The sequence below is a fragment of the Crassostrea angulata genome, chromosome 2, assembly GCF_025612915.1.
Source record: "Crassostrea angulata isolate pt1a10 chromosome 2, ASM2561291v2, whole genome shotgun sequence".
Classification (NCBI taxonomy): Eukaryota; Metazoa; Mollusca; class Bivalvia; order Ostreida; family Ostreidae; genus Magallana; species Magallana angulata.
The window spans coordinates 18,950,026-19,022,114 of NC_069112.1; the positions used below are offsets into that span (position 1 = coordinate 18,950,026).

The 72,089-nt window shown below is 32.4% G+C and overlaps 3 protein-coding genes and 1 long non-coding RNA gene across 8 annotated transcripts in view; 1 reads left to right on the plus strand and 3 right to left on the minus strand.

Annotated features, from left to right (window-relative positions):
• The window catches only part of LOC128173173 (uncharacterized), a 3,607-nt gene extending 89 nt beyond the window's left edge, over positions 1-3,518 (minus strand). Inside the window, exons 1-4 of the long non-coding RNA XR_008242443.1 lie at positions 2,963-3,518; positions 1,642-1,750; positions 674-820; positions 1-412 (exon numbers count right to left, since the gene is read on the minus strand). The exon at positions 1-412 is cut by the window's left edge and continues 89 nt beyond it. This is a non-coding gene — a long non-coding RNA (uncharacterized LOC128173173). The remainder of the gene's footprint in view (positions 413-673; positions 821-1,641; positions 1,751-2,962) is intronic.
• Positions 3,519-12,065: 8,547 nt separating this feature from the next.
• On the plus strand, positions 12,066-30,992 carry LOC128173505 (uncharacterized). 4 transcript variants are annotated; one of them, XM_052839205.1, is made up of 13 exons: positions 12,066-12,643; positions 18,364-18,453; positions 18,817-18,911; positions 19,372-19,464; positions 19,705-19,797; positions 20,025-20,099; positions 20,774-20,884; positions 21,100-21,171; positions 22,290-22,347; positions 23,557-23,691; positions 23,949-24,053; positions 25,538-25,629; positions 26,416-30,992. In XM_052839205.1, the coding sequence occupies exons 4-10, from the start codon at positions 19,410-19,412 to the stop codon at positions 23,588-23,590; spliced, it is 498 nt and encodes a 165-aa protein (XP_052695165.1). In that variant the 5' UTR covers positions 12,066-12,643; positions 18,364-18,453; positions 18,817-18,911; positions 19,372-19,409; the 3' UTR covers positions 23,591-23,691; positions 23,949-24,053; positions 25,538-25,629; positions 26,416-30,992. The 4 variants fall into 4 exon arrangements, with proteins under 4 accessions (XP_052695165.1, XP_052695164.1, XP_052695166.1 ...); XM_052839204.1 differs by lacking the exon at positions 12,066-12,643 and having other exon boundaries at positions 18,313-18,453; XM_052839206.1 differs by lacking the exons at positions 12,066-12,643; positions 26,416-30,992 and having other exon boundaries at positions 18,313-18,453; positions 25,538-25,633.
• A 1,887-nt stretch (positions 30,993-32,879) lies between these two features.
• LOC128173209 (uncharacterized) lies at positions 32,880-46,742 on the minus strand. 2 transcript variants are annotated; one of them, XM_052838929.1, is made up of 2 exons: positions 46,546-46,742; positions 32,880-34,013 (listed from the first exon to the last, which is right to left on the minus strand). In XM_052838929.1, the coding sequence occupies exon 2, from the start codon at positions 34,007-34,009 to the stop codon at positions 32,963-32,965; it is 1,047 nt and encodes a 348-aa protein (XP_052694889.1). In that variant the 5' UTR covers positions 34,010-34,013; positions 46,546-46,742; the 3' UTR covers positions 32,880-32,962. The 2 variants fall into 2 exon arrangements, with proteins under 2 accessions (XP_052694889.1, XP_052694888.1); XM_052838928.1 differs by having other exon boundaries at positions 46,498-46,742.
• A 15,986-nt stretch (positions 46,743-62,728) lies between these two features.
• LOC128173767 (uncharacterized) lies at positions 62,729-66,003 on the minus strand. Its single transcript, XM_052839435.1, has 2 exons — positions 65,926-66,003; positions 62,729-63,789 (listed from the first exon to the last, which is right to left on the minus strand). Coding segments are annotated over exons 1-2 (996 nt in total). The 5' UTR covers positions 65,928-66,003; the 3' UTR covers positions 62,729-62,795.
• Positions 66,004-72,089: the final 6,086 nt, after the last annotated feature.

Sequence of the window (72,089 nt, forward strand, 5' to 3'; positions counted from 1 at the left end):
TATAAATTATCTATTCTGATACTTTTCAAATTCTTGAGAAAAACCTATTTTTTTAGATTAGTTTAAAACAAATCAATGTACGAAAAAATGCAAAAACAAAACCAAAGCCAGATAACAAGATATCCAAAGCCTGATTGTAAATCACTAAACTCTCTCTTAATAATTATTTTTTGTGTTTAATTAATCCAACCATTTTCCTACCTTGCTGCGCCACCGCAAGCTTTTCCCATCACAACCATAGTCATATACATGAAGTATCTCTTCCCCAACCACAATGTCTCTCTTAGCAAACAATCATAGGTATTCCCTTCCATTAAACACTCTGAGCTTATGGTGGAGTTTGCATCGTCCTTGCCATCATTTACAAACTGGCAGATACATGTATGGTTGTTCACTCCTGACAGCATCAGTACTACAGTGTACATAAAAAGAAAACAAACCTTAAATAAGAAGCATATAATTACTTGTATTTTTGCTTGACTTAATTAGAATTGTTTATAGTTATTTCTAGAAACATTACTGCCATACATAAATGTTAAAATATTACATTTAGCTGCAGGCCTGTATCTCCTGGTCTGAAAAAAAAATTTGGATAAACGTTGCTTCAATTTTTTTTTTCACATCAGGAGCTACATACGTCCAGCTTCATGTAAGTATGTATAAATCGTATTACCAAAGTTCTTTTCCATTATATTTATAGATAAATATTTTGTTTTCTGTGCTTGTCTTCAATCTCTCCTCCCCATCCTGTCCTTTTAATGTTTCTCCTGCAGGAGAAAATCTCCACTGACATGACTGGTTGTGCTAATAACTCCAAAACCTACATTAAAACCACAAGCACCTGTGTGAAAGCATTGTTTATCAGACTGTTTATATGCAAAGAAATTTTTTGGATTCATAAACATCTACATTAAGCCCCATTCACAATTGGCGTACGAGCACTTTACAACTCTTTGCAATTGGAATGTTTTTGATTCGCACGAGCTCTCTCATATATTGCATGAGGTCTCGCATTTGTTGCATGCGTTTTAGTGCTTGCATCAAGTCCTTAAAAATTGTGGACATGCACACTATTCAGACGCGACTGAATGCGATCCAAATCATCGCAGTGCAATGCACGAACAATACATAGTACGAACATTTTACAACATTTCGCAAGAGTGCAGGTGCATGATTTTTAAAGGTCATAAGATGAATCGCTGCTGTAGAGAGAGAGAGAGAGAAAGAGAGAGAGAGAGAGTTGAATGTGATAATAGTCTACCATATATCATATGTGCATGTTCTAGTGAGAACATACATTAAATTGGTAAACAAAATATTTACAACCATCGACCATTTCTAATGCTATCATGTATGAAACATGTCATGTTATTCTAATAAATCAACAATTACAGGGGGAAGGGCGCCCCGGGTGCGCATAAACATTAAAATTAATACAAGTATCAAAAAGTAGTTTTAAAAGTGTTGCTACATTGGTCATGCTTCTGGATTGAATGTTCCTGAGAGCACATTGTGCACAACGCTGTGTAATCAAGACATACATGTTTTGCCTGGTTAACAGATCACACTCAGCCCAACGGGAATCTGCGGACACATTGTTTACATTATTATTAATCATCAAAAGCCAAAAATTTTACAAACCTGATAATATCCGAAAAACCAAACAAGAGTGATACTATGATGTCACATTTGTAAATGTGGGTCACAATTGTAAATCCCGGTTGTAAACATGGAGGCCTGACTATCTTACCTATAATAAGTCAATTCGTACATAGAATAGTCGGCTATCTTTCCACTATACAAGTGAAAAAGAGCAACTGATCTTAATTTGCTTTTAATTCATTTAGGTAACAAGAGGTACATGTACATATATCTACATTACGTACATAATTCATTTAAAACAATATTACTGGTACATATAACTGTAATATAGAAAATTCTTCATGTCGATCTATTTACATAAAGCGACATTCTTCGGTTAACTTTTCTGTCCATTTTCAATAAACTAGCTATATAATTACAGGGATTTTTCAGCCTTTTTTTTTTTGAAAATGCCATTTTTTTGGAATTGGGAAAATTGTATCGACAATTTCATGCAGTTGGGAGAAATCATATGTTGCAGACATCATGATTTCTGAATTTATCATTATCATAATGGAAAATCAAAGAGCTAGACTTTAATTGAATAGAATCTAATTAACTTCACAATATAGATATATGTATAATATTCCTATATTTAGTTATTAGAACAAGTCTTTTTCCCTGAAATAAACACCTTCAACACTGGTCATAAAAGTATTACATTATTAAGAATTTATCAACATCCCCTGTTTAAATTGAGAATGTATTTTTCTGTTTGAAATATTTCATAAAATTTACCTTTTACTTTTATATCAGTCTAGTGTGTGTAAAAAAAAAACATGTCCCATTTACAGTACTGTACTGTATACCACAAAATAACGATGTTTTAGAAAAACAGAGGAAAATCGGATTAAAAGTTGGCGATGTAAACTTTTGAAACTTTTATGACTGCAGTTTTGCTAAATGGGTTTAATCATTTGTTAATACTGAACATTTATGGACATTCTGGTTATTTTACGAAGTATTTTTTGATAAGAAATAAACATAAGAACTATTTACCAGTTGGGGAAAAATACTGCTATTCTAATTGGGATCATAATTTGGACAGCTGCTGAAGTGAACTTATTTCCAATTGGGAATGGGGACGACTTTTGCTCCGGAGAAGGTACTGATAAATCCTTGAATTACATATTACATCAAACGTACCATGGAAATGAATATCATGCTTTTATTGTTAACTTCATTTCGAATGTCCTCGAAGATTAATCAACATTTGGTGTAAAATAGTCAAGTTGCACACATTATCGCCCTATTTTATTTGAATATTTAAAAAAAAAACATTACTTTGTTCAATTGTAGTAGGATTATCAAAAGTACTTACCATAAAATGGCTTTGATTCCTAAAAGGCAACACGCTGGCGTTAAAAGGTCCATTGTTTTAACCCGAGACGTTCCGAGAGTACTCGGAACAAATGGCGGAGAGCACTTGCCAAATGTTCAAACATGGTCAAGAAATTAACGACTTTTTTTCTAGTTAGGCTTTATACATAAAAAGTGAAAAAGTATTTTGAAAACAAGTTCATTTAGAATAATTAAAGGCTAAACACATTATATATGTTAGATTTTTTGCAATATTGCAAGTTTTCGTTGGTCTCCTAAATGCAGAAAAATAGTCATTGCTAATTATACGATGGAGGCAGATTGAATTCCTTTTTACGAAAAAATATAGACAAAAGGCAACTATTGGATGTCAAATAATAGACACATTGATGCATTTTAGGCAAAGACACACCGTTCATTAATTTAAAGATAAGCCAATTACATTTTAGACAAGGTCAAAATAATACGGAGACCAAAATATGTCTCCCTAATCTACTGGTCTCCCTAATAAAGATAAAATAATACAATCGGTCTACCAAATGCATAAGTCAGGTATATATATATATATATATATATATATATATATATATATATATATATCAGGCTTGGGGTAATGCTAAATGTAATGGTAATGCATTACAATGCATTACATGTTTTCAAAGTAATGCTAGTAATGTGTAATGCCACAAAATTAGCATTACAAGTAATGCTAATGTAATTAATTACTTTCCAAAATCTAGTGTAATGCTGGCATTACATGGCATTACTATGCTTATTTATGCATGTTCACTTTTAAAAATGTGATGAATAAATGAATAGTTGAAATTGAATTTGATTAAATTAAAGAAGAAAGAAATAATTCTTGAGATGAAAATGTTTTAATTGTATTATTAAAAAAGTTTTTAAAAAATTCATTTTTGAATTGTTAATACATGTATTACTAAATATAACAGCACAACTTCAATACATATCTAAGAGTGTTGTTATTAAGAGTTTTTAATCATTTAAACAATTTACTCCAATATTAGTTTGCACTTCAATAAGAAATGTGTCAACAACACACTATGCCCCCAGGATAATCTAAGTATCAAAACAATCTATTGTTATAAGAATTAAGTGCTAAACACCCCAATCCCCTTCCCTTCGCTAATTGTCCCAATAGAATAGGAGACAGACATGCACCTTTAAAAGCAAAATCAATGCACTGTCCATCCATGATCAAAATAAATATCACTTACAATATTATAACCCATTTGAAAATAATTTTACTTAATTTCTCTCTCTCTCTCTTCTCTCTGTCTCTCTCTCTCTCTCTCTCTCTCTCTCTCTCTCTCTCTCTCTCTCTCTCTTGGATATTAAGTATACTGTACATTAGTTTGGACTGATAGAAAATACAAGATTCATGTATTTTTTCTATTAATATTGCACTTAATATATCCTAAGATAAAGATCATCAAACAGTACTTTTCAGTCCAAGCTTCGACTGCTCCTGTATTTTTAAAACAGTTATTTAGTATAGCTGGGAAGATTTTCAAACTAACAGGATGCAGATAAAAGATGAGCCCTTTGAAACTTCGATCATAAAGTGCAACAGCAATCTTATGTCTTAAAGTGTCCTCAGTAGAAAGAAATACGATTAAAAGACAGTATCTTAAAAAATATAACTGGAAAAAACCATCTGTTTATGAATTAATACAATTAAGTGTCCAAAATTATATACATTCCAAATATTTTTTGCATGTAAAGTATATGAAAAGACACTGCAGTTATAAGACCGTAACTCACACAGGGTACTCAAAGTTTAGAATGACTAGTTTTATTATGACGTCACAAACTTTGAACGCTGTAAAATGCAACGTCACAAGCTAGAATCAAAGTTCACGCTTGTGGCTGTTACAGTGGCTCTTCCATTAATTTGAACTTACCCTTAGGATAAAACAGAAATTTTGACGTTTAAATCACATTTGCAGACAAGGCAAGAAGTTTAAAAAAATGTAAATATAAGCATTAAATCAATATTTTTTGAAAGATATAGTCTCATAACTGCAGCGGTGTGTGCATACAAATTTTCATAACGCGCTAGCGCGCAATATCATAATTTAATTCTGGTTATAACGCGCTTTCTGATTGGCTAAAACATTATTTTATATCGTTTAAAGAATGTTGCCTACGTTATAGTAAGACTAACGTCAAAAAGGTATCAATACGCCTGACGTTACGATTGAATTTTGTACAATTTTGCGTCATTTTAAAGGTCAAATGACCGTTTTTATCTACAATGAAGTGTGAAATAATTAAATTATAAGCAATGAATTCAATATTTATTAGTTTTATACGATATAAAATGGTTTGAAAGAGTTTACGCTTTGTTTTATGAAGAAGACTACCTCAATCCGGCACCCAATTTTTACGACCATTATTAATTGATAATCCTGTTTTTATAACAATCTTAAAATTAAATATTTTCCTAAGATGAACTCGTATTAATGCAGAGCAATTTCATCTTCTCATTTTATAAGTTGACACGCATAGCGCCGTAAACTGTCAATACATGACTTGTGTATGTTTTAAATTGAGAAATGAACAAATGTCGGGAATCAACTAAGAAATCTATTTTTCCTTTCAATAATAAAATTATCATTCATATATAAAGTTGGTGCTGCGTTAAAGCACATGGAATCACAACGTGTATCAGTATGCGTTTCCTGTGTATACATATAAAGTATACATGTAGTGATTAACAAACTCAGGGTAGAAAACGACATGCCCTTGAGGGTTTTCACACCTATTCACGACAAAAGAAAAAGTCTATATCGCGTACGGCTTCGTCTAATCGCACAACACCTTACAAGAGAGAGAGAGAGAGAGAGAGAGAGAGAGAGAGAGAGAGAGAGAGAGAGAGAGAGAGAGAGAGACGTTTAGCTTTAGGCGTAATATGTGAAATGTACTAATATCCAATACTAAATATTCATAAAATTAGTATTCATAAAAGAATTTGGTACACTGTGATTGAATCCATCATGCAATTTCAGATTTGAGTCCACGTGCTGCATCTATCAATCAAATCAACCCGCTAGCTCTACCACGTGTTTCCTCCATAATAAAGAAAATAAGAAGTATGTTTAACAGTTAAGTTTTTTTTACAATGTTCGTGATGCATGATATACTGTGTTTGGAAAGTTTAATTCGTTGTGTTTTTTCTCTATCTCTCGTTTAGTTTATAATGGAGGTTTTTTTGCGGGAAGGAACATCTTCAACACGTTTAGCGGTTAAAGAACGTAGTTAAATGAATCAATTATTTGATATAACTATTAGTAAAATTGTTTGATATGCATGTAGAATTCTTTTTGGTCAATCGTTACACAGATTATCTACCTGCCTCATTCCTGTGTATTCTGTGCGTTCAAGCGTAGAGTGATTTCCTGTCAGTGCGACGGTTTGACACCTTTGTGTAAAAAATTTGGGACTAAAGTCAAATAAAGTTAACTTCGACAGTCATAAAGCGGTGGGGGGGGGGGGGGGGGGGTAAGGTTACGATAACTGGTTTACTTATATGTAGTAGCTTTATCAGTCTGGACGGGACTCCTAAAACGGAGTTAACTCCCAAAACGGAGTCTTTGGCTCCATCATGCATTGCGGTAAAATGGCGTTTCTAATGTAAACAACGTGCGAGTTATGCCCCTTAGTTCTAAATAAATCTCTAAAATTGGCCAAAAAACACGACAAAGATTAATTCTAAACTTTCAAAAACAATTCTGAACGTTTATGTGTCATATTAATGTCATATGTCCATAACCGTTTACTTGTATTACGTAAGATTAATTTTTAAAATGAAAAATTCACCCATAACTTCGATCACGCACAACCATAACTGTTTTAAAAGTATATAAATTTAACGCTTGGATATGTTTATTTATCATTGTTAAAAGTATAGTCTCATTTTAATCTTTTTCGTGCTAAATTATTCAATTATCTTGAATAATTATGTATTTAACATGGTTTCCTAACATCGCAAATGCCGCGAGCGATTATAATTGTTTTGATGATAATTATCAGTTCAATTAAAAGAGTTATTGAATCTAGAGTGACAATTTGTTTCATTATCTAGGCTTTCAAACAACAATCTTTTAAATACCAAAAAGACGTTTTTTGATCATCGCTAGAGCAACCAGTTTTTGTTAGTAATCGAAGCTTTTTTCGCTTACGCACTTATATTCGGCTTTATATTCAATAAGATTACATGTACATGCCCACATAAAATGATATCAATACATTTATACTGAAATGTTTAAATGTTTTTTTATCGGCATGAAATGCAAAAATTTCAAAACTTGTTCTTAATTTCTTTGAAATGTGTAAGAACATAAGAACGGTTAAACAACATTTCCTTCTCCAAATGTTTTATCTATAGTTATTCTGTTAAGAGAATGAGAGAGAGGGGACGCTAACCTCCGCCACGGCGGGTATCTGGTACACTATCACGACACCATGACATAGGATACCCTCAATATCTTTCGATTACATATTTTTAGCCAACTCTGGGTATCTCTAAGTCTCCTTACTCTCTCAGTCAGACTGAGTCTTGAAGAACACACGGCTTCGCACTTAAAGATTGTCGTCGCAAACGTAACGCACTAGAAAGTGGGACTCCTCGCGCAATGACAAACGACGAGCCATACACGTACCTAAAGTAACGCAACACAAATTCAATAAAACGTGAATTCACAAAAAATGTTCTTTACACGTAGAAGACCTTGTAGAGATGAACGGAACATGCTAAAAATACCGGGTTGGTAATTTTACAGGAAGCCCTAATTTTTAATCACTTGCTCATTGCTCATCATTAGTTGACACGCATGGACTTCAAAACAAACAATACAAATGTAGGCGGACCAATTAATTGTTAAGAAAACACAATCACACTGCGTACACATTTATAATTTTATTGGCAATTAAAATCATTTCATGATAATTTTTAATTTAACGACCTTCTTTAAATATGATAATGGATTCGAAAATATTTTATTAGCAATTGCTGCACAAGTATTAAATTAAATACTTTTATAATTTATTTAATAGCTATGAAATAAAAAAAAATAGTAAAAAAGACTCCAAGTATTTCGATTATAATCTCTGTCAAAATCTGGTTAAATATCGTCATTAAATATAAAGAAACATTCAATTTATTTGTCATTCGGGGAGATAACTCCCGCTTGTATACGATACTTTTCCATCGGTAATTTTACCGTGGCGGGGACTGGTAGATGATGAGTTTACCGGGATGGGAACGCGGTATACCTGTCTCACCTGGCCGATCACCTCGATGTGTTGGTAGACGGACATCTCGGCCCAACGACACCTCGGCCAAGGGCGTTTGACACCTCGGCCCAGAGGGGTCGGCCCAAATTTATTGACACTTCGGCCCATGTATTGTATTGTATTGTTTATTACCAAGAACCATACGATTCATAGGTTTAACATATATACATAAGTGAACAAACATATGAAAACAATTTTTAAAAACAGAAACAAAAAAGAAAGACCATCACAATCTTGTATTAGACTGCGTGTGCACACAGCAGTCTGCAAAATTTACATAACAGAAGTAAACAGGATAATGAAGAGTATACTATCAAAACAAAAACTAATTATAATTTTATCGTAATTTTGAGCATTTATATAAGTATTTTCCCAAATTGCACAACTCTTTGATATTCTTTGTTGAAAGTAATTGAATAAGTTTAAAAACAGAAGGCTTTTCATAATAATATTTTTTTACATACAACTTTCTTATTTCCTTATAAAATGGACAGATTAAAATAAAATGAAATTCATCTTCAATCTGTGATAGTGAACATAGTTTACAAACTCTCTCATTTCTAAGGATATTATAAAATCTGCCACGCTCAATCTCGAGTTGATGAGAGGATAAACGGTATTTACTTATAAATTGAACATATACAGTTGGTATTGGTTTTGTTAAATATTCTTGTACTTCAAAATTATAACATAAGTGCTTATACATTGTACATTTGGGAGAATTTTCAAAGTAGCCATGTCCTTCTTGTATAAACATGTCGGTCAACCTCTGCTTCACTTCATGTAGGAATACATGTTCATGAAATAGTTCTTTACAGTTCCATATATATCCAAAACCTAAATTGTTAATCAATTGTTTTATGTATGAGAGCCAACAATTAGAGGCTAACTGTGTTTCACATTCATTTAACATATCTTGGTATATATTGCTTAAAATACAATTATCACTATTCTTTAACTTTATCCAATATTTCAACATTCTATAATTTCTATCCAACTGCAGTGGACACCTCGTCCCAATGAAACTTTCGGTTCTACTAAACATAAATATAAAAAAAATAGGGCCAGATAATTACTTTATCTATTCATTGATTTCTTCTTTCTATCTCTCTTTTAAAGATAATGACCAACGACATGAAATATTGAATTGGTGCTAAATGTGATAAAATTGTCAGATGATATTTAGCATCAAAATGTTTGTACAAGACGCGCGCATGATCATTATATTTAAAATTAGTATGATCATATTTATTTAATCAACACTGAATGATTAGTATATCGTTATACACAACATTAATGAATAAAGTTCATTTAAAGTCTATAAAAAAATATTTTTTTATGTGGAAGGTTAGATAGAAACAAACCTAAATCAACTTTTGGCGAAAAGGTCATGTCTATTTTTTTTTTAAATTTACATCGATATGTACAATAAGCGTGCATAACTTCGGACATCATAGTCGGGTCACACTTGCATACATGTATGACTAAACCTGTCAATCAAACTCTGTGTATTTGTTTCATTGGATGGTCACGCGTCTCATTTTTTTTTTGTCAACAGCCAATTGAAATTTGATGACTTTAAGGTTGTCGAAATCTTATTAACTTTTTTCACTACAATAATAATAGAATATGTGAATTTTGTAGATCGGAAATTTCAGGAATTGATGATACACTTGAAATATATATTGGTGTTAAATCTAGGATTAAAAGATTGCAATACTAAGTATTTAGATATTTTCATGAATTTATTAAATCTACAAAGATTGACCAGAAAGTGGACACAATGAAAATATTTTGCGTAATAATGAAATGAAATGTCATGATGTGTTGTTTCTCTGACGATTTTGTAAATCTGATATGGGGTGGTAATCATTCAAAGGATATATATGGACTTCGGTGATTATCGTCTTATAATCAACTGTTCGTAATTAAATCTTCATTGTCACCCGTGACTCGCGTTTGCGACTCCAAAGGAGAGTGCTGCATCCTCTTGTTTGTTTAACTATTAGCGTCATTGTCGAAATTGACGTCATTTTCTTAATATTACTTTCTTGTTTGCTTACAATTAGAACTTAATGGTCTCATTTTTTTTTATTAATTCAATTCTTTTACAAGTATTTGATATATAATATTTTGATAAAATATATATGTTGATAAAATAAAAACATTTAAATCAAATATTTTTGTTTTAATTTTGCTTGAACCGAGATGTCTTTTACGTGAGCCGAGGTGTCTCAAATTTTGGGCCGACCCGTCTTGGCCGAGGTGTCCTGGGGCCGAAGTGTCGTTGGGCCGAGGTGTCGTTGGGCCGACATGTCTGACATTCGATGTGTTTATACCGTGACGGGGCGCGGGAAGCACGGGATCCGCGTTGCCTGTACTGTAGCTCATTCCGGCAAAGGTTTTGCAGATTAAACATTTAATTATATAAAATATTTCTATATATTTCGATAGCCCTACTGTATCCTCGGAGGTCCATGAGTCGTTACCCTAAGAATGTCTGCCACTTTAATCACTTAATGAAAATTTTGACACTATATTATTAATATCATATCTAAAGTACATCTATTTCTTCGTAAAACTTTACACTGTATTCATTATTTTTTATTTGATAAACAAATAAGTGAGCAGTCTAAGCACCAATGAAGCGGAGACGGCCATTTTGAAAACTGGTCCTAGAGTCGTGACGTCAGATTTAAACAAAACTATGAGGCCAAACCAATCTAAACATTAGTTAATAATGGACAATAGTGCTAACAATAACGAATTGCACAATACAGCAAATTATGAAAATAAATTATAAATATTTTATAACAAATTGAACAATATAATAAAACCGTAACACAATAACACCGGACTCTTTCAAAAAACTGTAGTCTCTGAGTCAACTTTATGTCAAACTCTATCTCTGAGAGTAGCATTTGGCACTTTTAATATCCTTGATGCCTTTTTCACTGAAATTTTCATGTTCTTTAACCATTTTGTATGTATTTGTGAAATTTGTTGGGGAATACATTCTGTTATTGTTTCTTTTTGGAAACGGGATTAACCTAACAATAACACAAAACAAACTTCAAATGCTATTAGGAACTTTACTTCTCGTAACTTAAAATTATCCTTCTTTGGCCTTGAATATTTAAATCAGATCACATGACTTTCATTGACTGAATGTCAAGAAAAGAGACAACAGCTGTTATATTCTTAAATTTTAGGTTTAGACGAGTATTTGGCCATTTTCATCTGTAACTTTATTTGGGAATAAGAAATCTCAGCAATAGTTGAAGATAAAATTTGAAATAAAAAATGTTACCTTTTGTGATCGCATTATCGGCTGCTGTATAGTAAGAAGTGATGTCACATATCGTAGTAATTTTTTTTTTTTCATGGAATGCCTAGCCTAGAACCTAATCTCGAGAAATACGCGCAGAAAACAAAAGGGACACGACTCAAGGACCGTAACGAATTTAGGACCTCCGACTTCCGGGCGCGCCCTAGAGGCAGAGTCCTCGAATGTTGGACCCACAACAACGTTACCGTAAACTGACCAATAGAAAATGATAGAGTATCCATAGATGAAAAAACTGAAAACCGAATGGCGATAGCTTATATACAACACAAGTTATCGACCTTTTTATACATGTCACTACGTATATTACATCGGCATTCCGGCGAATAGACCTGCCCAAATGTTAAGGTATCCGATCCATATTAGGACCTAATTTTTTTTAAATTGAAACCCCACCATATACTTGATGCTCTGATATTAATTAAAAGCATTTTAATGTAGAAAAAGATTTACCGAGAGAAATTTTCAAAAATATTATTAACTAAGAAGTAGTTAATTAATAAAGATTGCATTGATGTCTATGGGGACAAGCACATTTTTAAAAATAAAAAAAACCCAAATTTTTAAAATATCAATAAATGCTTCGGTGGCAAGATGCATTTCATCATTAGGAATACAAACACAACTGAAAATAATTTTTACACCGTATATATTTTTAAGAATTAATTTTTATAAATTAAAAGCAAAGGGGGGCAACTCTTCAAGAAAAGGACAAGGTCATTAATTAGGGCACATTTTGCTCTTACATACTGACACTTAAACATGAAAATTATGTCAAAGTATACTAAGTATGAAGCCCAAAGAAATCTGTTATGCATACAAATTCATTGAATCTGAGGCTATTGTGGATCGGATACCTTAAGATCAGTTGCTCTTTTTCACTTGTATAGTGGAAAGATAGCCGACTATTCTATGTATGAATTGACTTATTGTAGGTACAATAGTCAGGCCTCCACCCTATATTTACAAATGTGACATCATAGTATCATTCTCGTTTGGCTTTCCGGATGTTATCAGGTTTGTAAAATTTTTGGCTTTTGATGATTAATGATAATGTAAACAACGTGTCTGCAGATTCCCGTTGGGCTGAGTCACAGGGGCTTGGTTGTTGGATAGTGAATTTCCTAATTATTTGTTCCCGAAGAAAAAAATTGATTAAAATTGGTAATCTTATGCGTATTTCTGTGTATTGCAATAAATCAATTCACTGAAACCCCCCGTTTCAGTCATGTTAAAAAAGTGTATTCAATGTACATTAAAAAAAAAAAGTAAAGGGACGACACTCGCCATCTTGGATTTATAGGGGGTCCTCGTTTCAAGCTATGTTTTAAACAAGTTCTTCCATTTCTCCAACGATTTCTGACAAGATCTAGGTTGGAAAGTGGGCTGAGTGTGATCTTTTGACCAGGCCAAACATGTATGTCTTGATTACACAGCGTTGTGCACAATGTGCTCTCAAGAACATTCAATCCAGAAGCATGACCAATGTAGCAACACTTTTAATGCTTGTATTTTAATGTTTATGTGCACTCGGGGCGCCCTTCCCCCGTAATTGTTGATTTTTTTTTATTAGAAAAACATGACATGTTTCATACATAGAAATGGTAGATGGTTGTAAAATATTTTCTTGTTTACCAATTAAATGTATGTTCTCACTAGAACATGCACATATGATAATATGGTACGCAGGACAGTTAAGGCAACAATTTGCTTTCAAACAGCAGTAAAAGGAGGTCGTTTGATTAAGCTTTATTTTTTCTGCATGATATATTTTTTAAAACTATTTTTAGACTGATTTTGCAAAGATATGGGTCACTTTAACTTGACCATGTCCTAATTTGACTGTCACGTGACTTCTCAGTGTCACGTGGGCATCTTTTAGACAAGAAACGTCAATGCTAATTTGAGACAAAAAAGACAAGGGCAAAACAAACAAAGTTTGGAGTAAGTAATACGCCTACTTATTCAAAATTATATATACATCATAGAAATCAATGCTCATTCAGTTGTAAAATTCGTTTATTATGCAAATTCCTTCGAAAACTGGCTACTTGTTACAAAAATAGCGCGTTCTTGTACATTTCTATTAAAATTACAAATTAAACCTTTATTTCTCAACAAATGAGCGTCAGTTTTCATTAAGTACACGAAAAAAAGGAAGAAAATCATACCAAGTTCAATAATATCTATAGCCGCCTTGCCCTTGTCTTTTTGCATTTAATTTGACAGTCAGCCTGGTCTCTCAAATCAATACACATTTCAAATGCACAAATGATCCCAAAAGGGGAGATAACTCTATAAGCGGTAACTCTTCTGAAATGGGCGCGGTGTCATTGTATCGTCTAATCCGAATTTATTTTGAGATAGATTTCATCAGTACATTATGCAAATGATTATTTAAACACAGTGTTTCTGTTTTATCTTTATAAAAAGGGACAGTATGGTTATTATGAATCACCAGCATTTCCTCTGTTGTAATTATAGACGTAAACAAAAACAGTTGTGCATCATATTTTAGGTTACTGCATGCGCGGAGTTAGTAGTTTCTTAATTTTTGAGGGAAGGAAAGAAAAATATATGAGACCCAATTGTGTAAAATTATTTGAGGGGTAGGCTGGGTTGGGAGAAGCCCCTGTATAATAAGACAGACATATAACATGATTTAAATTTTTCTCATAATATAAAAAATAACCCCTACCTCACTGTACAGTATGGTCAGGGGTACGTTTTGATTATAAGAATATTTCATGTCGGGTGCATGCCTGTGCCTTATGACTCAATGTTTATATACAATACTGTTGTCTTGAAACATTTTCCAGGGGGAGGGGTGGTTCAAGGAATTTATTTGCAGGTGGCCAGAGACCAAGCCATATTACTATGTGAAGTGTGAATTAAATTAGAATTATCCAGGGGAGAGGGGCTATATACACATGAAGAATAATTTTAAGGTTATAGTTACTCATTTTCTTTTTTTTAAGGGGGGGGGGGGGGGAAAGGTGCATATATATTTTTTCAGTCACAAAATTTATTCCATTCCAATTGCATATTTTTCATTACCGAGAATAAAAGAGGGTGTGTAAATCCTGCAAGTAGGCAATCAAAAGCCATTTTTGGTTCACAGGAATATATAGAATTTAAATAATTCTGCTTAATCTTATGCGAGGGGATAAAGACTCTCTCCCCCACCCCTTTACATCCTTAATGCATGCAAACAGCATATATAGCAATTTGATATAGCTGACTTAGGTAAATGTCTCCTCTCCTCCATTTCTAAAAAAAATTATGAATATAAAAACAGTTATACTTGGCTTATTTGTTTTATTCATTTATACTAAGATGATAAATTACTTTCTGAAAGAATAATTATGATAATATGTTCAGTGACAACATTATTTTAAAATTGATATACCCATATATGCATGCACACTCAACAATTTCAATTTCTTTTATGTATTATATGATGTCAATGTGTTTATTGTATGACTCTTTAGTTTGACTCCTCTTCTTTCTCCAAAAGCACAGTCTTCGTGTTCTTTAAGTCCAGGTTTTTTATTTTCATCATTTTCATATTTTATATTCTCAGGATAAGAGTGTGTGTAACTTGTCACCAATAAGATCAGCATTTATGCAAATCCCAAAACATAGCAGGTACCAGCTGAAATGAAAATGATTTTTCAGTGAGTTTAACATGTAATTAAAATGACTGAAAGATTAAAATGGAAGAAATATTTTCTACACTTTGACAAACAATGGAATTTATTTATCTTGATAAACATTTCACTCTGTTAAGATTTGCATTCAGGTTTTGCACATGTTCAAATACAGCTTTAAAACAGTTTTTTGACGATCGACACCTTCACCCCTGTTATGTGTAAGATTACTGTGGCCCCTTTATTTTACTCGTCAAAACCTTAACAGTGCACCTCTCTCTCTCTCTCTCTCTCTCTCTCTCTCTCTCTCTCTCGTTAATGATTTAGGTATACAAGATTTCTATCAAGCTAGTGCAGTTACAATGAAATCATACCATGTAATGTTGATATGTTCAATGTTGATGAGCAATTTTTAATGATGAAGTATTAAAAATTGTAGGTTTAAAATAACATAAGTTTTAAATTTAATCATTTTAAAATTAAACACATATACACACATACATAGGACTACATGTCAACAGCAATTTGAGCATTCTGTTAAAGGTCTAATTTGCATATAACTATTATTTGAAAGTTTCACATGCACATTCTTAACAAACATACCATGTCCATATATAGATATATAGATTCCTCATTTAGAGAAATCAGATGAAGTGATGTCACATGCAATTCAATTATATTTGTATATTATAAGATTTCAGACAGTGTTATGTTCTGAGTGATATAAAAAGCTTGTAATGATAGTTAATGTGCATGAACATTTTATATCAATTGGATGAATATAATGTGTAAAAAAAAAATTAAATAAACTGTCATAGAAGAATTTTCAACACAGAAGAAACATGTTATTGATCAGCTGTTTATGAACGGGTCAACTAATTTTCAGAAAGTCAAATCAGCTGTATATAATTCTTTAGCCTGTACTGTACTGATCTTCAGGAAACCAGATCAGCTGTTTTCACAGTCTCACTTTGTTTACATACAAACAACTGCATGTAGTGAGACTGAGTGTAGTATAAAGCTATAATATTGTCTGTACAAATGTTATGAACTGATTCGATCGTGTCGATTGAACTTACTGAAGAAAATGAGTAACAATTTAACGGACCGACAATAAACTTCTACATGTACATTGTACAGTATAAATGTAAACAATGCAGTCTCTTCTCATGTTTTGAACGAAACAACACAATAAGTTGATCAGAAATTCATCAACTGTATAAAAACACAGTAAAATAGTTACTTCATTATCTGGTCTATTACAAATACACTGTATATCTATTCTACATACCTGATAAATCATCAAAAGATCGTTACCATTGGGAACACCAGCTACACGTGTTTACATCAATTACAGCGTCTGACGAGCGCTTTCAGGACGCAGATTCACACCCATACGACAGATGTTATATAGAAATTCTTCGTAGATTCTCGTTGTTGTAAATTTATATATAGAGATATGTGTAATTCGTTGTTATAAGTTTTCCCATGAAGTATTAAATCAACCGTATATTTTGCCAAAACTACTGTTTTCGGTGTATTTTCCAGATATGGAAACACAGATGCGGGGCATGTATTATGACGTCATATCTCATTATCCCTTCATTAGCATATCAGAGCGACGTGTAGCCTTATCTGCACTGCGTAGACTATTATCAAGTTCAACTCCTTCTCTCTCTCTCTCTCTCTCTCTCTCTCTCTCTCTCTCTCTACAGCAGCGATTCATCTTACGACCTTTAAAAATCGTGCATCACTCTTGTGAGTACACAAAATGTAAAACATTCGTACTATTGGTCCTGCATTGCACTGCGATGATTTGGATCGCGTTCGGTCGCGTCTGAATAGTGTGCATGTCCACTATTTTGAGGAGACTTGATGCAAGCACTAAAACGCATGCAACGAATGCGAGACCTCGTGCAACGTATGCGAGAGCTCGTGCAACGTAAGAGAGAGCTCATGCGAATCTAAAAAAGTCTGATCGCAAAGTGTTGTAAAATGCTCGTGAGCCAATTGTGAATGGGGCTTAATGTAGATATTAACTAATCCAAAAATTTTCTTTGCATGTATACAATGCTTTTACACAGGTGCTTTTGATTTTAATGTAGGTTTTGGAGTAATTAGCACAACTAGTCATGCCAGTGGAGATATTCTTTAATTAAAATTCAATCATCGTGACAACACTAGCTCCTGTTCATGTACATGTATTTACAGGTACTAGTTTTGATTGCTTTCTGAATTCAGAAAAAGGCTGATGATTCTTTTGATTTTGGTAATGGTTTTTTGGTTTTGTTCTGTTTTTATTATTTCACTTTATTTTGTTGATAGTTATTTGATTTTCTTTCAATTTTAACATTAAATATGGTTCTTGTGCTGACCTAAATAGATTTATTTTGTTTTCATTATCAAGAACTATTAATTTAAAAGCTTGATAGAGGTGTCGAGTTGTGCAGTGGACAATGCCCTTGCTTATCACCACTGCGACCCAAGTTAAATCCCCATGATCGACAGTGGTTGTATATGATAGGGTACATTGGTCGCCTGCTTGGACATGTGGGTTTTCTCCAGTCACTCTAACTTCTTCCCACATCATGACCCACTCGCGCTAACATCCATTGTCAACAAAAACTATTAATATAAGTTAAAGAACTTGTTTATCAATCATTGTAAAATAAATAAATTTCAGTTTTAAAAGCTTGATCACATGAGTGTGCATTAAAGTCTGTCACTAATCTGGAGAGTCTCCTTTGCAGAACAAAATTGTTTTATCTTAGATTAATTCAAAAATTTGTTTCTGTAGTAAATATGTATATTTTGCAAATTGTATACAGAATATATTTCTTGAAAAATATACATTTACATAGAATTATTAGATTTGGAAGGTTAGTTAATTTAAGCATCAATCTGAATTGGAATTCATTTTTCACTGAATATTGGTACAGTCTTGTTTTTGTGCCATGGCTGGAAATTTTAATTTAGTCAGTGGTCTTTTGTCATATTTATAAAAAACATCACATACCAAATGTGGTAAACCAATAATTGATGAACATTTATGAAAGAAAATTTCTATATTGTTTTAATTTCTTTCAGTTCCTTCTGATGTGGATTCTGACCCATTTAGTGTATCAAACTACTTGCCAAGTTTTGATTCTGAATCAGATGAAAATAAGAAGGTTTTGGGTAATGTTATTATTTAAAGAATAATTTTGCATCTGCAGTTCATTTTCACTTTGCAAAAAATACCTGAAAAAACAAGAGGCTGAGAGTCCAGTCATTTTAATTCAGACAAATGTAAATCCATTTATATTAACTAGATATACTTTGAAATGTAGTTGTGTATAACAATGTACATGTTGATCTGGTCTCCCTATGCTGTGATAATGCATTAGATTTACATGATATGAGTGGAATGTACTGGATGTAATATATTTGTAACAGTTGTATTTATTTTGTTTAATCATTAGGAATATAATTTGCAATGATTTAAAAAAAGTAAACCTAGAAGCTTGTATTTACAATACAATATATTGGTACTTTTTACAGAGTCCGAATCCACCCCAAATTCATTGAGAGCTAGCCGCAACGCAATGGAAAAACAGGACATCTTGACAGAGAAAACAGTGAGCATTTTGAAGCAGGTAAATGAATTAAATTCAATGTTGCAATGTTATTATGTATAACGATCGACATATTGGTCTGGCCTCAGAATCATGAAGCAATATCAGGCTTATGTCAAAATTTCAGAATCAGTCAGTCAAAAAATATTTAACTTAAAATTTAGATTGAAATTTGTAATAAACAATGTCATATCAGGTCACTTTTAATAGCATTTCAATTGTGTTAGTGTTTTTAATCAAGAAACATTAATATAGTGTACAATTTACTACTCAAGTCAAAGATTGCTTCGTGATCCTGGGGCTTGGTCTCCTTAATGCTGTGATAATGCATTTGATTTCCATGATATGAGTGGAATGCACTGGATGTAATATATTTGTTATACTTATTTTAATAAGTCATTAGGAATAAATTTTGCAAAGGACTAAAGAAGTAAACTTAAAAGCTTGTATTTATGATACAATATATTGGTACTTTTTACAGAGCCCACCCCAGTTTCATTGAGATTTAGCTGCAACACAATGGAAAAACAGGACAGCTTGACCCTCAGGGAAAGCAGTGAGCATTTTGAAGGAGGTAAATAAATTAGAATCAATATTGCAATGTTATTACGTATAACAATTAACATACTTGTTTGTCTGGTCTCCCTAATGCTGTGATAATGCATTTATTTCCATGACATGAGTGGAATGTAATGAATGTAATATATTTGTTATATTTATTTTCATTAATCATTAGGAATAAACTTAGCAATGATATAAAGAAGTAAACTTAGAGACTTGAAATATAATACATGTATATTGGTACTTTTTACAGAGTCCACCCCAAATTCATTTAGATCTAGCCGCAACACAATGGAAAAACGGGAAGTCTTGACCCACAGAGAAAACACTGAGTATTTTGAACGAGGTAAATGAATTAAATTAAATGTTGCAATGTTATTATGTGATCCTGGAGCTTGGTCTCCTTAATGCTGTGATAATGCATTTTATTTCCATGATATGAGTGGAATGTAATGAATGTAATATATTTGATATACTTATTTTAATGATTCATTAGGAATAAAATTTGCAATAATTTAAAAAGTAAATGTTGAAGCTTGTATTTACATTACAATAGATCGGTACTTTTTACAGAGTCCACCCCAGATTCATTTAGAGCTAGATGCAACATAACGAAAAAACAGGACATCTTGACTCTCAGGGAAAAAAGTGAGCATTAAATCATCTTTATTTATTTTTACTTGAATGTGTTAATAACATCTTAGTTGGAATATTGTATATTAAATCCTGATTTCTGTATTAATAATATTTGGTCTCCATAATGATCTTTTTAATATGCAATTAGTCTCCATAATCTAGGATTTATTCATTATTATTTAATATATTATGTATGCAGGTAAAATGAATGATTATTTAATAATCCTTCAATTTTGCTAGGTTTCAGAATATTTGATTTCTTGTTTAAATTACAAAAAATTGATTTATATGAAAAAAGATATGCAAACCATATCGCTTCATACATTGGTTTTATTAGGTCTCCTAAATGCAGTAATAAGGCATTCGCTCCTGTTATACATGTACATAGTATGTGTATAAATGTAGCGCATGTTATTATTTTAGACATACAAAAAAATTAAATTATAAGCAATGAATACAATATTTATTAGTTTTATACGATATAAAATGTTTTGAAACAGTTTACGCTTACATAAAGCGTAAACTGCCCCAAACCATTTTATATTGTATAAAACAAATAAATATTGAATTCATTCCTTAAGTGAAAAAAATTTAAAGTTTATATCATATATCTAATAAGTGAATGTTTAATTTTAATGTTTAATGAGGTAGCACTTATATTTCTCTACTGCATGCTTATTTTGCAGAGTATCTGTATGTGCCAGAATTGTTTGAAGTCCAGACCAATTCCATTGTTCAAGAGGAGGGAAACTTAGCTGCAGAGAAATCTACATGTGATAGTCTTCATTCTAATAAAGGTATTCCTATTTGGATTCTCTAGATGCACGTGTACTTATAAAGTGCATGTGTATTTATAATAGAATATAGAGATTCATTGATTTTATTGAATGAAAACTCTATATTTTCAAAGTCCAAAAAATCTAACCCAGGTACATGTTGATGACTGAACATCATTTGATCGTTATTTTTGTTTCATGTACGTGCATTATGATTTCATACTTTTTTATTGAAGGCTCACAAGCATGTCAAAGTGGCATAATGGATTTTGTTGAAAATTCAAACCTTAGCACCCTATCCGAGGAAGGTAATAAATATATTTAGTTATGGAAAAAACTATCAACAGTAGAAAAAGCAATTGTTTGTAGATTTTCTATGCAATATTCCTCACCAATCAAGGCATGTTATCTACCAGGTAATAGTAACACATATGATGTGATATGATATTAATTGTAAATCTATACTACTATATTAAAATAACAGACTCGAATTTTTGGTCTTTAATACCGATAAATCAGAAGAAGAGTTCTGTCTTTTGTTTTATATATTTTAAAGATCATGGGTACTTGAAGATTACCGATTTGTTTTTATTTTTTCTCAATCAGGCTTTGCTAATTAATAATCAATGAAAGTTCCTCAAAAAATTCCGGAAACCATCTGGATATTTTAGATTTTACAATCTTGTGCATGCGCATTACATTAACGCTAAGACACGGGAGGCCCTTTAGTTAATATTTCCACAATATCACATTTGCATGGAGAAACTCGGAAACGATAATACAAAAACGTGTAAATTTTCATTGGAAATTTGCTACATGTATATTCTGTTCATCAAAGAAAATACGGGAGATTACTCTAACACAGTGCATTTACTATGAAAAATCCCAAGAGATCCGAATATCAATATGGTGTGTAACTTTAAGTAAAAAAGTGTTGAATCCTTCAATAATATGAATTAAATATTTAGATGAAAAGTATTTACAGCCTCAGAATGGTTTGTTATGAAAAATTTGACTGTTATTTTCAATGCAACTTCATTATTTTTCTCCAGAATCGATTTGGAGCGATTCTGCATTTGTCTGCTACATTACGGGTATATGGGAGGCATGTGGTGAATGCCTGTCAGATTATTATATCTAAGCAGAGTGTAGTGAAATTAATAGCATTAATGTAGGCTTAAAGCTTTGTTATGTAAATGTCAACAATACGGTGCGTCGATGTATCTATTTCGTAAATGTTGATATCATATGCAATGTCAACCCGTGCACTCACGGGTCAAAGTCTAGTAAGAATAATAAATTTTGACTTGTGAAAGAACTTAATCATTTTAAGATTGATAAAGCCACAAAAGGGGCAACTGTTTCTTTAAAAGATTTCTTGTTTTAAACTTTATTTATGCAATAACAATTCTTTGATCTTTTGCAGTTTCATACCATTGTTTTCCCTCTCTCAGTTCCTATGATGAAAGCAGTCAACTTGATAGGTTTGTTTCAATCTATTTTGTGAATGTTTTTCTTGTTTGATATTAGGTTAGTCATAGCTGTAACAATGTAGCCCTCTCCGATTTTTTATATCTGATGTTTACTCTCCCCTCCCCCCGACCCCCCCCCCCCCCCCCCCCCCCAAAAAAAAAAAAAAAAAAAAAAAGGAGAGGGCTACATTATTGCAGCTAGGTGTTAGGCCTCTGGCTTTTGAATGACAATGTATAGATGGAGTTATTTCCTTATGACTTGTGACAGAGGCAGATGTGCACAATTCTATTTGACTTTCAAGAAATGTTCAGATAGTAATGAAAATGTAAAGTGTTTAATTACATTTGCTGAGTACCACTTTCAATACTTTAAAAGGGATTATTTACATGTGAGGGAAAATTTATACTACAGCTTAAAACTGGGTAAAATACCCCGCATTTGCATATGCGAATTTAAAAGAAACTAAGCTTTAGTGTGGTAAATCACACATTGACACACTGTATATGCATTTCTTTTTTTTTTTTTGTTCTTCATTAAATAATTTTTGGGAGTTGATTTTAACCAACTCTCCTATGCAGTTACTCTGGCAAACCGAAAGTGAAACAGTGTTTGGACCTAAACACAAATCATCACCGCTGACAAGACTTAGTTCTTGAAAATAATAGAAAAATTCGATGTTATGTATGCTGAAGCATTGTTTTTCCAGGAAACCTATCTATAAACACTTTAAAAATAGTCAGATTTTATTTAATACGAACAATTTATATATTTTTGTAGTCTCATGTGTTCCTACGCCAGAGTTTAATAAAGTCTCGTTCAACCAGACGCTCGGCTCTCTCCGTAAATCAAGCAAGAAAGCCTCTCTGCTTGTCGGTGATTAACGGAGACAGCCGAGCGTCTGGTTGAACGAGAGTTCGATATCAATAGTACCTGGATCTATACGATTCTTAGAATTGTTTCGATTACTAATACATAGTTTGAAATCTATCTTTAAATATTACACAACATGATTCATATGGGGTTTCTCGAAACTCTTGTCGGAAAAGTCTAAAAATTCATATAATATAAAAAAGCGTAATTCAAATACAGACTAGAAACTAATTGCCATGCAAGATAAGTTGATTTTAAAATAAATGATAATCGATAATTAACTCCCGTCAGTACTTCAGTACTTTGATTGTGTTTGACTTTGAATATATTTTTGAAATTTTATCTAAAAGGGTCAGTGTCGGAGTTACGTGTACACAATCCTAAAGGTCCAAGTACAGCACCTGAATCACATGTGACTGAAGAAGATTTGATGTCCAAACCCTGCAAGAATCGAAGTGCAAATGAATCGGATGTTACACCACAAGGTGATCAATCTTTTTTTAATTTGTGTGAATGTGTGTGTGTGTGTGGTGGTGGGGGGGGGGTAATAGAAGTGATATTATTGAAATGATTAAAACTTTTCTCAATTACTTTCTTTCTTTATTTAAGATGACAATGGTTCATTGATTTGCATCGTTTAAAAATTAAAACCCACCCATAATGATTTCTCTTTTCATTAGGTTTTATGCATGCCTGTCCTTAGTATTTGCAAAGTAAGATATTCATGATATTGTTATTACAGAGTGCTCCTTTGAGATCGAAGACGATGATGGAGCTAAAGTTCTTGCAAGCCCAGTTGCAGCCAAGAAGAATAAAAACAGCTCAAATGATATATCTTTGTTGAAGGGTCTGTCTATCTACAATTTGACGAATTAGCAATTTATTGCTATCCGTTTTCATCCGTCGTTGTGCCTCGTGCGTTAACAATTTTACTTTTTTAACTTCTTAAAAACTACGGGGCTGATTGTTACCATTTTTGGTGTGAGGCATCTCTATGGTAAGAGGAATCTAAATTGTGAAATGCATGGCTCTACCATCCCCGGGGCGTCACATGTGGGGCCAAATATGCAAAAAAAGACAAATTATGATGTTCACTAATTCCTCTACCTAAATTGTGAAATTCATGGCCCCTGGGTCAGGGATTCAGGACATGAGGGGGGAGGCAATATGGCAATTTAGTGTTAATGCATATAATGTTAAAATTTAAAATGTTCTTCTCTTTTCTCACACATCTGTATAAAAAACTGACTTATAAATACGTTTACCAGGAAGTCCTCTACTGAAATTTAATTTAATTTTAATTAAATTTTCATGTCCCCTGGAGTATGGGTTTTGACTCTAGGGCAAGGCTAAAATGGATGTATAGGTGTTAATGCATATAATGTTAGTGAATTATCCTTTTTACTCCCACACACCTGAAAGGAAACTGAATTCATGATTTTGTAGACCAGATCGTTTAAGTTTTTTGCCAAAATTGTAGGTTTTACAGTTCTCTTTGAAAGATTTCAGGCAGGGAGATGGCTGTCATTAAAAATTTTTAATTTTTCTACTCCAGAATGAAACCTAATTACTAGTAATTAAATGCATATACGAGACTCCTCGACAAGTTTGTGTATGGGTTATATGCTACTCAGGTGACCGTTAAGGCCTATTGTTTACCCTATTTAATCAATTTACAATCATTGTTTGGGCGTATTTAGCAGAAAATGTTTTGCTCTTAATCCCTTGATAGATAAATTGAATTAAAACGGCCATTGAAAATTAATATAGACTGTCTATTCAGCAATCTGAGCTCTCCGTGCACGCCGCCATTACAGATGCTATTAATAAATCTGTGGAATAGAGCTAAAACGAATAAACTCGGTGGGTTGTTTTTCTTCATTAATTTAAAACCTGGAATAAGAGGCCCCCAGTCTTAAGCCGCCAGTTTGTCATTGTTCCACAAGTGGCCGCTTAAAACAGGTGTGATTGTATAGCTAAAATCAAGTTGTAAGCCTTATATGTGTACTTACTAAAGAGCAGCTTTGTTTATAAGTTATCTATTCTTCATGTTATCTTTCATGATAAAATAATTTTTAGGAACTTTTTCTAAGCCTATAGAGGCATTTAAGATAATTTACAAATTACATGTACTTGTAATAACATACAAGTAACATAATTAAGCCTATTCATAATTAAATGTACCTGTAGATAGGTGCATAACATTACCATGTACGTGTACATGATATTTAGAGTATAAAGTTTCTTTCTAAATAGTCAAATGCAATACTTTTACAGAACCTTGAAATGGTAAAATTTAAAATTGATCTCTTAATGTCAATTTTTTTCCAGTTAAATGGTCTAAAGATGAGACGGAAGCAATCAAATGCTTCCTCCAAGGTACATCTTTGATAGAAAAGACAACAATACTGGTAACCTACCTAGTAAGTATGTTTTAAGGTCACCTTTATTATTAAGTGATAATTTCCTATTTTTTCTGCTTGTCACCAATTGTGTATTGCTATGTAAATATTTCAAAGTTCTTGAAAATGTCAATGTCATTTGCTTTCTACTTTAGAACAAAATATTTATGTGATAACAACACACCTTTTTAAATTGTTTACAAACATAGCATGGTGAAAAACATGTGCAAGTGAATATTAATAGTCTGTCCCAAGTTATTGCTTCCATCACTTTTTGATTATTTTTAATAAAATTAGTATGCATATTTGTGAAAGAAATACAGTATAAATTGACAAAAGGGAAAATATCCAAGATATCTTCATTGACATATTATCATTTTTCACTCGTAAAAGTTCACAGGTATGGAAACAAATTTCTCATGGAGATTTATAATGTGAAATGTTTACATCTTTTCACCATTCGAAACCCACTTGGAATACCTTATACAATTTTTCAACGATGTCATCCAGGCTATTCCATGGCGGATGCAATGCAAAATCCCTATAGGCTTTCTATTTTGGGTTGTGTATTGAAGCCTAAAGCGGTAGAGGGGACATTTCAAAACAGATAATCTTGATTAAGTGGATGAATGTAGTTTGAGCATGAATGTATTTATGATAATCAAAATATTAAGCAAGAAGTAGTGGAAGCAAAAACTTGTGACAGAGTATGGTATGCCTTGTTTACATAGCTATTATCTTTTTTACATGAATATGTGACAATATAATAATTTTGATTGTTCATATCATTTTTAAAATCTTTTCAAGGTAAAAGAAAAATCCAGGAGTTTTTGGAAAAACATAAAATGTATTCATTGGAAGGGCTTGATGAGAGGACCGAAATTATTGAAGATTAGATCTAAAATCTTCAACGAGAGAAAAACAACAAGACTTAGGACATTCAAAAAATTAACTGAAATGAAATAAATGAACAAGCAACAATGAATCTCATCATTTTACATGTAATGTAACTGTAATGTAACAACAAGACGTAGGGCATGTATGATAATATATTTTTAGCTCACCGAGACGAAGTTGGTTGGAGCTTATGCAATACAATCGGCGTCGGCGTCCGGACCTGGTAAAAGTTTTTGTTGCAGGTCCTCTATCTAAGTTATTACTTATCCTATCTTCACCAAACTTGCATGGATGATGCATCTGGACCTTTTTATGAACTTGAAAGACTTGGATGCTAAATCTGGGCCATGAATTTCAGATGCTGGAGGAGGTTAAGGTTTTTGGAACATGTTAAAGTTTTTGGTGCAGGTGCCCTTTAATGGCAATTTGTAAGTTACTACTGATCCAAACTTGTGTGGATGATGCGTCTTATGATACTGATGCACCATACAGGCTTGAATGCTGAATCTGAGCCATAGGTTTTGGATGCTGGAGGAGGATAAGGTTTTTAGAGCTGGTTAAAGTTTTTGGAGCAGGTGCCCTCTGATGATTATATCATAGCTACTACTGGTCCTAACTTCATCAAACTTGCATGGATGATGCATCTTATGATACTGATGCACCATACAGGCTTGAATGCTGAATCTGAGCCATAGGTTTTGGATGCTGGAGGAGGATAAGGTTTTTAGAGCTGGTTAAAGTTTTTGGAGCAGGTGGCCTCTGATGATTATATCTTAGCTACTACTGGTCCTAACTTCATCAAACTTGCATGGATGATGCATCTTATGATACTGATGCACCTGACAGGCTTGAATGCTGAATATTAACCATAGGATTCCGATGCTGGATGAGGTTATGTTTTTTGGAACAGGTCACATAATTGATATATTTAGTACTATTTCAAATTTGCATAGTTGATTTAACGATAATATAAATGAATTGCAAAGGTAGCTTCAGATGCAGAGCCTGATCTCTATTATCAAGGATGCTAAAAAATGTATCTTAATAATTACTGGTCCTAACTTTACCAACTTGCATCGATGATGCCTCTTATGATACTGATGCATCTGGCAGGCTTGAATGCTGAATCTGAGCCATAGGTTTTGAATGCTGGATGAAATTTAGTTATATTTGAACAGGTCACATGTTTTATAGATAAAAGCTTGCATAATAGTTAATTTAACTATAATATAATGAATCATAGAGGTAGCTTCAGATGCAGATCCTGATCTCTATTATCAAGGATGTTTTTAAAAAATCTCCTACCTCACTCTAACCTGATTGATAGATGTGTTTGTTGTGAAATGATATAACATGATATATAGTATTGTATGATTTGATACACTATTGTTTTATATGATACAATATTATATCATATATTATATTATAAAAAGTTATCAAATACAAAGTGATATTGTATCACTATTTTTGTGCATTATGATATGATATTGTATCATTATATTGTTATGTAAAGTATTTTTTATAAAGATGCAATAATGTATGAAATGATATTGTATTATATTCTATTTTATCACATGCTATTGTTTCATATTATATTGCCATACATAATATGGTATAATATGATATGATGTTGTATTGTGGTATATAATATCTTATCACATGATATGATATTGTATAAAATGATATTGGTTTATATGATATATTATTGTATCACATGAACTTGTATTATTTGATATTGTAATGTATCATATGATGCTATTCTGTATCATATATTATGATGTCGTATTATGTGATCAAATGCAATAATGTATAACATGACATGGTGTCATATCATATGTAACAATATCATATTGCATCATTATATAATACAGTATTTTATTTTATTATATGATATGTATATTGTAAGTATCATAGGATGCAATATCATATTTTATATTTTGTATTGATTAAGATTGTATCTTATAATACCATATGAAATGAACATATGATTATCATACAATTTTTTAACATATGATATAGTAACATGATATTGTGTTGAAACAGTATCCATGGATATCAAAGATCATTAACTGAAATTTTCATGTAATATGATAAAAGTGGTCTCATAAAGGTGGTGCTTTATAAAGGTGATGCTTTATAAAGGTGATGCCTCATCTAGGTGCTTTGTAATCTGTGATTACCTTTATTTCTTATAAGGCAAGAGAGTGGCCCCTAAACGTGATATGTATTGCAGAAGACATCCTAATGTCTTTATGTTTGAAAAAAAAAACAATATTTTTTTAGCTGCATAATCCTTTTCGTCCTTAAATATTTTTTTATGTCATGCATTTGTTCAGTCATTTTTGTTCCCAGAGTAACTTTTAAACTTCTTTGTCAATTTCTTACATGTGTACTTATTATAAATGTTATTCATTAACATTTGTTAATGAATGGTTCAATCAATACATGATCTTTGATCACCTTTTTTGATTGTTATATATGAATTATGAAGAATAAGTAAATCAATATTAAGAACTTTATTTTCTTGAAATTTATGAAATTTGAAATATAAAGGTTGAGAATAGATTATGAATATTTTGATTTCATAAATTTACAGATCCTTACATACATGATTTCGTTGCACAGAAAAAAATGAAACTGTATAATTGAACTGTAAGTTCACCAAAATAATGGACATGTTATGTACATTGAATTTTGAATGCCAATGATTGCTGTATTAATAAATTTGAAATGAATAATTGTTTAAACTTTCAAAATTGAACTAATGTTTACACCCTGATCCATAAATTATGAATGAAATTTATTTGAAATTATTTTTGATGATTAGTAAAGTTTGTTCATGAACTTGAAATGTTTTTTTTTCATTTATTTAATATGTGAAATTCTAAAATACATTAGGACACATGTAGAATGGATTGAATTGAGAAGATTATCCTCAGTAGGGACGTAAATTAAAAATGCTTCATGTTTTCCCCATTTTCACAAATTTTGTGACGCGAAAAAAACCCTATAAGACTGAAGGTTTTTTCAAAAGTGTGGGCATGATCAATACAGGTTTGGGTATCTCCACACAGTGAAAAGGGCTTGCAAATCACGAAAGTTATGGTAAGTAAAAAATGGTCTACCTAAACCCTAATTAGGTAATATGTTAAAAAATGTATGATCGGTTTCCCATAGCCGCACAAGACAATAGCAACATAATAGAGGGATAATATAGTATATTTTTGAGGGCTAGTAGTAATGAAAAATCAACAGATGTGAGATTATTGTCATTCCACAGACCTCTAAATGACCATCTATGAATATTAAAAGTCCACACCATCAACTATGTGAGATATTAGCAAAGCTTACATATACATGTGCACAGTGACCTTGCATTATATCGTATTTCTATGTTGCGTGGCTATAAAAAATGATAGAGCACTTGCAAATCATGAAAGTTATTGTAAAAAAGAATGGTCTACTTAAGCCCTAAAAATATAAATATAAAAATATATGCAGGGTCTCCTTAAGCCTTATGAGAGAATAAAAAAATATTAAGGAGACCATTTTTAGCTCACCGAGACGAAGTCAAGGGGAGCTTATGCTATACCCCCGGCGTCGGCATCGGCGTCCGGACCTAGCAAAAGCTTTTGTTACAGGTCCTGTATCTAAGCTATTACTTGCCCTATCGTCACCAAACTTGCATGGATGATGCATCTGGACCTCCTTATGAACTTGAAAGACTTGGATGCTGAATCTTGGTCCTAAATTTCAGATGCTGAAGGAGGTTAAGGTTTTTGGAGCAAGTTAAAGTTTCTGTTGCAGGTGCCTTTTGATAGCAATATCTAACTTACTCCTGGTCCTAACTTCACCAAACTTGCATGGATGGTGTGTCTTATGATACTGATGCAACAGACAGGCTTGAGTGCTGAATCTGAGCTATAAGTTTTGGATGCTGGAGGTGGTTTAAGTTTTAAAGAGCTGGTTAAAGTTTTTGTTGCAGGTGCCCTCTGATGATAATATCTTAGTTACTACTGGTCCTTACTTCACCAAACTTGTATGGTTGATGCGTCTTATGATACTTATGCACCAGATAGGCTTGAATGCTGAATCTGAGATATAGCTTTCGGATGCTGGAGGTGGTAAAGGTTTTAAGAGCTGGTTAAATGTTTTGTTGCAGGTGCCCTCTGATGATAATATCTTACTTATTACTGGTCCTTCACCAAACTTGTATGGTTGATGTGTCTTAAGATACTGATGCACCTGACAGGCTTGAATGCTGAATCTGAGCCATAGGTTTCGGATGCTGGAGGAGGTAAAGGTTTTTGGAACAGGTCACATGATTTTTTAGATGATAAACTGCATAGTTGATTTAACTATATTATAAATGAAACGCAGAGGTTGCTTAAAATGCAGAGCCTGATCTCCATTATCAAGGATGCTAAAGAAATCTCCTACCTCACTTAAACCTGCTTGATAGAAAGATGTGGTTGTTGTTAAATGATATAACATGATTCGTATGATAAAGAATTATATGATATTAAACACTATTGTTTAATATGATACAATATGATATTATATGTTACATTGTAAATAGTTATATGATATGATATTTTTTTCAATTTTTTTGATATTTTATGATAAGATATTGTATCCTGATATTGTTCTGTATAGTATTGTATATTGTGATACAATATCATATAATATTATATTGTATCTATAATATTGTATCATACTATATTGCATAATATGATATTGGTTTCGGTGATATACAATTATATCACGTGAAATTGTATTATATGATATTGTAATATTTTATGTTATCGTATCATATGATATTGTATAATATGATATTAGTTTATATGATATATTATTGTATTTTGTGATACAATATGTATGATATAATATTGTATTATATAATATTTTACTTTATCACGTAATATTGTATCATTTTATGTGATACAATTATCAAATTTTATTGTATCATATGATACAATATCGTTTTATGTATCAAATATTATACAATATCATACAATACAATATCATACTATATTAAACAATACTATCATATGTTTCAATGTTATGATGTATTATGTAATATGATATTGTTTCATATAATTCAATTATATTGAATTATATATAATGATGCTGTATTATGTGATTAAATACAATAAGGTTTGACACAATACAATGTCATTTCATATCAACAATATCATCTTTGTTTATTACAGTATTTTATTGTATTAAATGATATATATTGTTAGTATGATAGGATGCAATATTTAATTTTATATTATTATATTGATTAACATATAAACATATGATTATCATACAAATTTTTTAACAGATGATATATGACTTTGTGTCAAAACAGAATCCATGAATATCCAAGATCATAAAGTATGATTTTCATATAATATGAAGGTGGTCTCATAAAGGTGATGTCTCATAAGGGTGATGCCTTGTCTCGGTGAGCTTTGTAATCTGTGATTACCTATGTTTTCTGTATATTTTTGAGGACAAGATATATTGAAAAATTAAAACACATGTAAAGTTATTTGTATCTTGAAGACCTCTAAATGATTATTTGCAACAAAAAATAAGCACATATAAAAATTGTGTATATTGTCTCCCTAAACTACATTTTTGGGTATGGTCCCCTCAATGCCTAAATCAGATATATTATATATATATATATATATATATATATATATATATATATATATATATATATATATATATATATATATATATATATAGCATTGCATCAGTATCATAAGACGCATCATCCATGCAAGTTATATGAAGTATGGACCAGTATTAACTAAGATATACAGCGTAACCATTAGAGATCACCTGCTCCAAACAATTTCACAAGCTCTTAAAAAATAACCTCCTCGAGAATCCGACACCTATGGCTCAAATTCAGCAATAAGGCCAGTCAGGTGTATCGATGTCATAAGAAGCATCATCCATGCAAGTTTGGTGAAGTAAGGACAAGAAATAACCAAGATATAATCATTAGAGGGCACCTCCTCCAAAAACTTTAACCAGCTCAAAAAACCTTAACCTCCTCCAGCATCCGAAAACCTATTGCTGAGACTCAACATTCAAGCCTGTCAAGGGGGTATAGCATAAGCTCCCCTTGCTTGTCAAGCGTTTTGATAAGTCTAACCCCACTTTCAACTTGCTTCCAACGCCACTGATATGTCCTGTGAATCAGGGTCAATTTACACAGATAACGAAGCAATCATCATTTCCCTTGTTACTAGGACGATCTGTCTCAGGTTTTACATCCTTTTAGAAATTAATACCCCACCCCTTTAAACCGAAAATGGATATTCTTAATCTGTATAAAATACCTAGTATTTGTAAACAAACTGCATCGCCAATATTCTTTACACGGTTTAATTGTACATGCCAATAACGTATATAAATTAAAAACTAAAAAAAAATGAACAATAAACGCACATATTTATTGAATTCCTTTTCTCTTCCATGTTTCCCAGACGTGCGGATAATCGTAAGCTATTTCGTGTGTCCTGGCAAGGAGTTCCCTTATACGACAGTACATACAGATATATTTTTGATCGTCATCGAACACAATTAAATGGGGCTGAAACTGTACGAAGTCAATGTTATCAATCAGCGATGTTGACGTCAGTATTTCTATGACGTCAAATTCGCATCCTTCACAATTAATAGTCAGTAGGTTCAATGAATTACACCCTAAACCAATCTGTACGAAGAAGTCAACCACATTGAATATCTTGATAGTTTCCGTTTGAACCCCTTCTCTTTTGTCGTCTTTCAGCAGAGAAGTTGCGTCTTTGCGTAAACTTATTTGGAGTTCCTTCTTAGATTTAGCTAGACCGAAATTGTAGGTAGTAACTCTTGATTGGAGTGAGAGGTCTTCGATCCTTTTGGATAACTGTTGATAGAAGCTAGGAACCGGCTCTAGAGCGACATACTGTTTCGTTCCTGTTGTTGCCACCAGCTTTGGTAGCAACACACCCAGGTAACCTCCAATTTCGATGATGGTAACCCCCTGTTTCTTTTTCAGGTCTTTAAAATATGCATGGGTTATTGCGCGATCCAGTGTTTTAAAAGAGTTGTCTCTCATAGCTCGCATTTGTTTGTTTCTTTCAACACATTTGTAGAGACTGTGGTAATTGTTTGACGAAAGTTTTCTCATTGGTTTCGCTTTGATATTTCCAATACATTTATCTGCTCTTGTATTTGGCCACAGTGGAACCACTTTTTCAAGCTCAGGTGGCATCTTTAGGGTAATGCTTTCAGGTCTGATCACGATGGGATCTAAACGGCAAGAGGGGTTCTCCAACGATGAAGTTTTACTGCTTTCTCCGTGCGTTGATTCTCTGTTTGAAACCATTTCCATATTTGTTGTTGTGTTAATAGAAACATCCGTTTGGAACCGTAACGAACTATGTAAGCCAATGATGGTAATCACAATTACAAAGGCCACAATCACGCGCTTCCAATTGGTATTTATCTGCTTCATACTCCTATAATGATAAAAAAAATAAACAGATCAGAACAAATTGTAAACTGTTATAAAACGTATGTGATGCATACGACAGAATCGTTAACATATCTAGACCTGTGAACAATGTTTTTACTTGAAATAAAGTTTAAGATGAACATGTAAATTCGTAAAACCAAAATTGTTCTGTAACAGTTGTACATAATGCCAAAGTCATGAAGACTCACAAATGCTGGATGCATTGGGGCTGGTATAAGTATGTAATATATAGAACGAACTTTCTTGTCTAATGATAAGATTTGTGCATTCTTTTTCTCAACATTTAAGTTTTCCTTTGTCTCTATCTGTGGTGTGATGAAACAACCAATCAGTTTTAGTTTGTATGGCTCAATGGTTCCATCATAGGAACATGACCTGAAACGGGCGTGCTTAATACTATCATGTGGTTGCTTTGATTGGCAATACACCGTTTGCGTAGCTTTGATTTGACTACCTACACGTCTGTAGCTCTCGGTGAAAGAGTTTTAATAATAATGTACTTTAATTCATAGATGACCTAATGGCTATACCAGAGGCGGTCGATAACTAACTGCATGTCTGTAGCTCCCAGTGTGAAACAAATTGGATGGACGACCTTTAAGCTACGTATACAGTGCCACCCATAGAAAAAATTGTGTATTTATTGCAAAAATGTGCGCTAATTTCGGACTGATCATCGTTATTTATACGCAAATTCTATTAAAACAAATAGTATCGTTAAATGCTTGATGCAGACTACTGATATCGTTATTAACTTGTCTAAGACTTTCTCAGAAACGACCTCGGAAAATCAAGTATGTTTTGACACCGAGATCGAAAGTCGCCATTTTTACGTGTAAATTCACTTTACCGGGCTGGCGATGGTCTTTAAAAGACTATCAGAGGCAAGTAAAGATTGGCGCTTTTTAGACGGTGGCTATAAATAGCCACGGTCTATTGCTACGGTCCTGACCGGAAGAGTAATTTTCACGGGGACCCTAGCGGATAACGAACGATAACGCTGTTAGGTACATGTATGCAGTGTTATACAGACAATGTTTTATCTACGTGTCGATTTCAGTATGAGAACTAATTTTAATCTTATCAGATATTTTAAGCATATAGCTGCTAATTATTTTGTACATACATTTAAATAATGTATGAAATTGTGTTTTTCGTTACCCTGTTTGTTTACGCGGTATTAATAATATAAGCAACAACTGCCAGTTTTGACGTTAAACTCTGTATCAGGACTGCATAAACTATATCACTGCGATAATTGGTCACAATTGGTCACAATAATTGCTTCTTGTTTTTTTTATGATGTAAATAATTGTCAGAAACACACTATTTAAACTGGTTTGCCATTTCATATTTCAGCAATTATGCTTCATCGATAAATTCAGCCATATTCAACGCATTAGTTTTAGTTGAGCAGTATATTTTTGTTGTTGTAGGTTATTCCAAAGAATTTACAATAGATACTGGGTGCGTTCAGAGTACTGCCGTTGGCAGACAAAAGTTACCACTGGCAATTTTGTTTACCATTGGTATACCAACGGTACCAATGTTTGCCGATAAAATTTACCATAGGTAGACATTTCTGCAGACAATCTAGAGCTCTGTTAGCGATGGTAACTTTTTTTTATGATGTCACAAAAATGGCAGATATTTTGTATGCACTGAAGGCAACAGATTAATTTCACAGCTTTTCCACCTTAAACCTTGTTGTAGCTGAACAATTCCTTTAAGCATTGTAACATTCCAAAAATACAACTGAAAAAAATATCTTTCTGTATATGTAGGCATGTTGCAGGCGTTTGGGGGACATTGGTTGGAATATGACTGCCATCTAAAGCACCAAAACATTTTGAAATTGAAAGTTTTCTCCAATTATTTGCTTAATTGTGATGAAGGCAATCTATTAAATTTGGTCTTAATATTTTTTAAGGAGGAGAAAATATTCTATAAAAAACTTCCGTTTGGAGATGTTCTAAAACCGTTCAGCCATACATCGAAACATCTCAAAAACACCAATAGTTCCTTTTCAACATTAGGGGTGGGGCCATTTAGATCGTTGTCGGTATTAACCATAGCATTGACTTTCAAATGTGTCCCTGGACAAACGGTATCAAAATCATCGGGTGTCTATATTATGGTATTAAAGTAATCGCATAGTTATGACTCGCTCTAGCCATGTTTTTCCAAAGATATATACACACGTTTTGCGGGAGATGAAAAACTGTAAAAAAAATTCTTTATTGTACACAAATTATAATGTTGAATGTATTCTTTTGGTGCAAAATGATCAACGAGGCAAAAATATTGCATCTTGGTTTGACATTTTCCGCTAAATAATCAGCCAGTGTTGACAATGGTACACCAAAGGTACCATTGTTAACATTGGAAAATTTCCTACTATCTGTACCCCAAAACTCGTTCAGAGTATATATGGGTCCAATGGCACCAATGGCACAAATTGTTACCATTGGCAAACTGGTATTGGTACCACTGGAAATACTCTGAACGCACCCACTGTGAATATTACATAAATTACATTTTATTGAACTTCAACCGATCAATGGCACAGTTTCTTCTACAAGTGTGCATGTGTTTTCAAACACACAAAAAATTAAATTTACGATACATAAATGTGTTTAATTTTCGACTGACCTGTAATTTACAATGTACCTTATTTTGTACCTCACTCAGTCTGTAGAAACAATAATTTTATTACAGGCACCTCGAAATTCATCAGACAATATTTACTGCAGATGTTGACGTTTTACTTGCTGCTGACTTTCTCTCAAACACGCTAATCGACGTCGGATTGTAAAATTCACGTGCAAATCGAGTCGCCATTTTAAATGTATATTAACTACATTTTGCGATGTTTTAAAGATTTTTAGTTCAGATTTTTTTAAATATGCGTCTTATGGATATCACGGCGTGTCAGCTCGTGTATCTCTAATTTGCAGCAAACGCTAGCTTTTTTGTGAGAAACATTCGATATTCCATATACATTTAATTAAGGTACATTGTGAACGGTAATTTAAGATATAATAATTTTGTTAACTAAACAGTAGCTGCAGAACTGTAGCTCTCCGGTCTGTCAATATTTTTTTTTTCCCGGAGAGCTACAGTTCTGCAGCTAACTAAACAGTTTCTGTCGATTTTTTTTACGATGAACTGAATAACGCAATTCGATGAGCGAAGTACAAATAGTGACTTTAATTCATATGCGCCCGTCTCTGCTAAATGTATTTAAGAATCTTTTCTTTGGGGGCATTTTTTCACTAACAGATAACATTATTTACATTTGTACGTAAACATCGCCCCGTTTGTTCTCAAACAATTTTTTACTCGCGAGTACAGTTCTATTATGAACTTTCTTCGACATTTGTTTCCAAGTGTTAGCATCATTTTGTCAACATGCATTTACAAATAGGCGGGCCTATATAAATGCGCCAGTTTGTTGCGACTCGCAATTGAAATACACACCGGTTAGAAAGTGTCATCACTTAACGCAATGCTACATCAGCCATAGCGTATACATCCATGCTATATTTGCGATAAATAATGAAACATGAAGGCAAAAAAAATGTGCTTCATAGATGACTGTAGAATTCTGCTGAGCTACAGAACTATAGCTTCCCGAAAATATTGCCGGGATTTTCGAACCCTAGATCTATTGTCTAGTACATGCAAAGAATAAAATTAAAGAGAATGGGTGCATAAGGCGTGTAAAATGCCCATATGAGGAATGATTAGATACGGCAAAATTAAAATATCATTAAATCTGATACTTTTTTAAAAAATTAATTAAAAACAATGTAATTTAACGTAACATCGGATTGTAATCTTTAAATATTTTAAATACTTGCAATATATTGATCAAAACTGGCGTATGAGTGTCAAAACCTCCTAATAGTGTAATTTTTATAACTTCAATGCATTTTCTTTCATAGAGTGGGTCTGAGCTCAATATTTTTTTTTTACAGTCTAAATGTGGTTTAATGGATTTTAAACCGATTTTACTCAACAAAAATGTGGAGAGATGACCCACTACAGTTCAAAAATGTCATTTTGTAGCTCAACAATTGAACATTTTAGAAATATAATATAAGTCCGTAAATTCGTGGTCATAGCCTCATATAGCATTTAAACAACACACTTTGTTGTGAATGAAATGGCTCAGTGGTTAGAGCACCAGCCATAAGGAAACTTTATAGAACTTGGGTTTTTAGGTTGTGGGTTCAATACCACCAAAACTTAAAGATTTATTATTTTTTTCTTATCTCTTTGAAATATTTCAAACTGAATATAGTTAGAAATTACCATTTTGTAAACTTATATAATAACATATCAAATATATTTAATTGAAAAAATGCTAAATTTGAAATTGTATTTTACGAATAAACCAAATGGGCAGTTGCACCATTTTATTCCCCCATCTTCTTTATATACACAGCTGAACGGTCAGAAAAACGTGCGTTCAACTTGAATTTTGTTTTGTTGGTGTTTTAAAAAACTTATTTTGTATAGTTAATCAATATTTGTTGTAAGTTTACTAGAAAAGTTTAATGTAGCAAGTAATTTATGCGTGTTAAAGTGTACTAAGAAGCGATAAAATATAGCATGTGACTTTCCCGAATTCATTTAAATGATTTGAATAAATCTATTGCTAAATACAATAGAACGAATGTCTAAAACGTTGATTAATGAAACTGCCGCGACTGAATGTTGTATTATTTTTTTTAAATTTTCATTCACTTTCGCTGTGAGCAAATGGAAATAATCCACTAAAGTCGAAGATAACATATTGATTTACTCTTCTGTTTCATTTATGACGTGCATTCCAAAAGCAATACCAATTTTATCAAACAGGTTCTTGTAAACCCATTCCGTTTTCTTTACACCTAAATGTATTAACTGACTATGAGGAAAAAATCAAATGTGATGGTCCACAAGACTGCAACGTTTTCCCCGTGAAGAAATTGAGGGAAAATGCTGTCGAGAGGGACAATTAACATACTATATGTATGCCGAAATAGTTAGTAAAAATAAGTATTTTATCATGCCAAAGCTTTATTTGTTCTCGTTACTTGAGAAATCTACAATATATTTAAAGGGACTTAGACACGATTTGACTTAAATTTTTCAAATTTTATTTTTCCACTTTCAATGTTTATAATGATAGATATAGAAGTTTATAATGCTATGTCAAAATCTGGAAGTCAAATATCAAGTTATAAGCAAGATACAGATTCATAATTCTTTGTTTTGTAAACAAAGCTCGAATATTGTCATATTTTACATATGTGTTGTATTGGTGTAAGTTTCAATCAAATGTAACTTTCTTTTGTTGATAAAAGTATTTATAAAGATATTGAATTAGTTTAAATTGTTTTTTACATGTCATTTTGTCTAAGAAATGGTAATTCTCTACATTCCAATTTTTGTAAACAACTATAAGACTCGAGCTTTGTTTACATAACAATCAATTCTTACCTCTGTATCTCGCTTGTAACTTGACTTTAAGATTCAATATTTTGGTCAATCATTTAAAATGCACCAGTAAACCATTTTATGCATAAAAAATAAAAAATATTTTTTTGATCTCAAATCGTGTCCAAGTCACAATAGTCCAATCCACACTTTTCAAAAGTTGTTCCCCTTTGCGGGGTCAACCCAAAGGTCAAAAGGGAAAAACCCAAAATTCACCTTCTTCAAACAATCAAATATTTGGGCGAACTGTGATGAAATCTCTTTGGATTTGATTTAATATTCATTCAATATGTGGTGGCAACCCACATATTTAATGTGTCATTCAAACGGGGTTTTAATGTCAACTGATATAGATACAAACATATTGATACAAAATATAGATACAAACTTCTATAAGACAAAGACTACTGTGATAAATCTTTGGGTTTTCCCACAAAGATGACGACCAAGAGACACAGCATTTGTAAAGTGTAGATCGAGATCACAGCTACGATTTCTACAGAATTATCCATGTAGGAAACTCACGACTAGTTGTGCGAGTAAGCGTTAAGTATTAGTGCATGTATGCGATACTGGCCGCGGTTTTCGACAAAAATAATTATCATACATCACTCATTGTTACGTGTAATATGCCATTTTCAAACGACGCCATCGTCTAACAGTACTTTCAGTACTTTGATTTTAACAAAGTTATACATAATTTTTTCGCTGGTAGAAAGTTACATTATAATTCATTGGATATTGTCAATTTCAAGTAGACCATAACAACGTAATCAAAAAATACTCATTTTGCACATATCTGTAAAGAAAATTATGTAAAACGTTGAAAATAGATAAGATTTTGAAGTTGGTTCCAAATGGTACATTCTAATTCGGATTTCTCTTGTAGTTTATTATATGAATGGAAAACATCAGAAACTTCAAAGTATCCTAAGCAAACAAAAGGTGCTGCTAATGAGGGGGTAGGTTACTGAAATAGGCCCGAATAACAGAATTGATTTTTGAATATGTTGAATGTCTTTAGAATGATTAATTTGTTGACATTGACCTCTGTAACTGCACTCGGCACTCCTCTGCCGATTCATATCGCCGAGGTGTGCCGAATGCTGCCACAGTTATCGTACATTTAAAAAAAAAATGACAATTTTAAGGATAGTTACTGTGGCAAATGATCATTTCAAGACAACGCTTTATGAAATTTTGCTGTTCAATGAAAAAAGAATCTTAAGTATCACCACAACGACAAAATGCACGATATTTTGAATTGATTAATATCGATTAAACCACAATATGTATCTTCAAGTTCTTTGAATCTGTTTTACAATCTTGTCAAGGGAATCTCAATTAAATAATTTTTAACGACAATAAAAATCTTATTTCATACATGTAACGAGTTAAATACATTTTCTAATGCTTGCATATAGTTTCGGTATTAAAAAAGAATGTTTATTCATACCAAATAAAATATTAACAAATGAATGCACTTCAATAAAATGAATCTTTCATTACCAAGAGCTCTGCACGCTGTCAAAATAAAAAGTTTTCATGAAAAAAATTGCTTCCGATGACCTTTATTCAGAGTTGAGGATCTCGCGAAAACTTAAAATTCAATTTTAATTGAATTATTTATATGTGAAGCAAAGGGCTGCTAAATCTTGGAGATAAGCTACAGGTAACAAATGAAAGTCCTACTTTCAGGAATTAACGTGTGCCAATCAAAAATTATATTATGACAACGGATGCTGCTGTGAGCCTCCAGCAAAGAGAAAAAAATAATTAATTTCCATTTTCTCTCTCAATAATTATACTAGAATACGAAAATTTTAACGATGTTTTCAAACAACCATTATTTAAAATAAAGTTTTGAGGTTTCCTAAACTTCATTTTAAACACTTATAAGTAAATCCGGAGAACTGAAGTTCACCTACATTCAGGTGCTGCGCTGCTATACAAGTACACATTTTCTAATACTTTTTATTAAAAAGTTTATTTCTCTTTTCTAAAAATGAATTTAAATGAATCTTTTAATTCACATTTTAATTATATTACATTAATGATAATAACACTGTATAATATGATATGTTCTAAAATACATGTATATTGATAATTTTGCCGTAATGCATCATATTACATTTTTGTTATTAATCAACACTAATGTTTATGAAATATATAAACCTAAGTTAGTTATTATGCCTGATTCAAAGTTAATATAATACATAATCCAAGGGTAATGTGTAAAGGATTTGGCGCAGGTCTCATTAGCTGGGATTGAAAGGGGAGGGGGGGGGGGGGTAAAGAGTTCAAACAGAGGATTATAACATCTACTTCGTAGTCAAGTTTTTGTCCGACGAAATCTGAGCCTAATCGTCTAATCGTTCACAATAAAGCAGCGATTTTTTTAAATACTTAGCATCTTAAGAAGCTTATTGCTGGGGATAAAACCAAATCACTACCCTTAATTTAAATTCGTATTATTATACATGTCCAGGGTAGAGAGACCTCGAAATCGGACTCTTGCTATGTACGCTTATAAATAAGGGGTTGTGTGAAAAGTTAAAAAATAATATTGCTAACTTTGTAAACAGTAGGCATGTTCACGAAAGTTTCTTAAGATATGACCTAAGTGTGTTCCTAAGGTATGACTTAGGAAAAAAGTAAGGAACATCCTAAGATCAACGGACACGTCTTAAGATGTAGCTCGACGGTAACTTAGGAACATCTTAAGTTAGGATATCCTAACCTTCTACAACCATTCTTATTTTTTTACATTTATTCACACAAATCTAATTTAAGAGACTTTTGTAGGGATAAATCATCAAACATGTTGCCAGAGAAAACTGTACGTGTCAGATGTTAACACAAAAGGCCTAAAACTAGTAATCTTAACGTATACATTTTTGAAAAATTACATTTACTTAAATATATATCAGTGAACAATAACAACTTAGATAATATACAAAAAAAAACAAAAACAAAAAAAAAAGCAAAAAAAGAAAACAAAAACAAACAAACCAACAAACAAGATGAAACAAAAATAAAAAAAAAATTAAACAGCATCCCAGAAATCCAAATTACTGCTTTTTCGATTAAAATATTATCAGGACAGAGTTGGCTTACACGCAAGTAATTATTTAAACAACACGTGTCCATTCTTTGAGTGTACATTAACATTTGATAATCTTGTCATTCAAGTATGTGTTAAACATAAAGGTGAGCTTTTTATAGAATTTAACGTTACATGTAGAAACACAACCATTTTCCCTTTAATCTGCTATATATAGAATACACGATAGTAGATAAGAAATAAGTTGTAATATATCTAGAAAATTCAAAAATACAGTTTATTCATCATTACGATTTTTCCAAAGAATATTTTCAGAATGAAGTGAGAAAAATTCGAATGATCACGCATGGCTTATATAAACCGATATTTTACTTTTTAGCCAAAGAAATTTGAATAATCTTATACAATAGTAGTCAAAACAATGAATGTAACTTACTTAGTGTACATTGTAGATATAAAAAAAAAGCCAATAATTTTCATTTGTCAAACAGAGGCAATATTTGCGGAAAAAATATTTGCTTAATTTGTAAGCCACCAGGCAAGCATGTAGCAACCGGGACACCGGGGGGGGGGGGGGGGGGGGGTGGGGGGGGGGGTGTTGTGTTTTAGGGTCACTCTCCAATTTATATTGATGAAATGAACGTACATGCTAGAATAAATAACTATGCCACCATCCCCCTCCCCTCCAGGATTAGGAATTAGATGTTTGTCGGAAATGCTAGAAGTGTAGAAAATATTGCTTTATTCTATCGGTCTTAAGAAAAAGCTTCACAACAGTCCCAATATCCCCCAAAACATTATTTTATAGCCTTAGGATGGTCTTAGGACAAGGTAAGTGATGTCCTAAAGTTAGGACAAAGTTATGGCTTTTCCTAAATTTAGGAGAGCTTCGAGAAACAGATGTACTTAGGACGAACCATAGTCCTAAGATACCTTCGTGAACATGCCTGCTCTTTTCTGCATTAACATATAACACGTTATGTATAGACTGTTTTTACATTCATCATATGTTTTCTTCGGCGTGACAGAGAAGCAAAAATATTGATCGACTACATGGTACCAATAGCGTGGTACAGTTTCATTTCCAAATTACACGTTCACTCTACACTTATTTATTTACGGATTTAAATTTTCTACATTGTCTTTACTGATGTGCAGGGCCTCGTAACAAAAGCATGCTAAGATTTTGACTTAATTTGGGTAATAAGTAGGACTACGTCGGATTTCAGGACTAACATTGTCCCCTTCAGTTCTATCAGATATGAGTGTGCGTTGGAACTCTTCCATTTTAAATCATGTTAAGGCAAGTAAATAAATTGAACCGTATGCATTAACTTCGCTTCTTTTAAAATTATAACTTCTGTATTTTCAACTGCCGATCTAACTATCAAAATTATTTTGGTTTAAGCTAGTTATCGTATACGATTACAACTTATAAATATGTCAATAGTTGTATGGTAATTATTTTTGCATTGGTTAACTCAGCGTTTCATGAAAAGAAAAGGAGCCATATTTCTTCTCTTCACAACCTTACATTAATTGCATTTGTGCATTCGATAACATTCAGAATAATGTTAATTAGATCTGCATGTTCTAATATGTTAATCAGCTAGAGCTGTCAATCAACGCATTTTCATTTTATGATTCTCGGACGTAAGAAATGATGACGTCGGACTAACGTCATAATGAAAATACATGTATAAGGTTTTGTGAAATCTTTTAAATCTTTGAGGTTGTTTTGCAAAAAAATGGCCGATAACACGTATTGATTATTTTTTATGTATTGATTCAAAATTATCTCTTCTGTTATTATGTTGAGTAAAATTAAGTCCGTCTAAATCGTTCAAAAGTTTGGAGCATAGTTCTGATACGCGTTTCCCGCCTAAGATATGCATTTTACTATATATTTCATTGAAATGGCGTTGCTTGATTTTAACTTGATTTTAACTTAAATTATTACCACGCAGACGAATCTCAAATAAATTTTAGAAATAAAACTCTGAAACCTATAGATCGCGCGGACAAATTTTCAGGGTAGGTTTTCTCACAAGCAGTAAACCCGCGAGCTACCTTAAGCACTGTGTTTTAGACTTAAGTACCCTTTATGTTACGATCCCCAGGTCGTCTATTTATTCCAACACTAGTGTATGCAGTGACAAAAGGATCTCCATTGTAAAAAAAAATGTGACCCCGAGGAAGATCCATTCGTTTGGAAAGGGCTGTCCTTGGTTTTGGCCTATTGTCGGTACAAAATTAAGTGTATTATGGATATCATTTTGATGTCCGATGAACCCGCTTCGTACAAATCGAAGTGTGTTAGAATTATCTGTGATAAAAAGTGTCTGGGCCCAGTGATAATGTCTCTATCAAATATTATACAGAACCCGTGGGTCATTTTTGTGAAGTCCAACCGATTAACTGCAAATGGTTGGGCAAATACTTCCAATGTGCGGACCCATTTTCTAATTTTTTTTTTCGGGGTAAGGGGGGTGTTAAATCTTCGAGAGATAGATTCGGGGCATATTTCTGGTAATTTTACTAATATGACTAATACATTTAAGAAATTCTAATTTTTCAGAAGAGCGGGGTCAGACGATCCCCTAGGCTCTAGATCCACGCATGTTCACAAATACTCAGCATAATCCTTTCCAATTCAATCGGTCACTGAATGTTATTAACATTTAGTGTTGTTCAAAATATTTTTTTTAAAAACATATCCAGGAGCAGGGAAAAACATAAAAAATAATAAAACTGAATAGCATGACAGGTCATAGTATTTAAAACCAACAATCTGTTTCTGAGTGATGAAACACGGTTTTTAATTATCTATAAAGCACATCTTTGGCTTATATCTTTTAAATATCTCTTGCCAAGATTCAAGTAATTTTCACGTCGCGCCTCAAATAAGTAATAAGGATGTCATGCAAAGATATGGAGCAAATCTTTCCCTAGCCAGGGACGCCCAGGATCTTTGAGTAGGTGCCGAATGCTACAAAGACTTTCTGGGAGTGGCATTGATAAAACCACTAATAAATCTATAAGCATTGGCAAAAAATCGTCACCACTAGAAAAAGAGGGGAAGAAATAATAGTAAATATCGCCAAATTAGCATTCACATTCAAATACGATATTGTTAATATACGTCAATCAATTAAAAACCTTTTGAAATTCTTTCTCTCCCCCTCTCTCTCTCTCTGTCTCTCTCTTAAAAAAACCCCGAACAAATTCAAAGATGAACTAGTACATGTTAATTATATAAACCATTGTTAAATTTGATGTTAATGTGTGGAAAAAAGGTCACAAAAAATCTCTCTCTCTTTCTCTCTCTCTCTCTCTCTCTCTCTCTCGCTCGCTCTCTCTCTCTCTCTCTCTCTCTCTCTCTCTCTCTCTCTCTCTCTCTCTCTCTCTCTCTCTCTCTCTCTGTAAAAGTATTTATAATAGGTTTGTAATAGGGAAACCATACATTTTAACTAGTTGAAAAGAGGGGGGGGGGGGTTGCGTGTTGATGGTTTTGTCGATTTCAAAACAGACACGTAGCATCAGGAGGGGGAGGGGGCCTGGAGAAATTTCAACTTTATAAGTTATTTTTGTTTTATAATAGCATCTTTGATGAAACACATTTCAAAAATCAAAATCAAAAGTCCCCCCCCCCCCCCCCCCTTGGAAATAAGGTACCGTAGTCACAGTGCCTTTTTATTTGGCTGCCCCTCCCTTATGAAATAGTGAGAAGATCATAATCTGGTAATTTTGATACACCATATGATAATAATAAAAATATAACGAAGGACAATTTCTTAGTTCTAAAATTATTTGTTTTTTATCAAGAAAACAAATATGCTTTAGGTATATGAAATTAAAAAAAAAAATACAATTAATAATTATATTAAATTAAAAAAATGATAATGAAACAACTTACATAATCGTTAAACTGAATAGTCTTTTAAATCTCTGAACAATCACAAACCTCTGTAATGCTACTTGTCCCAGTTAGATGATGCGATGAGTTCTGGCAGAGACGGGTGCCCGACCAACTATATATGGGGAAGATTAAGTGATTTGTTGTCACAACCTGTAACACGGCTTTGTAATTAAATTATCCACGAAATAAAACCAAACGCAAATTGTCAAATTTTGACATTTGCTGTCTAAATTAATAATCTTAATATTTTGGCTAATTTCAGTATTTGGTTTTATTTCGTCTATGATTACAGAGTCACGCCCACTAGGATAATCTCAAAACACGATTGGTTATTTAATTACTTATGCGCGTGGATAAAGTGAAACGAACGAATAATAATCACTGTAATTAGCGTTAATAAACAGTGTTCAAGTTATGTAATTAAAAAGTTCACCTGGGCCAGGTAAGATGTCGGGACACGTTGGATTATGTAATTAAATACTGTGAGGCTTATTTAACAATTGACACTGATCTACACCTCTATGAATTATATAAATCAAATTTGGACACATAACGAAACGTTAAAATGAATTATTTATTAAGTAAAAATATTTTTGCAACTTTTATTTTTTTTTCTATCATGTAAAATGTATGTATATACAAAATAGTGTATCAACAATTTATAAGTTAACAATAATAGAATATAACATTATTAAAATAGCATTTGATATAAATGAAATATATACTAAATATATACGGGTGAAATAATATATAAGAATATACACAAAATGTACAAGGAGTAAAAAATTGCACGGACGAGCGATTGAAAAATCCGAAAAACAGCTCAGTCATGTGAATAAAACAGACATCATCATGGCTGAAGGTAGCAATCATTGAACCGAATTTCTATGTAGACAATAAATGATATCAAACCGAGTCGACAAAAAAGTCTGCTGAAGGATACAAAAGAAATTCTTTACGATATAAGCTGCTTAAAGATTTGTCGACACTGTAGCTATTTAAAGCCCCTTTCACAATTGGCGCACGATCAGAAGCGACAAAATATTCGTGCGACCAAAAAATTAGATATGAATCGTAACCTGTTGCCGAAATAATCGCATTTGAAAAAAGTATTCGTACGAAATTCGCACGATCTAAGCGAGCGTTGTGCGATGCAAACGCGTTAAATCTTGCGATATATCTTGTGTCTATATGCGACTGTTGTACAATGAAAGCGACTGTTGAAAGATAATGCGATAGGATCGCGCGAGAGACCAGGACTGAGTTTTACAAAAGAACTTACGACAAAGTCGTAATTATTTTCAGTCTCATGGAATAATCTTAAATGAAGAAAACTTAGACAGAACCAATTATATTCAACCATTCATATATCCATAGTTAAATTTTACAGCAATGAAAATAAAATATTGATAAGTTTGTGATTAATTAAGATTCATTAATTTGGTCGTAAGTCGTAAGTTCTTTTGTAAAACGCAGCCCAGGGGATCGGACGATTGAACGTGCGCCAATGCGATTGGACGTGCGATCATGCGTTCCATAATACGAATGCTCGTGCGAGTCAGAGTATATATCGCCCATCTCCGACGATCTTCAGTAGACATAGTTATAAGCGAGAGAACATGCTGCCGAAGAAGAAACAGAGATGCAGCAGCATTTATTATTATCCTTAATAAAATATGATTATTCTATCTGATTGGTCTAGAAAGTCACGTGACAGGGCGATTTCATAGGAATAAAAAAGCCGATATGAGCATACGATGTAGAAAAACATGATAAAATAAAAAATATTTAGTAATTATGATTTTCTTTATATCACAAAACCAACTTAACTATCTATGATTCGAAATTATGAAAGAAAAGTGAGACAGTAACATATATAGGAATTCATGCTATCAAGATGTTATTGCTATCGAAAAGTCAAACAATTTTTATAAATCAACGTATTTTGTTTAATCATAATAATGTTGTTCGATATAATAAAACGTTCATTGCATTAATGTTCATATGGCAAAACCCTCGGTTAATATGATTTTTTCTTCGAGTAATAAATCTTCATATTTTCCTCACCATCATGCAATAAATGTATATTGTCAATTGTGGTCTGAAACAGAGATGCTTATACAGGGTATAATTTTGTATACTAGTGGCTGAAAAGTCGTGCAATGACTGGTAAAACATTGCAAGATTACATAAGACATGTTGAGCAACAGTCTCATGGTCGCAAAACACACGCATATACAGCAGCGATTCGTTTTACGACCTTTAAAAATCGTGCATCACTCTTGCGAGTACACAAAACATTGTAAAACGTTCGTACTATTGTTCGTGCGTTGCACTGCGATGATTTGGATCGCATTCGGTCGTGTCTGAATAGTGTGCATGTCCACTATTTTGAGGAGACTTGATGCGAGCACTAAAACGCATGCAACGAATGCGAGAGCTCGTGCAACGTATGCGAGAGCTCGTGCGAATCTAAAAAATTCCGATCGCCAACTGTTGTAAAGTGCTCGTGCGCCAATTGTGAAAGGGGCTTAAAGTAGTAGTAGTATGTTATTGGTGTATAAGTAATTTATTTATTTATTCATAGTGACATCTGTATATTTATCCAAGTTTAATATCAACAACAGTAAGCATAGATTTAACACCCCGGTCCGTTGGGCCTATATGCCACTTTTAACACATTATGCATGAAAAAGAAATTTAAAGAAAATAACACAGCATCAAGCGGTAAACAAAGACATGATCGAAAATATACCCGTGTAATTATAAAGCTTCAGTTTGTATGATACAGTATATGTTTATTTTCTGAACAATAAAGATTGTCTAGGTGTAACAGAAACTAATATATACATCATATCATAGTACTTTGGGTTTGGATACTTTGATAATAAGCACACACAAAAATAAATCTAGATTTACATGTATTTGGATGTTATCGGAAGATATAGCATCGATGGATTTGCTGAATATACCCTCCTTAACATTATATCTTAAGTCTTATTTTAGCCTTAAATATAATCATACAAATATATATGAATGACTCATTTGGGGAAATTTTTACCGGGGTGGGGGGGGGGGGTGGATAACGATGGTTAATGTACTTAAATTTGATTGTCGGGAATGGGGTTCGAGGCCTATTTCTAGTAGCTTTACTATGTGATTTTATTTAGTTTGAATTCACCCCCGCCTCAAGAACCCCCAACCCCCATACGGCTTATGTTACATACATCAAGTACAAAAACTCTAAATTTTTAGAACATTTCTCGTCTAATATTTACATGTAGATCTATATAAACGACCCTTTTTTAATTTAGCATTTTATGAGTTTAAAGACGATATTATAAGACGACCTATATCGGATCGGAAATATCATTGATAGATCCAAATATAATCTTATTGTGTGAGAAAAAAATACACGCAATTTCAATTTAATGAAACAGTGATAAATATTATGACATGCACATGTATTTATTAATCATATGTGCATGTTCATGAATGTAAACACCATTGTCTAGATTTGCCTGCGTAAAACATATTCAAACCAGTATTTTAACAATCAGATTAACGTAAACAACCGAAAGTTTCCACTACGCAGAGAGGATTCTTGAAAATCCCCTCCCCTCCCACCAAGAGAATTCGTTACGCGTGGGGGGTAACCTTACTATTGTCCGGAAAGTCGGTAAATATAGGTATTTTATTTTACCGCAGAATGTTTGATTTGCCAGCAATCCATATTTTCTTGATGGTAAACAAAGTTGACTTATCAGACTTTAAATTTAATGTAAAGTCCAGAGGTACTCCGAGTTTAATAACAAAGGAAATAAAATGCAGCCGTATATGAAAAGTTTCGCCTAACATTATAGGTCCGATGCCAACATTTCATTTCTATATCTTTTCTAATCTTAAATGTTTTGTTACAAAATAAGTGGTATTATTTTGTCGCTTACCGAAGTGAGTTCGTAAATATCTATCACCGAGTGTACATGAAATACACTCGGTTAATAGTAAAATGTACATTTAGCTTGGTAAACACAAATAAAATAGAAATACAGCCTTCTCATTTATATTTTTTAACGTTGATCTTTTAAAAGCAGGAAATGAAACTTACTGGTGTCATTAATTAAACCATGAGATGAACCTTGCCCCGCATAGGCGTCGGAAGCAAATTGAAAGTGGGGGGGCTAGACTAATCCTCAGAAATATTGAGAAAAAAGTAATTCCCAAAATCATGGAAATCCTAATCCGTGGGGGGCCTTCCAAAAAAACAATTACTTAACCAAATTTTTTTTTTCAAAATCATGAATTTCCTAATCCGGGGGGGGGGGGGCTAGTATGCTTCTGAATCTAACTTCTCAATCTTTCAAGGTAAATTAGGAACGATAATCTTTCCTGCGAAAAAAAGTGGGGGGCTGAACCCTCTATCATGCTATGTTTCTAATGGTTAGGTATAACTTTGCAAAAAAAGTGGGGGGGCTAAGCCCCCCCTAGCCCCCCCGGTTCCGACGCCTATGCCCCGGGACCATAAAAATTAGACGAGCTCACTTTTGATCTCAGTCTCACTTTTCCACTATATGTTCCTTTTGTAAAAGTGAGACTGGGATCAAAAGTGAGCTCATCTAAGTTTAATGGCCCCGGGACCAGGTGTGATGGAGGACAAAGGTCACCGCAGGTTGTGGGCAGGAAGAGCTCCGGTGAAAATCTTCCGAAAAATATTCAAAATCCTAATACTCAGGGACCCGTTTCACAAAGCATACTTAGGACTAAGTTATATCTTAGAACAGAACTTTTCGCTAAGTTCATTACTTATCCGTTTCACTATTATAGTCTTATCTTATGCAATTCCTAAGTTATATCTTAACTTTAAGACAGGTAAATCGATGTCTTAGGAACAAACTTAACATGGCAACTGTTAATGTTTTATATTGCATGAAATTAGTTAAACTGTATATGCACATTAAAGTTAAACAACAATACTAAAATACACGTATCATTAAGGCCTTTTTCTCTTTACTTCTAAGCTGAATACTTTAGAACTATTGAAAACGTACATATATTTCTTAATTAATTTCTTTTGGTGAAGACTTTGAATTTTTACATTTTTTTTTTTAGATTATATGGTCGCACGCGCAGATGGATAGCGGGTATAGTTAGTAGTTAGTGTACGGATGATAATGAAATTATTCATGCCCGAGAATCACTGATATCTTAAACAGGAATAAATACTAAACAAATACTCAATTACAGAATGACTGGATGATTTGTCCTATCCCTCCACGAAGTAAACTTTTTTCACGGGAGAAATTTTAGATGTTTTCTTTGAGGGGGCTGGGTGGGTTGATCATTTGATTTTTTGTTCGTGGAAATGCTGTTTCATTCAAAAATTGTTGCATTTTATTCTTAATTTCTTCTCTCAGCCGAGATACATTTATTTGCAATGTTTTCTTTTAGTAAAAAAACAACACATTTATATATCAACCAGTACAAAAAAAAAATAACGAATTACATCAAACTTAGTCTAAAAATTCCATATCTCTCCATTCTAAATGCTACTTTTTGATTTGCAATCAAATTACTAACTGGGTTGAGAACTATTTAGTAGAAAGGAAGCAAAAAGTCTTTTTGGATGGTTTTTCCTCATCACTCAGACATACTACCTCAGGTGTTCCCCAAGGATCTGTTCTTGGTCCATTTTTATTTTTATTATATATTAATGACATGTCTTATGATATATCAAACAATCTTTGTCTTTTTGCTGATGACACTTCTATATATGTTATTGTTGACAATACCACACACAGGCTATAACAAATTCACTTGTTTCTGATCTTGACAAAATATGTAAATGGTCTGACTTATGGGCAGTTGATTTTAATCCCAGTAAAACCAAAAACCTTGATTTTAGTAGAAAAAATATATCTCATCCCCCTGTGCAGTTTGGTGTCCATGGTCCATTTATACAAAAAGTTGATAGTCACATCCATCTTGGTGTAAATCTCCAATATGATGGAGGTTGGAAACAACATATTAATTATATTCATGAAAAAGCTTGTATAAGGTTAAACCTATTGAAACTTGTTAAATATAAGCTATGTAGATTCTCTCTAAAAAAAATATATTTTTCATTTATAAGACCAGTTTTAGAATATGCTGATATAGTTTGGGATAATTGTTCAGATAGAGAAGTTAAACTTCTAGAAGATATTCAAGTAACTGCTGCAAGGATTATATCAGGTCTTAGAAGTAACTCATCCAGGTCAGCTCTATATGATGAATTGGGTATTGATCTACTATCAGATAGAAGAAAGGTTCATAAACTCACATTATTTTATAAAATCGTCCATGGTCTTGCCCCCAAATATCTACAGGATTTACTTATGCCATGTACACCTCAAAATAATTACTCACTAAGACACCAAGATGATTTTAAATTTGTTATACCCCAGATAAAAACAACTGCCTTTATGAACAGTTTTCTACCTTCATCTATAAAATTATGGAATGAATTACCTCTTCACATTAGAATTTTACCAACTGAGTCTTCATTCAAAAAAGCCATAAAAAACATATTTTTTATAAAGCCAAACAAACTTTATGACTTTGGAAACAGAAAAGCAAATATTATACATTGTCAGATAAGAAATAATGCAAGCAATTTAAATGCTGACCTATTCAATCATTTTTTGTGTGAAAATTCTATTTGTGATATGTGTGGTTATGTATCTGAAAATGCTTATCATTATTTTTTTGTCTGTCCACATTATGATGCACAGAGGCAAGTTTTTATACAGTCAATAAGTAATTTACATTTAGATATCCCCATATCTCTGGACTTACTGTTATATGGGGACAGTAGTTTGCCTTATAACAAAAATGTTGCTATATTTAAGATTGCACATGATTATATATTAGCTACCAAATGATTTAAGTTTTAATGCATTATTCACAGTGTCACTCAAACAGTTGAACTGCTAGCTCTCTACAACTATTTTTCATTTTGTACATAAATAATACCCGGTACCAAGCATCTTGATTCCACTTATTTTTCCTTTGTTTTTCTCTACTATATTCTTTTGTTACATTGTACCATCAATGTTTGTCAAATTGACTGTTAAAGGAGAGGGCTCAAATAGGCAGATTGCCAACTGCCCAATCCTATTATGTAATATTTTTTTTTACATAATAAAATATTGTTTAAATAAATTCTAAATGCTACTTGTCACTGTATACATGTGATTATTGTATTCCGTTTGGAATATACCGTATGATATAGTACAATCATTTTTAATATCTCAACAAACCTTTTTAATTTAGGATTACGCATATCTGTATATGTTTACATGGACTATTTATAATGGACCAAACTACACAATAAAATGCACTCGAGCGTTTATAAAGAATAAAAACAATTCTAGCAGTAACCAATGTTTTCAATTAATTCATGCGATCATATCTATAAAATATTTAAGATACAATGTAAAGACATATATGCATATGTAGCAATAAACAAGAAAGATACTACGATCAATTATCTCTCTCTCAAATTCCGAAAATACCGTTTATAAATAGTTTACGGGTTTATTACGTAATTCTTATCTACTCGTGTATGCATGTGAAGGTAAACTATTATTCAAAATTTTGATGCATGCACATAAACACTACACTATTTACACATTTCACTTTTTTCTCAGAAGTTTCTATTGAGCTATTACATATACTTATTTTTAGTTTAAATGTGTGCCGTATTGAAGAATTTACATGATCGGTATTAATTTAGAATTAATAATATGATACAAAGTGACTTACAATGTATCTTTAGATAAGAATTAGTAAATTGCGTTACGCGAAGAAAGTTTTGTGAAACAGCTATGACAAATCTTAGGAACTTCCTAAGTTACAACTTAGACAGATCTTAAGTTCTATCTTAGGAAACATCTTAGGAATTTTTTTTGAAACGGGCTCCTGGATACCTATGAGCAGAAAAGTGTGTACAGGGTATACAGTGTATGCAGAGGGACCTGAAAATCCCGATTTTGACATTTGTTATTGTATATTTATCGTGTGAAAGAAAGTTTTGGGAGACTCTGAAGTGGGAGCATTTAGCAGAGCACTGTCGTCTATAGCACATGTTGTATATTTTACTCCCTATTTCGTACGGTCTATAGTACAGTACAGTGAAAGCACATAGCCAACAACGTGTCTAAATGTATTTCTGATTGTACCAAACTAGTCAACGAGACTCATGTGACACAAGTAAAGGACCGAGCGCCAACGGTGACGGATATAGCGGCATTGCAATAGCATCTATCAACACAGTTCTGATACGGCTAACACAAATGCAAACACAGGTGAACGCTAAACTCACAAATATTTAAAACAAAAACGCCGACCTGGAGTCTCGATTAGCTGAAATTGAAAAAAATATATATCAGCAAATTCACAGAAATCAGTAATGTGGTCAGTTCTTTGAAATCCCAAGTGAAAGTGCTCACTGAAGATGTTCAATCTGTGAAAACAAATTCTAACGACCTATAATTCAATATGAGATCGGTAGGAACAAATTTTGATTCAGAAAAAGCCATAGCGGATTCGAACACAGTTGCAATCGCAGAGAACTGAAAAAAACATTGACAAGTGTAGTATGAGGCTTTAGTTAAAGGCAGTGTCGGATTTTCAACTAGAAAATAAGTTTAATTATTCACAAATGCTATATATAGGTACTTCCTATATACAATAATCCTGGCATTTGTTGATTATCAATTGTTTAAATGAATTATTGGTCTTCTTCATTATGATCTGGGGAATAACTGCAATGCTCAATATGCAATATAACCATCAAATCATCCAGACACAAAAGGGATCAATGTATAGCATAAGAATATCTGAGGAGAACTTCGAAGGCTTCTTTGTTAATTGTTCAGATGTTTTGTATATGGCTCTATAAACTGATTTTATCATGGCTGTTGTTGCTCAGGTGCGCTATGTGGCCAGGGAACCTCCTGTTTTAAAAACCAGTAGATCTGAGGCAGGCGACAGAGCAGTTGAAACATAAAATACTTGAATATGGTCACTTCTCTTTCATGAGCAAAAACTATTTTGAAAATTTGTAAAAACGAAAATAGGACTGAATTTACCAGGCGCCTTAAATCATATTCAAATGCTCCTTAAACTATTCTTCAAGTTTGGAACATTACTATTAAAAGAAAATAATCTGCTACAGCAAACTGTATCTAAAATAATGTTAATGTTCAGTTACTAAACTTCCTGTCGAACTGCGTGACGCAGTAGTTAGAGCGTCCTCAATCTCTACCCAGCGTTATCGTTCCTGCTTCGCTCCACTTATACCTCTGTTAACGTCTAAAAAGTAGTGCCACGAAAACATTGGTAATGGAGTATTACTCCGAGAAATAGTTCTTTGTTTGTTACCGTGATTTACCAATAAAAATCTTTTTATTTCAATATTTTTAGCGAGGCTTTAACATCGAAATGTAGACTGAATACATATAAATCTAATATAATTTATAATATCATGATTGAGAATGGGTTTTGACAAGATTCTTGGCATTTAGACGTTAACAGAGGTGTTGTAGCGCAGCGTAATACGCCCTCTGGTGAGAGATTGGAGCGTCCGATTGGAGTCGCAGATTAAGGTGGTATGGGACACCTGTCGATTTTAATGTGGATTAAAGTGTATTATAATCAAAATAATTTCATCAGTTTATGATATTCAAATTTCACAATATTTAACCAACATGTAATATATAAAAATATTTCGAAGGGTAAACAATTTAAAATGCCCATTAAATTGCCGGGATTCAAACTCATGATTTACAGGTTCGTATAGAAACCTCTAAACCACTGCGCTGCGCTGTTAGTTTGCAATGTAGGGAAAGGAACTATTTATAAAATTACACTTGATTTTATTGTGATTTTTTTTTCGATAAATAGTAAGTCACAACCTAGCGGTGTCCCATACAATCTTTAAAAGTTGACCCCTACGTCGCCAATTCAAATCCTTTCGGGACATACAGACCGGTCCTTCGGATGAGACCGCAAAAAATCCTCACCGCTAAAAGGACCTAGTCCCAAGTATTGGTAATAATTTGTAGCCCTTTACTAGCAAGTGGTTGCACCTCAGAATGAGTGAAATACTCTTAATCAAACCAAAAATAAACAACCCAACCCCCCTCCGAGTGGTATATTTTCTAACTCATTCAACACAATGTTCAAATTCGTACTTTTAATACTTTGATTCTTTACTTTATACTCAGAACCCCCCCCCCCCCCCCCCCCCAAAAAAAAAAAAAAAAAAAAAAAAAAAACAACAAAAGCATTCCTCAACCCACGGTCTGTTTACCACACACATTAACTGGGGGAGGGGGGGGGGGTCGATAATTTTTTTTTGTACCACAAGTGTACAATGTAGCTATGAATGCACTTTCATACGGATGTTGATTTTTTTAAATTTATTTAAATTGATGATTGGTGGCAAAAAAAAACTAAAAAAAAGCATATATCTTTGCCTCAGAGAAAAAAAAAATCTATTTGATTTTTTGTTTCATGCAAAGGAGCGTAGTGTTTTTTTTAATCAAATATATATATATATATTTTAAATGCCCTAGTAATGCAATTCTGCACTGTAGTAATCACTAAAAATGTCATTCGTAACGTTAGGAGCAAAATACAGAGCCAACAATTATTTGGTAGGGGTAAACAAGGCACGTGCCATGTTTATGTAAACATTACAAACGGAATTTTTTTTTAACTAAAACCGGAATGTGACCATGCCCTTTAAAGCTGTTTATTTCAGTACTTAATCGGAGATGCATAACATGGAAAGAATGCATTACAGAAAATTCAGTCTTTATAAAAGTTACTTTGAATGTACTCCTTAGAGTAGAACATAGACACATTGGTATTGAAAAAAAAAGGAAAGGAAATAAAACTACACCAAAAAAAAAATAAATCAAAGTACTGAGAGTACTGAAAGACGGGGTCTTGAAAGTTTGAATTTGTAATTGCCATGGATTTCCTCGAATATGCTTCCAAAATTTATGAGTTTGAATTAGTTGTTACAATTTATGTTAAATCTGCTTTTTTGCAATTGTCTGATACTTTGTCTAAATCTAACTAAATCCCGGCCTTCATAATTGTAGAAAATTGACACAACGGTATATTATGTAAAATAAGACCGCAAGGAAACATTTCAAAAATCACTACTTACCGGGAAAATCAATCAACTATATCAAAGTAGATAATTTTAATTAGATTTATTCAATTTTGTGATCCAAGAGAAAATCCACAAGTCGGACGGTATCCGTAATAAGAGTTTCATGAAAACCCCCAAAACTCTAAAACTGCTGAATTAACAAACAAAGTGAACGTTTGTATACCGATAACAAACACAGGCACCTGACGTTAGAAATGATTTTTTTTACAATAAGATTCCAAGAACTTTGACAATAAAAAGATTTGTCACGGTCGCCATTTTGATTTTTAAGACCGACTTATCTGACACGTTTTTTTTTTCATTTGCGATTCATGCAAAATTAATAGGTAAAAACAAATCCGTTCGCCACTTACTACTTTTTGTGTCAATTCGTGTATCACCTACACGAATAACGATACAACCGGTCCTTTTATTAAAAATCATACTCCGAAAATCAGAGACATACATAACAGAGATTGTCAACTCCGCCATTAGCGTGTAAATGTTACGGGACCAACCTTACTTTGAGAACTACAAGTGCAACAGCAATCTTGTATAAGTCATTAAATTTGAACCTGATAGTGAACATGAACATGAACCTGTAAATATTTTAAGCATGTTTTATTTATGAAATACATGTATTTACAAAAACTCTTCATTCAGTTTTTAAATTACTTTTCACAAAGTAATGGTAATGCATTACTTTACTCATGTAATAGTAATGTAATGCATTACTTCTAGAAAATTAAGTAATGGTAATGGTAATTTAATGCCCTAATTCATTAAGTAATGGTAATGTAATGCATTATTTTACAATGTAATTCACCCCAAGCCCGATTCCTACTAAGCCGGAAAACATGAACATTAACATTTAACTTGGTTCTTCAATCCATAAGATTGTATATATTATATGACGTATAAGTCTTCCTAAATGTAAAATCTATCATAAATTTTGCTTATAATGCATTGTTTAAAATTTAAAACCAGTTTAATCAACTAAAGAGCCAACAAACGAGAAGGCAAATTCAGACTTGTTTTTATTTTCGTTGTACAAAATTCCTTTAGAGACGAACAGCAGTCATACCGCAAGTAGACTGGAAGCCAGTGAAACAACAATTTAATTTGTAAAACATCTGTGTATAACCTGACCCGATTTTAACTTCGGCTTGCGCATGAAGTTGGGTAGTATTAAGGTGAAAGATTGTCAAAATAAAATTCACAACTTTTCAAAAATGGCACATTGCGTTTGGGAACTTTAATTTCGATTCCACCATCAACCTCTTCTATTGATTAATGAGCTTGTACACCAACTGAATCGTCAACGGCGCTGTGCATTTAGTTACGTAACTCATTTCACATTTGAACCCGAGCAAGAATATTTTTAACAATAAAATTATTTGTTTATTTTCTAAATAGAATTTTGTTTATACACAGAGGACTTCAAAAGATTTAATACGTGTTTTTATAATACATATTTACTGAAATGCATGGAAATTTTCTGCACTATTTTCTTACGCGTAGGCTCAATTCATGTGTTCTACGCGTGCCTTTCGGTTTGAGACTTCGGCTGACGGTAAACCAATAGACGGGGTCACCTGACCACATCTAATGAAAGAAAAAAACCCCAACACAGAAGTATTTTAAGTAGACTCAATCAAAGTTGCGTAATAATGAAAATTATGTGTTCGAGCTCTTTAGTATTACACAATGATAACAGCAAGAAGAAATACATTTGCTTGTTTTACTCTAAAGAATGTGATGTAAATATTTCAACAACCGTTAAAATACACCTATATATTTGGACAACACAAATGATCCTGACAAACATGTAATTTCTGTCACAATTCAGGTCGAGGCAAACTTTTACTGCTTCTAGATGATGAAACAGTCAATAAGTAAAAAAGCTTCTTAAAGTAGTACAAAATAATTTCTCAAATACAGACACTACTGACTTGATATTGTTTGACAGTTGATTTTGATAAATCATGTCATTCATGCCCATCATATACTTAAGGCAGAGAAAAAAGTGAGGAACAGCGTAATTTGAAAATTTCAAAACCATTGTTAGAATGGAATTCATGATATTTTTTAAATGTAGTTTAGCCTTCTAGCATTTTAAAAAGGTGTGACGTAACTTGTGTCCCGATCGCAATGACCTGGAATTTGGACATAACCATCACTAATGCTCAAGTTTTTGCTTTAAAATTGTCCTTTATGAAGTGTAAGAAGAAAAGAAGGAAAAACGACCGATGTCAAGATATTCTGGCAATGAAAAAAGGAAGTGAGATAAATAATTCAACTGTGCGCCCAATAACAAATAGCTCTGTATTCCATCGAACATCAATAAATGCTTTATAATGTAAAAAAAAAATTATCCGAGCTCTCGAACATTACGGAACAAATATTTGAGGTAGAGCTAAGATTTGCTTGTTTTACTTGTACTGCTGTGTTAAAAATATAATGTCTATGACCGTAGACAATACAACTGAGATCTATTTATATTTATCATAGTCCCTCACTCAAATATTCACCCATTGAAGCTAAACCCCGCTCGTGGAATCGAATCCAATTTAGTGAATGTCCTTGCGTTTTATGTATATCTTTGTCCTTTACTATGAGCAGGTACGTGTCAATTTGAGAGTTATTGCAATGTTATAGGCGAAACTTTCATACCAAACAAAAAACAAAAAAAAAGCCAAAATCAAAAATACAAATCGTCAGGAGTATACAAATAACATGGACGTTTATCAACAAACATTTTGAAAAAACACCTTGGTATATAGAATTATATCAGAAAAACAACCAAAATGAATAGACAGAATCGAAATATTTTGCATAAAAACATATTTTTCTCAGAGATTTAGAATTTTGATTTGACATACTTTCTTTTAAGAAATGAATTCAATATTTATTTGTTATATACGATATAAAATGGCAGTTTACGCTTTATAAAAAAAGCGTAAACTGTTTCAAATAATTTTATGTCGTAAAAAAACTACATAAAACATTTCAACCAGAATTAAATTATAAAGCGTTAAACACAGCAGCAAGTCTTAATTAAACAAATAAGTACTATGATTCTTAAACATCGAAAGGGTTGTATTAATTAAATGAAATCCGTTTGGATTAAGAAGCTGCAATATTTGGGCTTAACTTTTTAAAAATGATCAATTATCTTCATCAACCCATTCATATGATATGATGCTTTGTTCATCCGGGTTTTTTTTTTAGATAATGTTCATTTTAATTTAAGTAATTTTCACTTTTTCGCAAATCGTTTTTGTTAAAGCTTAAAGGAAACATTTCTGCCACTTTTATACGTCTCTGCTCTCATTGCAACCAATTTTCATGTTTAATTTTGTCTTTCCTTTCAAACATATGCGTGTAATGCGAATAATATCAGTTAAAACAACAAAAAAGGGAGGGTGCAATCAATGGATTAATTTTCATTCTTTGGGCACCAACACATATTGCTAAATATAGTAAAGATTTTATCCAAGCTCCTAAACACAATGCAACATAAATTTCAAGTGAGGATAGATAAATAATGTGTTATAAATTGTTATGCTTGCGACCTTAGGAAACACAGTTTCCATTTGTTTACACTTTACATAAAACTAGATGTTATACTATGTTTCATGTCAGGATCTGAGTCAGATTCTTTCAGACATCCATTTGTCATCTGAAACAATAATATGATGCAGCAAAAGCAAAAGTAACAACCTTTAAAAATTACCGAAAATATATACATTGTCCTAATCTAATTGCTTTAGTATATGCCACTTTTTAGAAATAAACAAATAAAACATTTGCTGATATGTGATTTATTTGAAACGCATGAGGGCCTACTAGTTTCGAAAATAGAACAAAAAAGAAACAAGAAAATTATGAACAATCTTCATACCTACATTTTTAAAATGGCAATTTTTCGAAAAATATTATTCTTTAGTTTAAGGGAGAAAATATAGCAAATGTAATTTATAGTCTTTGATAGCTTTTTTTGGTCCTCTTATCTTTTTTAAAAACGGCTTCAAAGAAGAATTCATTATTAAGCCTCTGCAAACATTGCAAAATATAACTAAATTTTAATGTATAATGCCTTATTTTGTTTTACATAAAAATGCATTTGTAAAAACAACAATGACTATACATTCTAAAACCCATTCTATAAAAATGTTGATATTAACTCATACTTGATTTTATATATCACATAGAAAAAAACTATATTTTAGACATCAGTGAATCTTAATGTATTAATAAAAGTGAAACATTGTGCGCATCTCTCCACTTTGTCATTCAATCTGAAATTCAAATAGAACAGATCTTTATGACATTTTACTACTCATACATATTTGAATAATTCTTATTGTAAAATACAAAACAACAAAAAACATCTTGAAACAAAAGTTCATTTTAACATTAGGTAACGAGCGACAATGAGATAAAAACCTAAGCTGCTTAGTCCGATTTTGTATTAAAAGTTTTATATGCGCCTTTCAGCAATGGTTTTGCGTAGCATTTGAATAATAGCAAGCATTGCAGTAGTTTTCCGGGTCAAATTAAAAAATATGACCATGGTAAAACGTCATACGAAATATGTTTGCAAAACAAACTTTTAATAAAAGTGTACCGCGTTATTTCGCCCCATAATAAGATTTGAGAGGGGTGTATGAGTGTAATACAACTTTTATATTTGAAATTAATTTTTAGAAAAGTCATTTCAAAAATGATAAAGGCAAGTAAAGAAAAGCATGTGTACATTTCTTCAGTAATATGTCTGAAGTTTGTTTAGACTACAATCGATGAAAAAAATTGCATGTTTAATAAACCCAACTAATCGCGGGACGCAACCAGATCGTATTTTGTCATCGTCCTTATATTTTATCCATGAAAGGAGACCAATTATGCTGGTGTAAACAGGTGAAGGTCTGAAGAACGATTAAAGATAGAACTTTCATAGCCCCCCCACCCCCCCCCCCCAAAAAAAAAAATAAAAAAAATAATGATAAAAAAAAAAATCCGACCAAGCAACTTTGGGTGCGTCATTTTATTTTGCAATAAATAAAAATACAAACGTTCCAAAAGGTAATCATGAAACTAAGTCTTTTCTTTTCCATGTCTCCCAGACGTTTGGGAATTCATACCCTATTTCATGTGTCCTCGCAAGAAGCTGCCGAAGGCGACAGTACCTGCATATATATACCCTATCATTTGAGAACACACTACGGTGTGGCTGAAACTGAATATATTCAATGTTATTAATGAGCAACGTTGACGTCAGCATTTCTATGACGTCAAATTCACATCCTTCACAATTAATGGTCAGTAGGTTCAATGAATTACACCCTAAACCAATCTGTACGAAGAAATCAATCACTTTATAAATCTTAATTGTTTCCGTTTTCCTGTCCTTCCCTATCTTGTCTTTAAGCAGCGACGTAGCATCCGAATGGATTCCTATTTGTAGTTCTTTCTGAGTTACAGCAAGGCCAAAGTTGTAGGCTTTGACGGTTGAATATAGTTGTAGCTCTTTGATCTTCTCGGTAAAGTTTTTATAAAAACTAGGTACAGGTTCCAATGCGACGTAATGTTTAGCCCCTGTTGCTTCCATCAGTTTTGGCATCATGACTCCCAAGTATCCACCTATTTCAATGATGGTGGGCGCTGGTCTCATTTTGAATATACCGAAATACGAAATTATTATGTTTTTATCTAGGTTTAATCTATTAATGGAGTCTTTTACTACTCTTTTGACATTACTATTTCTTTCCACACAGGCGTAAAAAGAGTAGTTCTCGTGGGTTGTAAACATTCTTCGTGGTTTCAGTTTGATATTTCTGATACACTTGTCTTTCGTAATGTTAGGCCAAAGAGGAACCACGTTTTTCACTTCTTTAGGCATATCAAGGGTAATATCGTTTTGGCTAATCATAATGTCATCTAAAATGCAAAGAAACGGTTTAAATGGTTTATCGGAGTGGTCGTGAATGCATACCGAGGTAAAGTGCAAAATTAATAGGATTAGGCACATCACAGGAACAGCCAACACTTTCACAGATCTCGAGTTAATCCGCGTCACATTCCTACAAATAATAAGAAAAAATAGGATTCATAAAATACATTTTTATGTCGTCTTTAACGCTTTTCTTTGAAACACAATTTAAAAAAATATTAAAAATGAGATTTCTGATACTTAATATGAATCTGGACTCCAAATTTTACTTCAGATCTCTCTCTCTCTCTCTCTCTCGCTCTCGCTCTCGCTCTCTCTCTCTCTCTCAAATGAAATAAGCACTTCTGAATTATTATATTTGAAGCATCATAATTATGAATTGCATGGCTGCAGAGTGTGTGAAATAAATAGATTAAAAAAATTACATTTTTATAGAGGGACATTGTGCATAACAGTTAAAAGAATCAAAGATGTTGTTAACATTTATAAATATAATAACTGAATTGAGGATTACGGGGAAATTCCAGTGCATTTTGTAGTACATGTACAAACAAAGAGTGATTTTTGACAAAAACTGCTTTCTAATTAAAACAATCTTAACATGCACGAGATATTCAACAGTCTTCAGAGTACATTTTGCATCTCTTATTATTACGGATGTCAATTTTACTCGATTAGCCTAGTCGGATGCCTTAATTGGTTGCTTTAGACGAGCGATAGTCGAGTACTCGATGATTTATTCACATCATTTTTCAAGTCAATTCAAGTCTTTTTCAAATAAAATAATGCTATTGCCACATACATCCCCATATCTTAAATTTTAAAAAGAATGAAAAACGTAATATACACTTATTTGATTTATTTGATTTAAAATAATTGAAAAGTAATTTATTAAAATGTTCTGGCTTTTCCTTAATTTTTTCTTCTAAAGCTTACGCATATTTAAGCTCCATAACAATTTAGACAAATCAAATGTGACTTGTTCAATGTTTATTAAATAACTGTCCGTGTCTAATCTAAAATCAAAGATTAATGCTCATAAAAACAAACGCCTTGGGATAACTTTTGATATGATTAAATTTTTGATGATGCAAACATCTAATCCAGTAAATGATTAGAAGAACCACAGATTGTTCACAAGTTCATGTACATGTCTGCCTAAGTAAATCAAAAGAGATCAATTTATAGCCGCTTCAAAAATACACCAGGGACACTGATTTAAAAGAGTGTAATTAGCGAATCAAACATGCCGAGAAAAGAAAACTGTTTTTTTACATTCGTAGCCAAAAAAACCAAAAACTGCTTCGATAATAAAAAATAAATGATATTTTTTTTTATCTATTTAGATTGTATTCACTTTATTACGAGTAATCGACTAATCAAGTTTAAGTCGATAATGGTGTGACAGAGCGATAGTCGAGTACTCGAGTACTCATTACATCCCTACTTATTATTAATGCAATTAAATTTGTGTCTAGATTACTCTCACTGACTAATTAAGATTGCATCGGTGCTTGTTCTAAACTTTCGTCAACTAAAGAAGTACATTTTTCTCTTTTCCTAGCCCATTTGTAATTCAAGTACACATTACTCGAAAATACCCTGCCACAGAATATATGACTTTTTTTGTCAATGCAATACATGCATCAATCATAGAAATACAACTTTCTTACTTTTAGATTCCTAGATACACCAACAATATAGTATATTTCTCTCTCTCTCTCTCTCTCTCTCTCTCTCTCTCTCTCTCTCTCTCTCTCTCTCTCTCTCTCTCTTCCATACAAGCATTAGTATATAAAATACACCATAATCCACACCATTCATCAAAGTAATTATAGTTCATGTATTTCTCTTTACCTTCCCACAAAAGCACTGACAAGTACATTGTATTCTCCTTCTTTCCCTCACATACCAGTAAAACAATTGGATTTGACTAATATTCGCTGTTTATTTTGCCCCGTTTGCCCTATCTGTCCCAACCTTATAAGATAGCTTAATCCGCGATCGGCTTTTTTTAAAATTGAAATCTTATAATTTTGATATTTTTTCCCACTTAGACCGGAATTTGACACCCTGGAGCAATAAGATAAAGAAAAAAATTAATGTTGAATTTAACAGAAATTGAGACCTTCTTTTAGGATCAGTATATATTTGCTGAAATTAAAGCTTTTACCAAGAAAGCAAATACTTAGTATGTATGTAAAATAAAAAAAAAAATACAAATTTATAGTAGTTTTAAAAATAATGATAATGTAAAACAACTTACATTATCGTAAATTTCCGATTCTTTATTAAATCTGTAAACGATCACGAGACTATACAGCGCGACTAATTCAAGTAAAACTGCGTTACATAAATGATGGCGTCTTTATGGTGAATGTTGACCGAGCAGCTCTTTATGGGGTTATTGAGGGTTTTTTTTTTTAAATAGCACAACCCGTCTTTACAACAGAGAGAAGGTAAAGGTTGTTGCTAAGGCGATGTTATGAATATTCATGAATATTTTAAAGTTAATGCGTTTATTCAAAAAAAAGAAAATTGAATGCTATTGTTTAAAAAAAAACCCGCCAGTGTTGTTTTAAAATCATTAATATATGTACTGTATCAACAGCGTATTTTTTTAGCCGGGGAAAGTCCTTGTTATTTTGCAATTTGGAAGGTTTTTTTTTATTAAAAGCACAACAGTTCTGACAATAAAATAAAGAAACAACCGAAAAGCGTCAAAGTAGAAGCTTTCGCTATACGAAATAGCTTAACAGAGAGCCATGACATGTCAAAATCAATTGGTTTTTTGCAAAAAATTAAGCAAAGAGTTTATTTTTCTTAACAATTGTTTTGAAAACAAAAATGTGCATTTTTGAGACGTTTATAGTGCGCATGAACTTCCATAAACTACTTTACAAAGCATTGATATTTGGCTACACATCGAAAAAGTGGGGGTTGGATTTTTAATGGTCGCTTAAAAATTCACTCCACTGAGTTTTTAATACTAAACATACATATATTTAAAAATAGCCTTTTACAAATTTTATTCGCTCTCGGACGCTTTGTTTTTGCCGACATAAAAAGCAGAGAGAGAGAGAGAGAGAGAGAGAGAGAGAGAGAGAGAGAGAGAGAGAGAGAGAGAGAGATTGCCAGTTTATATTACCAAATATGCACAGTTACACATTAAAATAGCTCGGCTTTCAGTACTTCAGTGCCTTTATCTTACAGTCTTATTCGAGCATATTATATGTAAATTTTTCGTCACATGTTTCTATACTGTACAATTTTGAATCATTTCTTTGTTTCGAATACTAAAATGGATAACCATTACTCTTAGTTAAAGACATTAGGAACAAGGTTGCATTTTACCGTATTTAAATTATTCACTGTAATCGATAATAATTTATGTATATATTTCAATTTTTAGAAAAACAAATAAAACTGGCGAGGAAAGATAACTATGGCGAACAATGCCTTTTCGGATAAATGTTCAGATTTTAATACTACAAGCTGTTTTTATGCAGAAAACCAACAATATATCTCCCTAGCTGCACATATGTAGCCTCAGGTCTAAACTAATCCAGTTACCGACCTTGGAGTTAACTTCTTTGGATGTTAAAAATTACAATTTACGCCACACAAAATGTGACGCTAGTTTGGATTGATTTTTCTTATTCATAAACTCATTTAATACTTATTAAGTTTACCTTATGATCGTTTTTAAATAGCATGTTCCAGAAAAAGTATCGTTGAACAAGACGCTCTCTATGCAGAAAGCTTCAAAGCGTCTGGTTGAACGATATCAGTTCACGATAATGTTAAAAAAAAATCGGCTCTTTCAAATTTTGATATCAAATAACAACACTACAACAAAGTTTTAGATAGTCAGAAAACCAGAGATTAAATAATAAGGTTCTGTCGGCAATTTTGTCGTTTTGTAACTAACCTTTCACATAAATAAAGATTGCAATAATGACATACAATTATATTTTACCGTCTTATAGTCCGAGGATGAATTCATTTTGTTTGACCATCTGCATACCGAGACATCTCAACATATTTAAAGTGCGCTGGACAAAAACGTAACTGTTCTGAAATATTTGTAATTTAAATCTGTTTGAAATCAATATTTGCCTGTCTGGGGGATGAAATAATTTGGTAAAAAAAAAAACAAACATAATAATATTTTCACGTTGTTTGTATGTTTGACATGTCATTTAAAAATATAAATTTTCTCTTAAGAATTGCAAAATACAACACATCTTGAAAATGCATCGATGCAAGTTTAAAACAGGCTATTTTGTTCTATTTTGACTTTTAACATATAAATAGATAAAAGAGAATTAGACAATGCGAGTCTTATTATCATTATTAGTAGTAGTATATAGCAAAGTATACACGACTATTGTACATGTACCAACTCACAATGTTAAGCGACATTAGATGTCATTTTTTGAAGTGCAGTTCATGTTTTAGAAATTGTATCATAGCACATTGACATCTAACCCACGGCAGAATGATTTTCAAAATGAACGTTTATCTTGTTGATTCTCAAGTAGTTGTGCGGCTTTTAAGTTATATTTTTAAACAAGAATAAATTGTTTTTCAACGTTTTTTGGGTATATTGTGGACTAAAATTCATATATTTACATTTGCAAATATGTTTCCTTATATGAACCTACAGAAAAGCGAAAATGTTCAATTGTGTATGAACTTTTTCATGACGTCACAATGATCATAGCACGCGCTTATCTCTTGTCGCTTGGATTATTGTAAAAATGAAATATCGGTAATTTTAACAGTTCTGAACGATTTGTCTTTTCCAGACGTAAGTATAAGTAATAAAAAGCAATGTTAAAAAGGTTTACCGGGATATGAAGTTGGTTGGTACGTGATCAAATCAACTGAGAAGCCCTTAGGGCTTCACAGGATTTGATCACGTGACCAACCAATGTCATATCCCGTTAAACTTTTTTAAAGTGCTGTTGATTTCTGAAACAAAACCTGTCATTGAACAAGATGGTAGATATACAGTATATTGTACAGTTATTAAGTAACATAATGTGTTTTTGAGGACTCCAAGTTTCAATTTGGCTCTATGACCATGGTTCATTAAATTGCAACAATAAAGAATCCCCCCCCAAATATTACATAAATTTATATAAAAGAAAACGTATCTTTTTAAGCGTGCATATATAATGCCTTGTTAAACGTTGATTACATCTATTTCATATTCGTATATTGAGCTCGTAATATATATCTTCATCATAGAATATCTTAGGGAAACGTTTAAACATCTCTCAAGAAATGAAATCCTACCGTTGGGGTATATTTATTTAGTATCCTTAGGTACTGTAGATTCTAAAAAAAAATAACAAACAAACCCAAAACTGATGGTCTAGGAGGTGTTTAAATCTTGTGAAAATGTTGAATTACTCTAAAAAATGTTGAGGGTACAATTTGTAACTTTAGTGTGCAATTGCCCTGTATATATAATGTGAACTTTAATTTTTAAAGAATCACGAACACGGGCTCAAATTGGGATCCTAAGTCTCAAAAAATGTTTAAAAAGAACCACAACGAAATTCAGTGCCACCATTTGTATTAGTACTGCGAAGAATGCCCGAATATAGTGTTTATTATAAATTCGACAACCACAAACCCATGCAAATAATTTGGTCCAGCAGAGGTTCAAAGTTCTGTATAGAAATATCTTTGGTAGTGTATCCCTCAAGAAATACGTACAATTCTTCATTTTGTGATATAAGTATGACATTTTATTTGATGGATCGTTAGAGTATCAGTTCTGAAGCAAGATTGTGTTGTTCAAAGAAGGATATACGTCCTTAATTTTTTTGTACGATTTTTTTTGTAATTTTTACTAAAGGGTAGAAATTTGCAAGTAACGCACTGTATAGTTTAAAATTTAATGTGAATAAATGCATGATATAAATATCTAATAAACCATGACCAGTAATATCAACAAGATGTTTTATAAAATCAAAGTACTGAGATTACTGAAAGACGGGGTCTTGAAAGTTTGAATTTGTAATTGTCCTGGATTTCCTCGAATATGCTTCCAAAATTTATGAGTTTGAATTAGTTGTTACAATCTATGTTAATTCAGCTTTTTTGCAATTGTCTGATACATTGTCTAAATTTTACTCAATCCCGGCCTTCATAATTGTAGAAATTTGACACAACGGTATATTATGTTAAATAAGACCCCAAGGAAAATTTTAAAAATTACTACTTACCGGGAAAATCAAACAACTTTAACAAAGTAGATAATTTTAATCATTAGATTTATTTAATTTTGTGATCCAAGAGAAAATCCACAAGTCAGACGGTATCCGTAATAAAAGTTTTATAAAAAACCCCAAAACTCTAAAACTGCTGAATTAACAAAATCAGTGAACAAAGTGTATACCGATAACAAACACAGGTACCTGACGTTTGAAATATTTTTTTACAATAAGATTCAAAGAACTTTGACAATAAAAAGATTTGTCACGGTCGCCATTTTGCTTTTAAGACCGACTTATCTGACACGATTTTCTTCATTTGCGATTCATGCAAAACTTTTTTGTGTAAACTCGTGCATCACCTACAAGAATTACGATACAACCGTTACTTTCATTAAAAATCGTACTCCGAAAATCAGAGACATAAATAACAGAGATTGTCAACTCCGCCATTAGCGTGTAAATGTTACAGGACCAACCTTACTTTGAGAACTACAAGTGCAAAGCAATCTTGTATACGTCATTAAATTTGAACCTGATAGTGAACAAAAACCTGTAAATATTTCAAGCATGTCTTATTTATGAAATATTTACAATAACTCTTTATTTAGTTTTTAAATTACCTTTTTAAAACTTGACTTTTCACAAAGAAATAGTAATGCATTACTTTACTCATGTAATGGTAATGTAATGCATTACCTAATGAAAATTAAGTAATGGTAATGGTAATTTAATGCTATAATTCACGAAGTGATGGTAATGTAATGTATTATTTTTCAATGTAATTCACCCCAAGCCTGATTCCAACTAAGCCGGAAAACATGAACATTAACATTTAATTTGGTTCTTCAATCCATAAGATTGTATATATTATATGATGTATAAGTCTTCCAAAATGTATAATCTATTATAGATTTTGCTTACAATGCATTGTTTAAAATTTAATTCAGTTTAATCAACTAAAGAGCCAACGAACGAGAAGGCAAATTCAGACTTGTTTTTATTTTCTTTGTACAAAATTCCTTTAGAGACGAACAGCAGTCATACCGCAAGTAGACTGGAAGCCAATGAAACACATATTTAATTTGTAAAAATCTGTGTATAATCCGTCCCGATTTTAACTTAGGCTTGCGCATGAAGTTTGGTAGTATTAAGGTGAAAGATTGTCAAAATAAACTTCACAACTTTTAAAAAATGGTACGTTGCGTTTGGGAACTTTAATTTCGATTCCACCATCAACCACTTCTATTGATTAATGAGCTCGTACACGAACTGAATCGTCAACGGCGCTGTGCATTCAGTTACGTTACTCATTCCACATTTGAACCCGAGCAAGAATATTTTGATCAATAAAACTATTTGTTTATTTTCTAAATAGAATTTTGTTCATACACAGAGGACTTCAAAAGATCTTATGCGTGTTTTTATAATACATATTTACTGAAATGCGTGAAATCTTTCTGCACTATTTTCTTACGCGTAGGTTCAATTCATGTGTTCTACGCGTGCCTTCCGGTTTGAGACTTTGGCTGACAGTAAACCAATAGACGGGGTCACGTGACCCCGTCTAAAAATTATTAATGTAAATAAAAATAACTTTTGTTTATTTTGTTGAAAGCTAAAGTTATAATCTTTTAAAGAGACGTGTCTTATGGAGAAGAAATATAAGCAATAACTTTTTAAAAAAGAAATTGAATCAAATTGACGAAAGTTAAAAAATATTGCTAATTTTCAAAATTTGACCGATCCCGATTAGAAACAAACTGATCCCGATCTTAATTGCAAAAAATTGAAAATCAACAATATTTCTTCAAGTGCAGACAATAAATCAATTGAATTTTTAATTGTTCTCCTAATTTACAAATCACAAATTACACATCCTAGTTTTTTGTTGAAATTGTTATATATTAAATTTTCTATCATTCAAGTCGGGATCAGTTTAATTTCGATCGGGTGTGGTTCAATTTAGAAAATTTTGCCATATCTCTAAAATTTCGCCATTTTGATTCAATTTCATTTTTAAACATGATGGCCATTCATTTCCTTTATATGGAACACGTTTCTTTAAAAATATGTATCCATAAAATAAAATTTTGGTGTAGAATTCCACCTTAATCATATATAGTCTTGTATACATGTAGATATGATAACCTTAAAGAAGTTTTTTATAACCTTTTTTATATTAAATATATATTTTTGA

Excerpts from the sequence above, each read along its gene's own strand:
- LOC128173505 (XM_052839205.1), top strand. The coding sequence starts at position 19,410 with ATGGAAAAACAGGACAGCTTGACCCTCAGGGAAAGCAGTGAGCATTTT. Across the intron at positions 19,798-20,024 it reads CACTGAGTATTTTGAACGAG|AGTCCACCCCAGATTCATTT; the intron begins GTAAATGAATTA and ends TACTTTTTACAG. Across the intron at positions 21,172-22,289 it reads TAGCACCCTATCCGAGGAAG|TTTCATACCATTGTTTTCCC; the intron begins GTAATAAATATA and ends GATCTTTTGCAG.